The 72089-nt window shown below is 36.9% G+C and overlaps 1 long non-coding RNA gene across 3 annotated transcripts; it reads left to right on the forward strand.

Annotated features, from left to right (window-relative positions):
- The first annotated feature begins 4829 nt into the window (after window positions 1-4829).
- On the forward strand, window positions 4830-33718 carry LOC131737767 (uncharacterized). Of its 3 annotated transcripts, XR_009329372.1 has the most exons (4): window positions 24592-24802; window positions 24916-25107; window positions 32575-32654; window positions 32955-33718. It is a non-coding gene; the product is annotated as an uncharacterized LOC131737767 (long non-coding RNA). The 3 variants fall into 3 exon arrangements; XR_009329371.1 differs by lacking the exon at window positions 24592-24802 and adding an exon at window positions 4830-5071 and having other exon boundaries at window positions 32575-33718; XR_009329370.1 differs by having other exon boundaries at window positions 32575-33718.
- The last annotated feature ends 38371 nt before the right edge of the window (window positions 33719-72089 follow it).

The following is a 72089-nucleotide window of genomic DNA, read 5'->3' on the forward strand; positions in this document are numbered from 1 at the left end:
TATGTAAAGCATTATGTTTTATAACACAACTAAAATCTTATCCCACATCTCACACATTATGTGACCTGTTTTGAAATAGAACATTTCTGTTTATTCTGTTTTGTCATATTTGTGTTACTTAGACACACCATGAGCCAGATTGCAACAGGGATGAAGAAATATTTGCTCTCATCAGCATTTGAGCAGACGGTTCAATCCAGAGAAGCTTGGGATGGAAGCATCCGTAACAAGCTGCTTCCGGGGCATTGATACACGCATTGTGTACTTGCGTCTGTCACCCAGGTCAACCCTGCTTTATCAAAAGCAGTGTGAAATCGTGTAGCCAACCCGCAGGTCCTGACCCAGGTAGAGCATGCCAGTGTGAAAGGGGCTTAAGCAAGAGCTTGATTGTTCAATTTAGGAACATTTCTCAACAATATCATTCTAATAAAAAGGTGGGGGGCAGGACAAGTAAAGTCTCTCCCCTCTAATTTTTAACTATGTATTTCTATACTTTTAATTAAAACATAAATTATAAGTTATTGTGTAGAGCTGAGCCTGTCTCTTATAGTACTGTATAGGGGTGTTGCTTCGCTTTACAGTTCTCTTGCCCACCCAAAGTGCTCTTGAGAAGACACTTGTATATCATAAGAGACCGATTTAACTGTACCTATTAACTTATAGCATTGAATTACTGGCATTTAAAAGAGATTAACAGGAAGTTATATATTTTATTTTATTGCAGTTTGAATGAGATGTAATGAGGTTTAAATTCGTAACGCAAAATGATGCATGCAACTGTTACATTGAATACTGTGGTTTGCAATTTACTGTATAATGACATGAATGAAAGCCAGTTCTGGGAAAGTGTCTAGCATTTAATGAGTTCATGAGGGAAAATTCCTTAACAGATGATGTAAATGTTTAATTAAACTTTGCATTTGCAATTAATCATTGTCTTTGATCTAGGTAGTCTTTAAATAATATTTTTTTTTAAAAATAACTTTAAATATTTTTTCTTTAAAAAAAAACAAAATAATCTTGAAAAAATAAAGTACAATTTGTACCTTTTTGGCATTTCGGAAATTTATGTAAATTGTTGGGGTCCCTCCCACAAACTCAAATTTCCCTCCACTTCCCAACAATCACAACTCAGCTGTGCTTCAGTTCTGAAAGGTATCTGATTAATTAACATGCTAACATGCATGCTAACCGCCTGTGGTCAGCTAGGTAAAGTCCCGTGGTAATCATTTCCTGTCAGTCACATTATAATGGTGAAGCCCCAGCCGTGTACTGTAAAATCACCATGAATCACAGACAGGGACGGGCCTGAAATGCTTGCTCTACTTTTTGAAAGTTTTGTTTTTCCCCTAATTTTAGAGTTGTAAGACTACCAAAAAAAAAGAACATAAAAAAAGAAATGAGTCAATTAATTATTTTGCACTCGCACGGTCATAATTCCAGGTATTAACGTACTGGGGGTTTAAAAATGTCCGTCTGACACTTTCACTGGGATATTGTCTGCCTGGACAGAGAGCACTGCAGTGTTAACATTCTACACAGGGAGACATCTTCTACAGCAATTATTATATCACAGACTCTGCTTGTCAAAGGTAAGTTGCTTGAGGCTTTTGAAGTCCTCCTGTTTATATAACTTGTATTTTGATTTCATATATATATATATATATATATATATATATATATATATATATATATATATATATATATATATTAATCAACTGCTGTAAAAAAATAAAAATAAAAATACGTCCTATAACTGTGTTTATGCAAATGCATTCATTGTAGCTTACTAAAAATCAATGCATATTGAAATGTAGTATGTATGTTGTAATGTATTATATAAAACATTTACTTATAAGCTATAGCCATATACAAAAATCTTAAGATTTTAATATGTAGATTTTACTGCATTTAATTATTATTATTATTATTATTATTATTATTATTATTATTATTATTATTATTATTATTATTAACTCACAAGCATCTGGTTGAGTATTTCTAACTACTGCTTGTTCACTGTAGGGGAAAAACAGTATCTTAAAGTGAAAAATGTCTTTTCATTATGTTTTTCAAAGTCCATTGACCCCCTGTTGATAGTGGCAGACAAGACAATGATTCTTATAGTACTAAAACACTGACCAAATGCTCTGCTTCAAAGGTTTTGCAAAGAAATTAGTTTTGAAATATGTTTAGAAAAGATATAGAAAACAAAAATGTTGATGCTTTTAATAAGCACTGAGGGGGAAAAGATATATTTAATAAAAGCAGTTGATAAAAAAATAGTTACATTGTACCATAGAATAAAAGAATAGCCAGAGAACACAGATTGAAAGGGTTAATTTTATAAATTTTTCCAGTTTTTTTATTTACTATGTAGAGTGTGGAGAGGAAGATAAGTTGTGAGTTTTGATTTACAAAAGAGCCTAATTATCTCAGGCTTTTAATTAATTTACTAGCCTTGTGAGGGTGTTCAAAAATAATCCCTTTTCCTTTCTCTTGTGCATAGACCCTAACGATTTTGACACCCAAGAAATGTCTAGGAATCTGTTGTTGCATTGAGTTCTAAGGGATAAACCATATCTTTTCAACCTAGATTCTTGGAAAATGAACAGTAAAATAATATGATGAAAACTGTACTTTATTTGTTATGAATTTTTCTGTCAAAACATGAGGAAATGACATCACATTTATTTAAATCAGAAACTTGTTTAAGTTAGTCTTTGATATATATAGTCAACTCAAAATTGAAACTTGCCCTAGTGGAGCTAGTTCCTCTTCTGAGTTTTGGCTCATTATGTTGTGGTTTGTTTATTTACAAGCTTGCACTGAAATACCTTTTGTGTTACAAAATAGTAGACCCTATGCACAAAACTTTAAGGACTGTTTTAAAGAGAAAAAAATTAAGGACTGTTTTTAAACATTATTTTAGGTTCAATATTGCTTTGAACAATGACAATAAACAAAGTTGAAAAGGTTTCACAAACTGCTAACTTGATATAATTAATAAGAAATTGCTCTAAAAAACAAGGGCCCCATTGCCACTAAATACAAAAGTGATTAACTCTGCAGGAAGACAAGCAAAAGCTAAATTGCTTTATCAAATTATAAAAGGTGACACACTCAATTGTAAACACCTTCTATGATTTAGGCTACATTATAGTATGGTATCAGACCGTATACACGAACAACAGATGTGTAAATATGCATGTAACACTATATCTGTTTAACTATTTTAAAATAATTGTGTATCAATCTGTATATTATCTATATAATCTAACTACTCTGAATTAATTCAATTGATCTCTGTACTTAATCTTACTCTACAGTTATGCAGTAACTGAATATTTTACTGAAATTCTTTAATCAAATAATTTGAATTAGAAACTAAATACAGGTTGTGGAAATAAACTACATATTATAATTATTGAAAAGTGATTGATAGTGTTAAAAACAGCTTCACAATAGTAAGAGGGGCTAATAAGAGGTAGCAACTGGGTTTTCAAACCTTGGAGACTATAAATTTACGTAGAAAACTAATATTATCTGGCAAAGATTTTGACTACGTCTTACTGGATGTTTTCACTGTTAAAATGAGTTTTGGGTCACATTTTTCTACCACAGGGTTCGGTGTTGGATGTGAAGATAGTGGGCATTACCCTTGAAGAGGTGTGCAGAGCTCAGTTATTGCTACGTACAGTTAGTCATGGAGGCAGGGAGAAGGGAAATGTACAATTTAGTAAAGTTGAGAAAATAAGGCTTATATGTCAGTAAGTGAAATTAAACATAACCTTATGGTTTGTGGTTGCATAGATTGAATGTTAACATGCACTTAAACTATCCAGTTATTATTATTATTATTATTATTATTATTAGTATTATTATTATTATTATTATTTATAACAATACCAACAACAGCACAATGAATAATAATAATAAAGTTATACTGAACATTTTTCAAAGCCCTTTTCGCAAACTGAAAAAGTGATCCCTAGTTTTATTTACCAGCTACTGATATTGCTGCGTTTTATGAATAGATCAAATATGCAGATCTGTTTATATTGCTGAATTACTACTCAAGAAAGCACCTCAGTATTATGAAACATATCTGGTTTATTATCAAGCTGTATACTGTACTTAGGGTATAGTTGAACAGTTGATTGCATTGTATGCTGAATGGTGGTTGCCCAAACGAACGTCTTCACATTCACTGTTTCCAGTTTTAGTGGTTGCAAGAGATCTCAAAAGAGTCAATGATGGACTTTTATGTTTATGGTTGTTGTGTTTGTAAACTGGGAAATAAACTGAATAAACCAGACTGTATTTACTCATCTCTTCAGTTGGCAATACAGTTGTCTGTTGTAATGGTGCCTCCAATCTGAGACACCCATTACTTCCTAACTGTGGTACTAACTAGTTAATTAAATGTGTTATTATTATTATTATTATTATTATTATTATTATTATTATTATTATTATTATTATTATTATTGATATTTGACATAACACCTATTTATTTTCAGGCTAAATGTGAGGACTTTCCTATCCTGAAATTCCAGTTAAATGATGCATGCTTCAGGTTCTTGGCCTCTGACATCATTGAACCAACCCGGTTGGGTTAGGGACTGTCCCTGTGTGAGAGGGGATTTCAGCAGGGTTGGCGATAGTGGTGGTGGGGGCTGTGTTGAACTGATGTGAATGGACAACATGACCTGAGGCACTCGGGGAAAGCATTAAAAAGAGTGGCATTTCCTCCTGAGCTGGTATGTGCATCGTGAAAAGCCTTGAGGCAACAGATAAGCAGGGAAAGGGAAATGACAAGCAGATGAATGAATGATGAGATCATTAAGATAAAGTGCATTTTCAATTGAAGCCTTTTTCCTTTTTTTCCTTTAACAGCATTTTCTCTGTGGATTTCTTTCCCATTCTGCCGTTCTGCAGATAGCAACAGCAGAGATCCAAGAGGCGAGGTACACTACAGTAGTTGCTGTCCGAGACTAGCAGACCCAAGTGCTGGTGGAGTATTTGAAGAACATGGCATGCCAGCAGAGACAGCGGGAAATACAGAAAGGTTAGAAACGAATAGCGGTGTGGTTTTTAAGCATTTGAACCATACTGTAATGCTTTCACTTTTTTATGTGTTATGTTGTTTCCTATGAACAAATCACTGGGGAAAATATAGTTCTAATTTAGGAAATGTTTTGAGATTTGGACAATTTAGGGAAAGGGAGTGCAATTGTGGTAATTATATTATATGTAAGAGTAAATATAAATGTCATTGTTTAAACCAAAGGCTGTCAAACCAACTTCAAATTGATAAGCGCTGCTGGTATTCTTGCGGTGGAATTTATTGCAAACGGGTCCGAATGGGCTTTTACATACATTAACTACTGCACTGAGTATGGTAGTCTAATGGTGTGGTATGAAGTGTGTGGTCTCTCTGGCCTCTGACGAATGCAGTTTATGGTACTTTACTCTTCTCTTTGGCTGAGGAAAGAAGAAGGGGATGGGAGAAAGCAAAACAAAAAAAAGAAAACAAAGTAGATTATCAGGAGTCAGTTATTGAGGATGCTGCTGTGCTGCTGGTTAACTGCAGAAATCTCTTCTTGAGGTGAAAAAAATTCATGTGTGTGTTGGAATGTAATTATCCCAGGGAGAGCTCACTTGTTTGGCAGAAAAGGGATGGAACAATGAGCGAGGGGAAAAAGAGTGTGTGTTTGTGCATGAGTGCGTGTGTGTGTTTTTTTTTTTTTTGTGTGCAGGGGGGGAGGGGGGAGGGGGGGAGGGGGGGGGGGGGCTACTTTTTTTGTTGTCTGTAAATGACAGCTGGTGCGATCCTGGCACACATGACATACTGCTATGGAAACAAGCTGTGGAGCTGAAGCCAGCCAGTAAGGGTGGTCAGCTGATGGTTGAGGCATTAGTCAGGTGATCAGCTGCTGTTGACTAATCTGCACACAGTATTGTACTGTGCTATGGGCACTTCAGAACCTGCAGGTAGGAGTGGAAAGCGTCTGCTCAGAATGATTCATTTACATTAACTGTAAGGGTGCTTATTTCTTCACTTCAGTTTAACATCATGTCTACAGAGAGCGAGTAATGAGCGCCAGCACTGCTGCCATGTTCATCTTATTTTCAGTGTGTGGGTTGTACCTTTCCTCGTCTAAATGTGTATGTATAATGAAAATACACTGTGGTCATATGCATTCTGATCGTATGCATTTAAGATTAATAGACACCTTGTCTTGTCTCTGTAAAACAGATTTTAGTTACATAGTGTGATGATTACCCATTTTCATAGAAAGATGTGGGTTTCATCAAGAAGGGAACTCATGCTCTTAGTAGCTGCTGCTATGCTAAATTTGTTCATCTGCTAGTACTAAGATCAACTGGGAATTCCCCTTCTATATTACAAGCATTTCAAAGCAAGCACAGGCACGTATTAATATTTTTTTACAGCATTACGTAGAATTGAATCTCTAGTGAAGCCAAACAGAAGGGCACACGCTACCTTTCGAAATGGACTGAACCTAGACTGATGTCCTGTAGGTAGGAAAATACAGCAGTACAGTAACTGGCAGAGTATCAAAACTACTGGGGCTGTGCATTCAGTTATATATTCTTTATATATGTCTTTCAGCTTCTTTTGAGGTTGTCTGGAGAATAATAACTCCTGGTCACAGAACAGACTGGATCTCTGAATTCAAATCATGTGATAATGTGTGATTTGAACTCTGCTGGCCCCATGTACTCTCTAAATACATGTACAGAGAGACAGAGAGGATGGGGTCATCAAAGTTGAAAGGGAACCTTGTCACATCATTTGAATGGAATGTGGAAGACTTTACAGTGCCTGGCAGTTAAGATTCCCCAGGCATGCTTAAAGTCAACTATAGACAAAAAGATGATGATAACTCAATGAGGAAAAGAAAAAAACCCACTAATTTCATAAACTGACAGAGAGGTTCAAATCATACTGAACTGAGTCAAAATTGTTCTAAAGTACAGTACTTTATATGCACATAACCTTTGTTATATTTTCATTAACTGCATTCAATTCATATCATTCTGAAGTACATTTCTAACAAAAATGCTCACATCTGCTCTTGATAATATAAGACTTATTTAACTCACAAAACTTTTTGTCAAATGAGCTGTGCAATTAATAGGAACAAGGCTCACCTCTCTCAGTAGGGGGCGCTTTTAAGCTTCTTACTGGTTGAAGTGAATATGTAAGACTCAACTGTCTAGAACTAAGGAAGTCTATGTGCAGTCTACAGTACCAGCACTATATATGGTTTTAAGAAACAGTCCAATAATATGTACTGTATATCTCAATATTAAAATGGTGTACTCAATCGGAAGTTGTATGAGCTGTTGCTTTACATCATTTAGTTTCATAATATTAAGTGAAGTAAAGTTATGACTAAGCTGTGCTATGTCATTGTGGTGGCTGTTAGAAATAATGCAAATTAGCGTAAAGGTACATGCTGTTTGCCAGATGCATGAGATACAGAGACATTAATGCATATAAATAGTAGCACTTCATTAAACCAATTGGAATTGTAAATAGAGTGCACTACCCCTTTAGAATGCTGGAGTCGGGAGCCATAGTTACATGACCCGTCAATTTGTGTTCCACCTTATACCGAGAAAGAATGTGCTAATGTGATGGCATTATGAGGCAAACTGGAGCCACAATCACTGTATAGTAAGGTTCAAAGTGTATGTTCACTATGAGCAAAAAAAGATACTTTACAATAAATATAGATTATTCCCCAATGGGGAAGTGTATCCCTGGCAACAGGGATTTACTGGAGGTGCGTGAATGCATGTTAGTTGTACTTTACAACTAGCTAGAGAACCACGCATCCAACTGTACTAAAGCTTCTCTACCACAATGTATTTATAGTGTCAGATATATGGAGGAAACTGGCCATCTGTCCATCTGTTTTTACTGGAAATATGCCAAACATTTATTTTATGTACACTAAATACTGTGGATGTAGGTCATGATGATCTACTTTTTTTTCATGATATTGATCTCTATAAACTGAAATACAGTTACAGTACTAATTTGAAGAGCTTCCTATGATCACCACACATTATAAGATATGTTGCCCCCTAGAGGAAAATGAATAAAACAGCTTCAAGTTAACCTCTAGCAAACTAATACTGTTTGTCACTTTAATTAATCTCTTTTGTAAGGCTTTAATTACTGATTTCCATTACACGAGAGTAGATGTTAAAACTTCATGCTGATTTGAACTCGGCTCTCGCCAAGATAAGCACCAACTGCGATGCTGGCTCCGGGGATCAACCAAAGTGCGGCCTCCCCAGCGCATCAGCATGACAACCGTCTGGATTGAGCTAAGTAGGGTACATCTCTGGGGTTTTCAAGAGGGCACCTTCCATCCTCAGTGTTTCGTCGACTAGCCCACGACACCTCAAGAGGGCTCGACGGTGATTCTGGCATCCCAGCATCACCCCCCTCCGTCCCCCACTCAACTCAGCCCATCTTACTTACCTGTACATCAGCGTTTCTTTCTATTGTGCTTGAGATCCCCAACCAGAATCTTTCCGTCTCAACCACAGCCAGTTGCTGCTCCTCTCTGCTGCTTGAGTAAGTTCTTCACTGTGCAACGCAAATCTTGGCCACTGAATCCTACGTCTCCGAGAAACCCGGTTGTAGAGTGTGTCACAAATCCTCGACAACCCACCTCCACTGTGTAAAGCCAGACTCTCCATCCTCGCTGTTCCGCTTCAGCGGCTAGTTGAGCATACCGCAGTCTCTTCCTCTCATACGCCTCATCTACAGCATCCTCCCATGGCACTGTTAACTCTACCAGGTGAACAAGGCGTGCTGATCCAGACCACAAGACAATATCTGGTCGAAGGTTAGTGGTGGCAATCTCAGGTGGAAAAATAAGCCGTTGACCAACATCTGCCAGCAAGTATAATTAGATATTTATTTTTGTTAATTATAGCTGCAATAACTCAGTGAAGACCATCTGGCATGAACTTTGGTTTGTCTCTACTACTAGTACCTAATTTGCTGAAATACATTTCTATTCATATTCAGTTCCTATTAAATATGAAAGGGGGTTTAATACAAGTTGTATTAACCTCATTATGTTAACATCTGATTAGTAAGTGAAAAGATATTGACATTTTAAGATACATGCACTGATGAAGAGACACACTGGTCTTTGTTCGGATTGAAACAGGTGTGGGTTGCTTCGTGTTAAAAGTTTTTGATTTTGCCCACTGTAGCTTGTCACAATATGTTTCACACATCTGTGGGCCTAAGACTGGAGTTGTGCTTTCAGGTGCCATTGCCTCCAGGAACAACCAGGAAACTGTTTTGACAGAGCCACTGGGATGAGCTGAGCAGGTTCCCTTTATCATGTCCCTTGTGGTTACAGAGATCCTTCTCTCGAATTCTTATGTTCTTATGAATGATAGTGGCTGAATAGTTGCACACAGCTTTAAAAGGAACTTTGTCAAATTAAACGACAAAAGTCTTTCTCAACGTTTTATGGGTTGAAATTAGTTTTAGTTCACATTTTTGTAAAGTGGTCGCCACCCTCGGTTCCTTTCAGAGGAGTTTGCTAATTTTGCATGTATCAGACATTTACTTTGTATACATATGAATGGGTCAACTGTCACCAGGTACAGCTGATCATGAAGGAATGGAAAGGAAAGGAAAGAAAAGAAAGAAATGTGGAAATTGTCACAAAAGCTAACCGTTTGTACTGTATGTTACTTTTTGACTGTATGTTATTCCCCAGAATGATATCCCAGCCATGTACCTTTTAAAAGCTTTAGACACTTTCTGAAGTGATAGCATCTCTAATGACTGAGCAACAAAGGTTTCAGATAAGGTCATTTCTTCAAGTGCTTCAGGCGAATGTAACAAAAAAACATAAACCTTTAAGCTACAGTGAGGAAAACATGAATGGTGTGTTTACACTTACAGCTCAGACTTGAACTGGATTAAGGTTCGATCAGATTAAAAGATTCTTATCATTAGAGCCACCCCTTTACACTTAAGCACAGACCTAGACTGGCCCTGTCACCCTATGCACGTGCATATAGCCCCTGAACTATAGTGGGTGCCAGATGATGTCATATCGACCACCCCTTGCGTGAAGACATTTCCCCTTCCCAAAACCCAGAGGCAGATGTGTTTAAATCAGCAACAAGCTTGTCATTTGTGTCACTTGTGTGTTTTTACTTCAGGGCGGTTGTTTCGTGCTAATTAAGATAACATTTTGCAATCAGAAATGGAGTGGAGCATTGAAAACTCTCATATCGGACATATGCAGGTCTGAGCATGTTACTTTTAAACGAAGGACTGTATTCGCCCTGTGAAGAAAAGCTTTTATTTTCTTAGCGACTTTACTGTAATGATTTGTTTCATTCTTGACAGCAGTACCCACAAAACCGATGTGTCAAAATATGATCATAGGCTACTTTTGTAGATATGTGTGAAATAATATTTCACATTTATCCCGCATGAATTATTAAATGGTTTTTTTTTTTCACATTATAGTACAAATATCAAAGTCTGTTTGTATTTTGGAATCCTCTGCCTCATATTTTTTTGGTTGTTGTCCGAGGTTTTAGTGAGGAACAACCTACAGTGATTTTCTTTATCTGTTAAGACAGCAGCGACTACCAGATTTATTAAATGCTTACAAACCATTACCTGAAGTAACATTTGGATCAAAGGCCAGTTTTGAGAGATGAAGTAATTAATTAAAATGGTATAAATCTTAGCAAGATACTATTGGAAGAATAATTGAACTGCTCCTCCAGACAATAACTTTTTCTTTTGTTTGTTTTAGTTTTTTTAGCAGTACATTGTTCTATTACTCTCAGAAGTCTTTGGTGATGTTTTGAAATACATATATATTTTAAAGTAAGTAATCACAGATAGTATGTTGTTGGCTGCAGTCCTGGGTATACAGCACACAGTTTGCAATAAGCAAGCCGTGGAGAACAGAATGATGCAATGCAAATATTCTCATAGGGGGCGCTGGAGAAGTCCTTATGTGCAAATCACATGGTCAGACAGTATAAGCAGATGTACTGTAAAGCTGTGTGTTTGAGATTTCAGCTCATTCATTAAGCATCTCATCACCTGGTGATGTCAACACTCATACAGTAGTTAATAAACCATGTTGTGCTTCTACAGTACCTCCTGTGGTTAAATTTTTAATTTTTTTTGCATTGTTGTGAGCACTCCACTGTACGTTTTAGATGTCCCCAAGTGACCTAATGCCAGTCCTGTACTATTGAAATTTTTGGATGGATCTTCTAAATCCCAGCACTTAAATAATGCAATAGTTAAGAATCAATGTTACCTTTTCTGAAGAGCAGTATATGACACACATATTTGGGAGATCTTTATCATGCCTCATAATCATCTGTTGCCTATAATGTGAGATAAAAATGACCAAATTGTGTTTTTTGGATGCATGATTTTTTTTTTTTTTTAATTTTTTTTAGAAAATGTGGGAAAAGTCAATGTTGTAAAACGAAATACATTATAGGATGAAATACAAGACATATTCAAGTTTTTTGAAATGTAAAGCATCATTTTAAAAAGGGGCAAAATAAGAAGTAGGTCGCTAAGGGTTATTTAATCTACTAGCTAAATACTATCGAATAGCTAAATACTAGCTATTCGATTGACGATTTGATCTGGTATTGGAAGCACCAAAAACATGCTTGAATAAGTTCCCTGCCAGAACCTCTGCTTTGCTTAATTTCTTTGCCCCATGCTGTAAATCTTTTGTTTGTATCTTTCTTGTTCTTGTCGATCTGTGAAAAAATATAACACAGCAAGAATTGCATACAATAAAAGCATATCTAGACCTACACTATACACTACTTTTGAAATAGAATGCCAACTGAAAGAAGTAGCAGCTGTTTGCTTTTCTAAAAAAAAAAAAAAAAAAAAAAAAGTTGTTTTCTGCTACTGCTATTAGAAATGTAGCTATGTGTCTTTGACAACTTAGTTAAGAAGAAATCAACAATTAGGGAAATAAGCAGGTTTTTTGAAGTGTTTGGTAATAGTTTTATTATTGTTCCTTTTTTATTAAAATTATAATAAATGAACAGCATTCTGTTGTAAAATAACAACCCTGGCAAAACAAAAACAGCTAGTGACTCATAAAGAAAAGAGAAATTGTAATTGTAACACACACACACACGCCCCCGTTCCCTGGCCCCACCCCCTCCTCAAATGCAAGACTGGGCAGTGTAAGACACATGACATCATTAAAGAACACTCATTCTGTGTAGGCTCCACACGTGGGAAGGCAGCGTGTGGGAGCAATAGAGACCAACAATTAGGATCCCCTCCCACGGGTCTGAGGTTTCTGTGTGCAAATCGCATCGGCATCAATCTAAAGTTGAAATGTCTTGTCATGCGAGTGTTATACATTGACACTCCTACCTGGTCTGGGCTGAGTAGTGACAGGGGGGGGGTCTATCATGGTATGGGGGATTGTGAATCATACTTCGCGAGTGTTCTTTAAAGTGGACCCGGGTGTAGTGTTTCATCTTACGGAGAACCACAGCAGTTGTTGTGTGAGTGTGTGTGGAGCCTTGAGCCACAGGCATTCCTTTCTCATGCAATACCAAGAGTGTCACGCTGCACGAAGCAGAGGAGAGTATCAGGAAGGTAAATTACTACTATAAAAACGAATATTTTAAATGTATTCTGTGCTGTAAAATTGGCACCACTGTACATTTTCTGTTCTGTGCTGTAGACCACTGTATAGTGTTTGCTGGAGCTGTTCCCCAGTTTGTGGAAATTATTTATGATTAATGCACAGAAGAACCTACATCAATCAAGATGCCATACCTACTTGAGGTAAAGTAAGAGGATTTGTTTTATAGCAGAGTCAGTGTACTCTGATTCTGTGTTGCTGTATTTAAAAAATGTGGTTGTGCAGAGTGATGTTACAGTGAAGGATTTCTGTACTTTATCATGGTACAGATAATTCCCGGTTCTCGCAGTGACAATGATGTCTCTCAGATGTGCTTTGTGAAAAAAAAGCAATAATAGGTCTTTAGGCTCCCCCCATGGTGCTTTTTTTTTTTTTTTTTTTTTGGTTTTTGCTGTTTTATATAGGATTGTATTGGGATTTTAAAACATTTACTGCTCATTTTGGGATTGCTTGCTTGTTTCTTGATATTGTTAGTTATATATTAGCTGATTTTTTTATACTTTAAAATAACTAGTAACAATATTATTTAGGGTGAGTCCATCGTTATACTTATTATTGTCTCAGTAACCATTCCCGTCTGCTTGATCTAATTATGCAGTACTGTATGTTAGGGGTTCTACAGATTTGGCTTTCTTTTGCAGCAATTACAGAATTTGTACACCTGGTGGCACTGTTTACAAAAGTCACAGTCAGCAATGACACTGTATAATATGTAAAAATCCATTAGAAAACACTGTCGCATTGTGTTTATTACTACAAGCAGTATTTATACAGATGCATACATGAAAAATACAATGAAAACCAACTGCCAAACTCCAGTTAAAGATGTTTTAAACACGTGTATCTATTAGGGGTAAAAATAGTCCAATAGTTGAAGTATAAATAGTCCAACAGGTCGTCCAGTCACCACATAAAACAAAGTATGAATAACCATAACTGCGCTTACGTTTGCCTGAAACCACTCGCTTCACAATTACCTCACAATATGTGACAAGCGATTTGTCATCTACCAGTTTCTGAGGTAGATTGTCACTTTTCTATTTGACTAGTCGACTTGTCGACTAATTGGTGCTACCCCTAGTATCTAAAATAAATCTTTTTATGTTTTATTTTGATACCAAGTAAAAATGAAATGAGATCAAATAAAAATAAAACAAAAAAAGGGATTGATATAAAATTAAATTAGAATCTGGGAAATGTAAAACCTGGACAAATACAAAATAATAGACATTTTGTTGGTAGGATTGCATAACACCAATTTAATCCCAAACTAAACGGACCAATGCAGCAGCCCAGCCCTTGCCAATCAAACACATCAAGCAACAGCATCAAAGGGGCAGATTTTTGAGCAGAACGTCAAGCCACACATCAACATGGGTGCTGCAAAAATAGTACAGTAAAAACTGCAGTCATGCTAAAAGATTAGGTACACAAATGTTACTTTCAAACATTTGTTTAAACATGTGTTTACTTTATCTTAAATCTTTTAGATTTTACCACAAAGTTTATGATGTAGTCTTATGAGAAAAAAAGGTGTGGAGTTATTGGTCCAACGGTTATCTATATGATGTATTGTATCTCACTTTTGACATTTTAAGTTTCCTTTTGGGTTTAGAGAACACTCTTTGAGTTAAATCTTCTTATGCCTTTCCATCCCATGATGTTTGCATATCAACAAGCGCCCACACAGAAGGTGTTCTGGAGTAGGTTTAGCACTCACCCATGTCGACCACAAACACGTCGGACCTGTTCACGTGTAGAAATGTGTGTTCCTGATCAGTATGTTCTGGAATATATTAACACATATACACATTATTAGCGAGGCTCTTTGTAATCATCCTTTACTAGTTGGTTACTGCACCTTTAAGTAACTTTGTTAGTTCTTTAGTGCCACCTACTGGGTGGTACTCATATTGAATAATTCTGAGTTGCGAACATAAGAACATTTACGAATGAGAGGAGGCAATTCAGACCATCAATGGACGTCCTGGGACCTGATTAATCACAATTTTCTTTTTTAAAGGATCCCAGTGATTCAGCAACATGGCGGAAACATGCTTTTGGAATATTATTATTTATTTCTTAGCAGAAATAGTGTGGATTAACCAGAGCGCTAAATAGCATAAGTACCTGACTAGATTATTATTATTTTTATTATTTGTTTATTTAGCAGACGCCTTTATCCAAGGCGACTTACAGAGACTAGGGTGTGTGAACTATGCATCAGCTGCAGAGTCACTTACAACTACGTCTCACCCGAAAGACGGAGCACAAGGAGGTTAAATATTTAAGAAAGTTAGGAAAAGTAAACTTATCTGGGAGCCATGCAAGATTTGTATTAAGATTTTGTATTAATAAAATAACATATTGCGTGGCTCTCAAATTAATATTCTTAAATACGCTTAACATGTGTACCTTGAATTTCTGATGGCATCGGCTGTGCTGTAACACTGTTGTGTTTGATCAGCTAAATTGTCTCAGGAATCTTTTGTTCAGTAGGCTCTGTTGGGGGAGTAGGGTTAGTCAGTCACCAGGCAGTGTTTATGAGAAATCCATTATATTAGCATTGCTGTATCCTGTGTTGTCCATGTCATAGAAATGTATGTTTTTCAACATAATCCTGACTGTCTTAATATTTGTATTCACACATCATGATCTGGATACACCATAACATTCATAAGACAAATCCTAGTTCTCTTAGCGAATGCACCTACGTTACATGTTGAGAAATATTGCTCTGATATCTGATTTATGACCCATGATGTGTGAACACAAATATCAGAACAATCATAACAACACCGGATACAACAAAAGATAAAGGAATGCGTTTCTTGTAAACACTGCTGTGTGTTCTGTGACCATTAGACGCTGACACACCATTCCAGCAGTCAGGGTTGTGGGTGTCAAGTTTAAACATGAACACGCTTTAGTTTACTAACCGTTTACACCAAAAGCTTTATTCAGTGTATTAGAGCACAACTTTTCTTACTTAAACAAATTGTTTGATCACATTCTATATTGTTTACTAAATGGGGAGAACTGTTTTAACAATGTAAAGTTTAATTACCAATTTTCAAGCCGCAATATAAGACATCCCCCATGTCAATAGTGTAGCCTTAAAGTATATTGTCACAAAGCGGGCTTAAATTGGTAATAGATAAAGGACAAGCATTTAGTAAACCTTAACCACTTTTTAAATGTAGGGTGGCAATACTTTTGTCTGTGACTGTAGTACAATCTAAAATGTTAATTTGCATGATCAGTTCCAGCTATCAAGCTGTGTGGCCAGCCAGCAGTCGAACACCAGGACAGTGATCTAACAAGTTAATAGGTCCCTGGTGATGTCATTACGTTTTTTGCAAACCAAAAAAAAAAATCTTATCATCTGTTTAAAGGCCTTTTATTTGGCGATGGTTTAGATAATTAGGTGGTACCCTAGGAGGGCTGAAACAGTCCCCTTGTTTAGTTGGGGGTGGGAGAGGGAGACGACAGGGGCCAGGGTGTGAGCAGGAAACCATGTTGGTGTCGGAGGAGAATGGAATGTTTAAAAAGAACAGGCTTGGAACTTCCTGGATAAGGGCGTCTGCTGCTGCTGCAGCAATTCTGGTGGAGTGGTGGGAAGCTCTGACTCCATCAGCCGGCCCACTCACAGGATATACAAAGGGAAGTATGACCAAGTAGGCAAAGGTCCGAGAATTGCTGCGTGGTAGGCTGGTCAGGGGCTTCTCAGGGGCTGGCGGGGTCGTGCATCCTGAGTTTCCATGGCGAGTGGGCTGCTGCTGCTTCTGCCACTGCCGAAGGGAGGGCGGCTCACAGGATGTAGGGTGTGCTGGCGTGTGTGGGCTGGGAGAAAAAGAAAGCTGAACGGCTGTGGGTGGAGATTTTCAGCTGCTTTTCCTCTGACACCTTTTTAAGATACAGCCCTTGGGCAGACAGACAGACTAGCTAGCTGTGTGAGTGTGTGTGTGTGTGAAGGAGCAGCCCTTCAGTAGACTCGCAGTATAGAACAGTACAATACAGCTGCTCTGCTTTCTGAGCAGTTTGTATGAATCCATGTATGGTTTTTTTTTGGAATGGGTGGGGGGGGGGGGTGGGGTGGAGGTCGATTTAAAAAAAAAAAAAGTGCAAATGTATTCACACCTAAAAAATTTACATTGTGATGTCAAGTCAAGCTGAGAAAATAAAACTTCCTTGTATCCCATCTAGTGAGCCCTATTCATAAAACTTTTTAAAAAGTAGTTTTTAAAGCCTATTTTGATTAATTAAATTAAATTGTTTTAGACAGGGTTTATTAGTTTATTCTCGACTTCCAAAGCACACCCTAAAAAACAGTCCTAAAAATCCTGTTTTATAGGCTCATGCTGCATTACATGGTTTTCTTTTTCTCCAATGTACTGAATTCAAAACTCAAGATTCTGATTTAGAAAAAAACAAATCCTGGAGTGCTGTACCTTTAATGACTTAGGAAGTGAAGCTCCCCATTTGGGAATGCTGTTAAGAGGAATGTAAATCAACAGTGCTATCTTGACAAGATGTTAAGTCATGCATGGACGACATAACTATGACATCACAGATCTCTGCCTCACTCACTGTCCCATTGCTATTCTACAGTACAGTACCCCCCCCCCCCCCCACCCGTCAAATACAGACATCCAAGTGACAATTATTTCAACCTCGTATGCATACTAGACCTTGTCCCCACTGTTTCTTGAAACACAGTGACACCTGCTATTCCTGTAGCTAACATGTCTTTAAATATATGATAACGAGAGATATATATGGGCTGCAGTGCATTACAAGAAAATATTTCATTGGGGCTTGAGCTAACTTTTATTGCATGGTCCACAGTGTAAATATAGCTACTATCCATGTAATATAAAAGCGGTGGATAATGCACCACCATACATGAAAAAGAAAAATACTGCTGCAGATTTCAACATTAGCACAAAGACTTTCTCAACTGTTCTGAAAAAACAGGATACAGTGTCTGACCAGTTTAGCCAATGGGGGCGTTCACAGAGATCATTCTGCGCAGAGTCTGTGCAGAATCTGACCAATTTAGCCAATGATATTCTAAGAATGATCTCCGTGAACACACCCATTGTATTCACATTTTTCTTCCCTGGGAGGGCTCCAAAATAATTCGCACTAACAGAAGTAATTTACAATAAGCGACTGCTAAATTTGGCCGGGACCATGTAGAAAACTCGTAGTATCAGGAAATTCCTCGATACCAAGTGCGTTTTAACGAGAACAGCCTGTATAAAGAAAAAAAGGGGTGTTCTGGAACCAAATTTTGGTAAGTTTTGCCCCAGATCTTTGCTTGCAACTCAGAAGGTTAATTTAAAGAAATATGCAGGCATTATGTAAAGTATTGCCAGAGTGTCTTTATATAAGTAAGAGCCAGCGCTATCTAGTGATCTGCCACCTTGGATCAGGTACCCTATTGTGTTTGCTGGCAATACACTGCTGTTGAACTAGATGCTAGTCTATAGTGCATATGTCTATGGCTGTAAACTAAAACTGAAGACCAGCTCCTGAACTCTCGCCTAGACGCAGTCCTGTCAAAAAACATTAAAACACATATTTGAGTAATTGCAATAAGGTTTGCTCAGAATGATTGAGAACAGTAAACAATATATATATATATATATATATATATATATATATATATATATATATATATATATATGCCTACTTACTCCATAAGGGCAGTAAAAAAAGTTTCAAATTAATGAAAATGGAATTTTAAAGAAAATCCTTAACAAAACATTTCTTAAAACAGTCCCAAAGCTTTAGTGAGCATGACCATTTTTTTCAAAAAAATGTAGCGTACTGCAACCCAAGATCAGACCCAATTATACTGTATATGACAGCTCTTTTAATACAGAATGCAGACAAAATAAGGATTTTACAAGAAATATACACATGTAACGGGACTTGATGAAAAGAATAATTCGGTTTCTCCAACAAGAACCAGAAAAAGTAAAAATATGCAAATGTATTTATTTATTTTTAGAATGTACATAAAATTTTTAATTTTATTAAATTAAAAGCTGCCAGGCTGTATTATTCCCGACTGTATTTCATAAATTATATTTTAAGGGCAAAAATTATATTTTTAAGCAAGTGTAAAAGCTATGGCAGGTATTCAGAGAGGAATACAACAATTTTAATGGTATTAAATGATACGTGGGAAGGAGATTACATAAAGAAAACTATGTAAAACAGATACAGTAGACTCCCGTTAATCCGTGTTTCGATAATCAGTGCAGTTTAATGCAGTACATTGTCAAAATGTGTTAGTGCAGGGGCTCCCGAGTGGCGCGTCCAGTAAAAGCACTTGCTAGAGTGCAGGATGCGCTCTATAGCCTGGACGTCACCGGTTCGAGTCCAGGCTATTCCACAGCCGACCGTGGACGGGAGCTCCCAGGGGAAGGCGCTCAATTGGCCGAGCGTCGTCCGGGGGGAGGGAGGGTTAGGTCGGCCATGGTGTCCTCGGCTCACCGCGCACCAGCGACCCCTGTAGTCTGGCCGGGCGCCTGCGGGCTTGCCTGTAAGCTGCCCAGAGCTGCGTTATCCTCCGACGCTGTAGCTCTGAGGCGGCTGCACGGTGAGTTCGCAGAGTGTAAAGAAGCGGACGGCTGACGGCACACGCTTCGGAGGACAGTATGTGTTCATCTTCGCCCCTCCCGAGTCAGCACAGGGGTGGTAGCGGTGAGCTGAGCCTAAAAATAATTGGGCATTTCAAATTGGGGAGAAAATAATAAAAAAAAAAGACTAAATTTAAAAAGAAAGAAAAAATAAAAAATGTGTTAGTGCAGAAATCATCTGATCTATGCGGAAGCAGGTATTCCTGTGCTTTATTAGTGCGGAAATATGCAGAAGCGGACGGTCATCATTTAATTTAATTCAATTAAATTGAGTACAGTATAGTGCAAGCCAACGGGCAGTACTGTATTGTAGTTACTGAAACCAGTGACAAGCGAGCAGAAAGCAGATTTAAGACTCTCTTAACCTGGCTATCTGAATAAGAAGAGCATTTATGACAATTAAAGACTCCGTGACTTTATGTACAGTATGTATTTTGACCGTTGTTGGGACATTATATTGTATTTGTATTATTGCATTTTTTGAGTTTTTAATTAATAGTGCTGGGATTTCCCAAACAGTAAACTCAATTTAACTCAAATAATGGTGGCATTTAGATCAGCTTTCCTTTAGATTAGTTGAATTGACGCTGGCATGTGCAAAGTGTCTCCTGGATGAATGTAACTCGTCGTCTTGTCCTACATGAACACCGTTTTCGTTTTGACATCAATCACTGGGCATCTGGCAGCTCTCTGTTACACCTTTTGACTCTGAGGAATGTTAGGAATTTCCATTCCACTCATTGGGTGCAATAATCTTCAATACACACATATAAAGGGGTGAGGGTAGAAGGGTAGGCTAGAATGGAGAAAGCCACATCCTCCAAGTTGTTAACAAAATACTACATTTCTCCTAGCAGTCAAGGGAAAAATAATGTGTTGGGGCCCACGCAAGAATGAAGCTACTCACAAAAATAACTACTCAATATTGAGGAAGTCATTAAATCAAGTTTCTTTTTTTCCTACAATATTTGTAAATACACATGTATTAACATCTTAAATAATATGAGTACAGTATCTTTGTGTTTATAATTGACACTGTCATTTTCTATATATAAATCATATATCCTGTGTACAGATGTCACCCCCATGCATAGAGCACTACAGCACAATCAGCAGTTAAGAATTCAATTAACAAAAAAAAAATAACATTTTTTTAATTCTATAATATAAATTTTAAAAAGCCTTTCTCTTTGACGGTAAATATTCAAATGAGGAAAGTCTGCCTGGAACTGTCGCCAGCTCTCCCCCTCCTCCCACTGTATGTACAGTAGAAACACTATTGCCTTAACAGAATAATTGTATAATGACAGGATGTGCAGTCCTGATATATGGCCATATGTCTGACAGATTGATGCCTTTTTAGGGTTGAATTTAAATGGACAGAGTTTAGTTAGTGGTGTATTTCAAGTCCAACAACAGTACTCCGTTTATATGAAATGTTTAAAAAAAAAAAAGAAATGAGAGTGATTGTCCTGAAAAAGAAGTGTTTCACTGTCTAAAAATGTGTTTTAAACAATACATCATTTGTTTGCTACATGTCTTACATACTATATTGGTTTCTTTGCGTTTACTAGAAAACACCTAAACAGATACAAAAAAAACACACAAATTAAATTAAGAATTATATATATAGATGGGCTTCAGTGAGTTACAGGAAAATAATTCCATCTAGGGTTTCTGTGACGTCATAAATTACAAGACGAATACATAATACATGGATACCCTTGTGATGCTAATATTAAAGAAGATGAGGTTCAGCAGTACAGTTGGGTTTTTTTAAACATAGTATTTTCCTTGCTGTACAGACGTTCTATGTCGTTATCTGTTAGTGCTTCAGCTTTATTTGGATGATTGCCTTTACCTTGTTTTAATTTCCTGTTCCTCTCCAGTTTTTCTGAGATACGAATGTACCAGCTTTACATCTTTTTTTTTGCTTTGTTTTGTTTTTAACATTCTCATTTTGTTGATCATTAATGAACGTTTCTGTACTGTGGGTGTTGTCGAGTGACTGAAAGTGAGACATTTTGTGTTTGAATTGAAAGTGATGGTCTCGAGGAGTCGAATGGGTCAAAGTTCAAGTATATTTTCCTCTAGAGGAATTATCACTTTTTGACATCACTACTGCGGTATTATGCCTTTTTTTTTCTCGAATGGCTCAGGATGCAAATATAGCCTTCAGCCATATATATATATAATGTATTCATATATTAGCAGTGTGGAGTAGTGGTTAGGGCTCTGGACTCTTGACCGGAAGGTTGTGGGTTCAATCCCTAGTGGGGGACACTGCTGTTGTACCCTTGAGCAAGGTACTTTACCTAGATTGCTCCAGTAAAAACCCAACTGTATAAATGGGTAATTGTATGTAAAAATATCTTGTAACAATTGTAAGTCGCCCTGGATAAGGGCGTCTGCTAAGAAATAAATAATAATAATAACATATGTATGCTGAATTTGTATGAAGTAAATAAACACTGATTCCAAACACATTCCACCTTCTTATAATACACAATATTAGATTGCCTTTGGTTCATGTGGAACAGGCTCATTGGACCCTGTTTACAAGGTTTATACTTATTTTAAAGGGTCTGTTTTAATTCATTGTTTTTAAAGTCTGTTTTAATTCATTAAATAGCCTTTTTGTATTCATCATAACCTATGTAATACATCTCAACTAATCGAAAAAAAAAAAAAATGCATTCTTTAAATTGTAGGAATTCAAAGTTGGAATTTTATTTACTTGATAATTACCCTGAGTCACCGTCGTTTTATACCGTCTTTCCCCCTCCTTTCACCCACTGAAAAAACAAATCCATTCATTTAAAAACCTCCGAATCGGTCCCTGTGACACATTACAATATGATTCAGCTTTTAGTCTTTACTAAAATAACAATATAAAAGCAGCTGCCAAACTTGAACCCTCAAGTACTCTACTGTGGGGATCGGCAATGGATTTTCAATCTCCCAAGTATCTTAAGCAAAATACTGTATATTATTAAACCAGTTCCCACCTTACCTGTGCCGTAGCAGCAGTCAAAATTGGGCAAAGTCCGAGGTACTTGTACATTATAATTCTCTAGATGATGAAAAGGAAAGTTTAAAAAAATGTTCAGTTACATTCTAAAACTAATAAGGAACAACGTTAGACTACATTTGTTTTTGTTTTTTTCTGGTAAGTTTTGAGTGTTTTTGGTAAATGTACTGTATATAAATAAAAAAAAAATGTTTTAATAAAAATTAAGGGTAAAGATTCAAGTAAGAAGTTGAAGTTTAAACAGCAAAGAAAAAGATAAAATATATAGTAAGTCAGGAGCTGCAAGAAATCACTTTAAAGCATATTGCATTTTATAATTGTATCTATGATGCTGGTGTAATTACTGGCACTGTAAGACATGTAAATCCCATTGTTATAGTGCATGCCCATCAATGATTTATTTTGTAATCACTTTATGTATATTGTAATCCATCTGTCCCAATTAACTTTAGCATATGAAACCACAGATCACAATTCATCAAAGATATTTACCTATTTAAATGTGCCAATGTTATTTATATATATATATATATATATATATATATATATATATATATATATATTAGAAAACCTTCTGGGGATGTAAGCCATTCTCAATACTTTTTTAGCATAACTTTCTTTTTTTACAGAAGATAAAAAGTTTTGATTTGCTTTAATGTTTGTTTTTTTTTTTTTTTTTAAAGTTCCATTCCATTTCTAAATGTGTATTTCTGGGATTTTTGACTGTTTTCTGTGGCTTAAATATATTATATTTGGATATATGACCACACAGTATGTTTGACAGATTTGTGTTTTTTGGTTTTCTTTGTTGTTGCATCTGACTTATTTGTTTTTAGTTATTAATATACATTTGTGTAACACTATAGTAATATTTAATTAAATTTATAGTAATTACTCATTGCCGTTTTATGAGACAAGGAAGTCAAAAAAAAAAAAAATGAAATCAAACTTTTTGATTTCTTCATAAATGGTAGCTTAAAGATGAGTCAGTTGCCTTGTGTGACTAATGTCAAAAGTGTGTAGCTTTACAGGCAGTTTCAATCCCATTTCAGTCCTGGTGGGTGCGGAGAGTAGGGGAAGCTTAAGGTTTATTATTATTTCAAGCATATTGGGTTTTTCTAAGCCTAAACAGTGTGTTTAATGCCTTCTACTATTTAATTTGTAACTTGATAAATAAATCAAATAGGGTCTTTTTGCAATACTATGGTATAGTTTAAGACCCCGAAGAATCCGTAGTAAATATGAAGGTACTCTATGTGTACATATAGGAGATGATGTGATGGTAATTTTTTTTTAAGGTGACTTCGTTTGACAGACTTTCTTTTTCTTCCATGTGAAGAAAAGGTTCACTTTGACAGAACTAATGTTTAAGGTGTTAAAATGTTTGTTTACAAGGCTGTTATCGTACTGTTGGTGTAGTGGGAGGGAGACATACAAACAACTGATACAATAAATGAAAGATAAGAATGAAGTAACGTCATCTACGTTGTTTAAAAAAAAAGAAGTTAATTACTTCTAAGTTGTTTCTGTGAGTTGCATCATTCCAGCACGAACCTCCTTGAATATAATTTTCTTCACAAACATTTTAGAGGGGGCTGTTTAATATGAAAGCAAGTTAATTGATTTAAGAACAAATTATGTTGTATCTGGATTGGATTATTCTAAGTGTGTATATATATATATATATATATATATATATATATATATATATATATATATATATATATATATATATATAATTTAGGATTGTTTTTTTGTCATTTTTTATGTCTCAAACGTATTTTCTGCTCTTTAAATTGTTAGGATTTTTTGTTTGTTTTTTAAAAGCCATACAATCTCTTACTTTTTTTTTTAGTTTTACAATGAAAGTGTTAAATTGAAAGACACTAAAGAATTTGGAAGACAAAGGGCTAATGACTGGAAGTTGTAAACCCACTTAAGTATACATTCTCAGTGTGGGGGGGACCCGTTTCTAATGTGCCAGAAATTTCTCTTATTTAGAGGAGTTTCCTGCTTTTAAAGAGACGAAAGGCAATGCCTAGGCGTTTTCATGTGTGCTGCTGGCTTTACTTTTTTTTTTTTTTTTTGAATGGATGTCCTTTCTCTAACCTCAATTCAGAAGTCTATGTAATAGGAGACTGCCCTCTCATGTGATTGGCCAGCCCCTTGGCGGGTTCTCTATAAGAGCTCCCCGTGTCTGCCTCTTGTGTGACTTGCCTGGAGCAGCACAGTTAAGGCTTGTTTAAGAATATCACAGCTCAGTGACATGTGATAACAATGTTATCAGAGGGCTTGGCCACCACCAACGGCAGGCAGTGACTTGAGTTGTAAAAACACCTTGAAATTGGATTAGCTGGCTTCCCTCCTCAGAGCTGGTACAGTAACTGTCACTTTAAGATTGTTTACTGATTAAGCAACGAAGAATGCAGCTAACAGCCTCTTTGCCAGGGACTTGTATGGACTGATTTTTCTTGTCTTTGTTTTACAGCACAGAAATAAAAAGATGACAACTGCTAAACCATCTCTGGAAGTGACTACTAAAATACAGGGGTCTTCAGAACAGAAAAAAGGGAGAAGTTTAATTCTGATTTCTACAGCAGCAAGAGAAAGGGGGGAACTACTTGCCTCTCCCAACAAGCAGCAACTCAACCATCAGGAAATACTGCTTCACCCAGACTGAGTAAGTGAAAAAAGAGCACTGGCTACTAATGGATATCATCTGTTGCATGTTAAAATTGTAAAATTGTTTGCAGATTCTCGATGAAGCTCAAAAACAGAAAAGGGAAAAGAGTAGCAGCGGTCAAATATTACTGCAAACTGAATTATACTAGGAAACAAAAGAAAATAAAAAAAAAGCTACTGCATAAGTTGTTGTAAGGAGTATACTTTTCATTCAATCCTGTATTGGTCAGTCATTTTTCAATGTAGGGTATAGTTGCACTGTGCTAGGGGTGATTCATACTCATTTGCCTGTGACAGATTTTGCAATGAATTAGCTAGTGAAACATTAACATATTATTATGCCATAACATAGCAAGGATAGCTTTATTCACAGAATAAGATGGCTATACAGTAAGAAGGCAGGGTCACTAAATTGCTCTGCAAATGCGCTTCACTCTGTTGCATGAAAGCAGATGTAAGGGATCCTCTTCCTGTTTGAAAACGGAAGTACTGTGCTGACTTATCTCACTGAGATTGCACCTATTAATTGTCTGATCACTTAAGTGTAGCTGACGAGTATGGGTTTTTATAAAGAAGCAAAACAAGTTCTAAACAGTTCTAAAAAGTTTGTTCACTCAGAGCGTAAACTTGCATTACAATGTCTGCTGAATAGGGCATTGGGAAACTAAATTTGTTTTTGTTTTTAAATTTTAAAAAAATTGTAGTTCCTGAATATGTTTCTTGCGGTCATTTTGGCTGAGTATTTGAGTAAATAAAGGATATTCACTTTGGTTTGCTGCCCTGTTGAGACTTGTCAGTGTGATGAATCACCAATACATGTGGTTTCACCTAGTTTCAGTTGAAGCCTTAAGTCATTCATGTACCGAAGAGGAGATGAAGCAGAGTGACCAAACAGTGAATCAGGGGCAGTCGTAATGCTGACTAGGATACACTGATCTTTGAGTAGATTAGTCATTGCCTAAATATATTTAGATATAAAAAAATGAGTACACAACTGGGTTTGCTGGCCAGCTGTTATGCTTTAGGAAGAAACAAGATTCCTGTTTCATAGCAGTTTGGGTCATTCCAGCTTTTACTGTGAGCTCAATTAAACAAACCTGAGCTTCCTGCCTATAGTATGTGGCTAATTAATCTCACTTTAAAATGTTGAATGGATCAAAACCAGTGTGGGTCTTATTTCCATTTGATTTATTTTCTAAGATAAAATGAAACATTCAAATTCAACTAACAGTAAAAAAAAGAAAGAAAATGTAGAAAAATGTTCTATTAAAAATAAATACTTTATATTTGACCTTAGTTGTGATTGAATAGAAATCCCACTCAAGCAAGAGCTAAGTATTTCCACATACAATATTCTGATTGATGTGGAAAGAATCAGGCTAGCCGTTAAACTGCCACGCACACTAACCTAATTATTGTATTGCTGTTTAAATATAGCTTTCGGAAACACATTTGAACAATGACTGCTCTAAAAATAGTATTTAAGGCTACCTGTCTTTATCTTGAAGGAGTGAACAGGAAAAAGGGGTAATGATCTCAGCAGATTAAAGGTGGCGGTGATCTTAGATAAGGGTGCCCATTGAGGACAGAATTCCCGCCAAGCCTGGAGGAATGTGGCAGCACCCTGGCACATCTCAACCTGGCTCCGTTCCTGTTAAGGTGTGCCTGTGTGTGACGTCACCAAGGAGGGCTATCGTATCACACCACCTTACACTAATAAGAGTTTACACATATATTTCCAGCGGTGTCCACCCTTTAGTGTAACCTCATTGCATTATCAGACAAATAATTTTAAAAAAAGCAGAGTAGGACAAGGTTGTGTCCTGACCTGCTGTTTCATGGATTCCATATGCTGTAACATTGTCTTTACTGTTTCAGTGTGTGAATGTCTAAAGGAAATGTCCAGGGTCCAGTGTGCATTATTACAGATCACTATAGATTTTAAACAGGATCATTATGTTGTTTCAATATATTTAAGCAGAATAGATTCACTCATCTCATGCTGTGGGATGTCCTGCTTCCAGATACAGGTTTGAGGTAAATAAAGACTTGAGAATTAGTCTAGGGGGGGATGGGACTCAAAACTAGTGTGGTTATTTGATAGATATATTGGGATATTTAAAGTCCACAGAGTAGACTGGACCCTGGTTTAATGTATTAATTTCAGTGCCACCTAAAAACCAAAGCACTGAATTCTTGCCCAGAAGGAAGAGTGCCTCTTAATGCCACCAACTTCTTGCAGCACCTGGTACTGACCAAGCCCCATCTCACTTAGTATCTGACAAGTTCAAAGTGGCATGACTACCTCGAGGTGTCTCATTTCTAGCTCTTTTCAACCAAATGATTTCCTAATTTATTTTATTCCAAACAGGTTTAACCAGGGTATTACTCACTTGAGCCTCATTTTCAGTGAGGCAAGTTGCAGCAAGTTACAATGCTGAACAATACAGTAAATATAAATACAGTGCAAACTAAAAGACACATACTGTAAAGCCAGTACAATACTTTTAAGATCACAGTAAGTTTGCATTTAAAAAGAGCAGCGGAATTGCCAAGCAGTTTGATAATAAATCGGTTGAGGAACGGTAGATATAGTAAGATCTGCCCTGATGAAAAGTTACTTTAAGAATGTTTCCTTTTTCTCCTTTTTATAAAGATTGAATACATTTATTTAGGATTAAATGACCCTTCAACGTGGAATTAACAGTACAGCAAGTACTGTAACCAGCACTGTGGCCAACCCAGATGTTGGGCATGGATTGCTTTGTCCTGTCAGGCTCTACACATCTTTGTATAATGCCAGGACAGCCATGATGTGGGCTTTTTCAAACCATCTGTTGTGACTGAACCAGCTCCAAGTGGGGTAGAGCACTTAGAAGGGGAATGGGTTTGGTGTGCCAGTGAAACCATCAACAGATTCAGGCTAGGTTAGAGCATGCACAGTGTATCATCATTGCTGTGGTAATTAGCTTATTACAAAGTACAGCATAACCAATACTAGCAGACCAATTTGGGTTTTAAGGGAAAACTGAGAGAAAAAAAAGGAAAATACAATATACTTCAGGAATTTTAAACATTACAGTATGGAAATCATTGACTGATGCTATTTTTTGTAAGGGGAAAAATCCATAAGAAAAGTGAAGAATTACATAAGAAAACCCTGGAGTCTGACTCTTGAGTCTTAACATTGTAGTGACACATTACAATGTATTTTTTATTTTTGTCAAAACTTTCAAATGAATGCGCAAAGTAGAAAAAAAAGCAGAATCTGTATGTACACGTTTGATTGTTCTCCCCTCAGATATGGTCTTAAAAAGCACAAAGTACAGCAGTATTTATATGTGGCTTTATGGTTAGCAGGTCAAGGACAACTACAGAGTGGCACTCCTCTCCGGAAGACAACCTTGAGTTTATTAAACCGAGATATGGGTTAATGAATCAGGTTATTCAATATAATACGTGATATGATAACCCTTTTATTACACCCAATACAACAAAAAATTAGCCAAGCTAACATCGTTTTTTTCATTTTGTAACACATGGGCAAATAATTAAATATTGCCTATTTCCATTTGCATTTGAATGTTCTGTTGTACTGTATCTAAGCTAAGATTTCTTTATCTTTTAAGAAATAAGGCAGTTGGGTACAGTACTGTATGTCTACTATATGTAATTTACATTGTATTTTGAGCAGGAGAGACTAGTTTATATAAATGACAGAGTCCAGGATTTTCTACAATATTTACAAAATGTTTGATTCATGTGCATATGTCACTGCATGATTCGAATGAACTGCATAAGCTGAAGACCTTGCATTATGTAGTCAAGTATTCGATCTGTTTAAGTAAGAATATGATTGCAGTGTGATGCTGAATTTCAATATGTGCACAGTATACATTTTGTCTTCATTTAATTATGCGATAGTAGGAATGAGTGACTGTCTAGATTGTGCACCCTGGGACTCACTTTTAAACAAGACTTCACAACTCAATCTGACAATGCTAGTGAGTAAAAGTTTTTAAATGGTAAATAGCTTCAAATGCCATTTTAATTCATTTACAAAAGCCTTGAAATATAATTTGAATCTACAATTATACAGTAACAGAAAAAACTACAATAGCTTCTTATTAAAGATTAAATTCTTCCCCACCATATGTAAAATATGAGTAGCATTTGGTATTTGTATTACATCCATAACTATCAAACACTCAATAGTACTGCATTTTTAAAGACATTGAAAAAGACTTCTAATTGATCAATTTGGTTTCTTTTAGTATTTCTAAAAACATGTGTATTACCTACAGACTTAATGGTGGTGCACCTGTCTGTCCTACTTCAGTTTACAATGTTTAGAGAAACAGGGAAGTACAGTATATAGTTTACTGGAAATTTCCCCCAGCATCTGGTCTGTGGTGTGACTATGGCCATCTTGGTCCCCTGATAACAGTTAGTGGTTACATTTTGACAAGACACTGGGCGTAGTTAAATTGATTTTAAAACAAAGAAGGCAGGGGGAATTCATCTGGTTTGTTACTCTACCGGTTATTCAAATTATTTTTTACATTTTAGCTCTGGGTTGGGTACTTTCTTACCACTGTAGCGTTTCTTACACTACAAAGATAAGCAGTTGTGTATTTCAGAATAATGACATGTAAGATTATCTGGTCTATTCAATTAATCTTCAGTGGCAGATCTAAATAACACCTTACTTTAAATTATTTAAAAAGCCCCTCCCTGTACATATATTCATAACCATGATCCACAAATGTATATCAATAACGATATATAGATCCGCGCTGTTTAGATCAACTGAATCCATCACTTCCAATTCAAGATCCACAAATATATTTAGCCAGTACAGTTAAATATAGTTCTGACATATTGGCATTTTCAATGTATCTATTTTTGTTGTGTAGCACATTTGTATATGTGTATTAATTGTAATGTTTAGAGAAGATGGCATGCTTGGTCAAGCCACTAGCCCTTACTTTTCCCTGACTGTTGCCCTTGCTGGGTTGCAGAGATACTGGGCACTGATTAAAGGAAAGCAGTTGGCTTCCTTAGTCCCTTCCCTATCTGTAGGAGATTTACCCATTTACCGCTGTTTCTGTTATGGTACACTAGTCGCTATACAAACACAGGACCTAATGTTATCTTTACAGATAGGTTACATTTTGTGGTGTTGTTTTTTCACATCAAAGGTTAAGGGGCTAAAACTAGAGAAACAAGAAAATAATGAAATAGTACAGTGTGCTTACTGTAACTTAGAACAAGTGAAAGATCCAAAACAAATTGAATACAGTGTTTCCTAAAAAAAAAAACAGGACTAGCCCATCTCTACCTTTCATTTTTTATGTGTGCAAAATGCATTTACGAACAGTGATACTGAACACAGTTGCTTAAGACTGATACTCTAAGAAAGCTAAAAATGTAAATGTAATTTGCTCTCTGCAGATCATTAGGATTACATGGGTGGTGTGTTAATTGAAAGGCAAGGAGAATCAGTTTGTACGAGTGATTTACTTTTGTAATAAGATTGTGTAATGTAATATTATGCCACTGAATCTTATGATGCATGCATATGTGTACAAACAAAAAAAACAGAAGGGTTCTTGCAATGGTATCCCTGACTGCTTCTCAGGATTGTAGTCAACCAGTCAGAGGTCTGACTAGCGTTTATTTACTAACATGATTAAGGGTCTGTCTAAAACTCCTAAAAACTGCCCTTCTTTTCAAAGCATACCTGTTGAGGGCTTGTATTTACTTAATTAGTCCTCACCCGAGGAAGGGATGATTCAGCATAAACATACCAGGACTTGGCAAGAGCATCCCCTTGTTGTTTTATCTCCAACACAGCCCAACTCATTAGCTGTGAGGCACAGGCAGTGTAAATGATTCAGTTCCTGCTGGGTTGGCTGTGTTGACTACAATTTGGTTAGGGGCTCTGCAAAAAAATGTTTCAGCATAGGGATGTGGTCAGCCTAGTCATCTTTGAGGCATCTCAGAGGAAACCCACATCAACTGTAAAAAAATGAACTTTGAACTGTGAGAGCACCAATAATAACAAAGCTAAGGCAGGGCTTGATGGGAGCAATGTATCTCTTATTTATGTATTTGTTTATTTATTTGTTTATTTGGGGGGGGGGGTCTATACTTACCGCCTCTCATGCATCCCAGAAAGCAAGGGAGTCTGAACTCATTTGTATTTTAGTTGGTGTTTTTTTTTATAAGCTATCCTGTTGGCAGAAAATCATGTTGGGTGTGCCACACTTGTTTTTAAAAGTTTGTAAACTATTACCATATAACAGGTTTTATAATTGAAACATGACATATTTTTACACATTATTATTTTCTTTGTAAAAATAATATAAAAAATAAAATAATTAAAAAAAAACTGCTGAATGTTTAAACATGCTTGGCTATGTTCCTAAACCATTAGCATGCCAGTAACTGTTTTGGTATAGTAATACAGTTACTGGCATACTAAGAGTATGGCAATAACTGTAGAATATCGGCCATTGATTTTGGTATTAGATTTTACTGGGGGGGAAAAAAGAAAAAGCTTTTTGAAGTAAATATAAAACTTAATTTAAAAGTGATAGTTGTTTTTAGTGACTAGTTTAGACAATGCATTTAATAACCTTTAATAGCTTTAATTTGAAAGAAACAAGACTTGAATTAATGTTACAAAACAAAAAAATCAGTTGTGTGCCTCCAGCTCAGTAAATTATATTCTATATGAGCCACCACTCCCTTGTCTTGTGTTCTAACCAAAACCTACAAACTACAAGTACACCTATAACGAATTGGGAATTAACATCTTATAAGCAGTTATACTGTACAGTTTCTAGTTTGCATTTGTTCACATTACTACATTAATACAATATACCTGTCGGCTTGGAGGCAAAGATGAGCCATGTTGATCACTTGTTTAATTCAGATGTTATAATTCCAAAATAGTGTAGACCTGTATAAATAAATCACAGTTACTAGTTTGATCAAATCCACTGGGCACTAAGATTAGATTTTCCAGATAGCAATTATTTTATAATATGTGCACTAATTAATTTGGCACCGTCTTGTTATATGTGGATATGCTGTGCTTTGTGTGTTCTGCAACTGTTTTATTATGTCCTATGACTTAGTTATACATTAAATGTCTTTGTTGTTTATTCCTGGTTTGTTAACTTTATTTGATGTGATTTTGTTTTTCTGTGCTAATGATAATTTGAAATAAATAACTTTGAAAATCTCTCCTATTATCTATACTTACCAATATGGAAGACTATGAATAGGAAAGCTAATGCATTTAGAAATGTTTCATATCTGTTTGTGTATAAATGGTAGTTTTGATTAGTTTCTTGTTTGTGCAACTTGTGTGCAAAACACTTTTATGTACCTTTTGCACCCACTTCCCTCTGAAAATAAATCTTGTAAATGAAAACATGTTTTCTCTATTTTCTAGCTTTTCCACTGCTCACATGGTGTGCAAAGTGCTACAAATCAAGCCTGGGGAAATCAAACATCATCTGTTTCTCTTGACAGGTAAATTGATTTTTATGAATTTTGTCTGGGCGGAAATGTATTTGAATTTGAATAATCTGCATATGAATCAGTACAGGCTTTTAATGCAGAACAACACAACCTACTGCTGTTTACTTTTTACTGATGCATGTTTTATGCATTATAGTACTGAGAAAAATGTCTGTAGATTTCTGAATTAACATCAGTGATAGATGAGCGATTATTATTATTAATTAACAGACGCCCTTATCCAGGGCGACTCATAATTGTTACAAGATGTACATTATTCTTTTCATACAATTACCCATTTATGCAATCTAGGTAAAGTACCTTGCTCAAGGGTACAGCAGCAGTATCCCCCCACCTGGGATTGAACCCACAGCCCACCGGTCAAGAGTCCAGAGCCCTAACCACTACTCCACACTGCTGCCCTGCGATTGTAGGCCTGTAACTTAAACATACCTATATGTATGTCACATTAGCACCACAAGTCGTTCTTATACATACAGACATTAATAGATTCTGGGCCGTAATATCTATGTGAGCAGTGTCCTAGTAGATTAGGCCAAAATAATAAAAATATTATTGTGATCACTAGTAGTAACAGTGAGCTGTTAAACTGTTTGAAAAAATAAAAAGTGTGATTTCTAATGCTTAAAGTTATTTTCTACTGGTAGCTTATTAATTACAGGCAATTTGGGAAGTCTGTGGATGGTTATCCAGTTTGGTGGTGTTGATAACGCTTTTAGCCTCCATTAGGTTGTCTGACAAGGTTACAAAGAGCCTGTGCCCCAGCCATACACCTCCACAGGCCTGCTAATACCAGCCACCTCAAGTAAGGCACCTTCACAAGACCTTGGCAAGACATAAAGTGTGCAGCCGCGGTGGCGCAATCTCCAATCTTATGTTAGAGAAAGCAATTTGCTTAATAGAGGAATATGAGATTCAAGTGACCGTCAGCTGGTTGGAGTGTGCTTCATCAATACAGTCACAAGGGTTCAGGTATGCAGGACTGGAATCACACCCAGTATGGATGTTCCCTGGCTGTATGGTAATTATATCACTCAATAGGCACTTGCATTCCTAAGAACACCACGCTTCAGTTGTTAATGTGGCAATTTCCTTCATTACTGCCTCTGTGTGATCAGCTTTTCTTTTTTTTTTTTTTTTTTTTGTAAATCCAATTATCAGTGGCATAACTGCGGTTTGCCTTAAACTTTATGTTAGCAGGGTTGAGTAGCTTGCAGCCTTTTATTTTGAGTGCTTTCCTCTCACATTCTTTCTTCTGTTAATTTAATTTGATAGTTGTTTCTAATTTTGTTATATCAAATGTGGAAAAAAAAGCCCTGCCTCACCCTCGAAAGAAAATGACATTGTTATTTGTGTGCTGTTAAATTTAGTTAATTCTGCTGTTATTTTAATTGCTTAGCTTAAATGGTTGCCATTCATCGCTAAAACTGTGCTGTCTAATTCAGAATGAAGTGTTAAAAAAGGTTGCAGATATGAAGTGGTTTACAGTATTTGATATACAGTATATTTACAAAATGGTTACCACCAGTCACCACCAGCCATTTTAATCCTGTAATAAATCAAGGGTTTTGCAAACATTAAGATAGATTCAATTTTTCTTTTACTTTACTGTTAAGTATGGTAAGTGTCACCATTTTCCTTTAGATTGGCATGGAAGTGATTAAGAAATAAACCTACAATTCGCTTTCTAATGCTGGAGGCTATTGCAAAAGAATGACAAAAATGAATTAATGCTGATGACAAGCCAAAAAACATCTGTGAACTATCACTTGAAGAAAGCAGCTGATGAAGGTCTTCTGATGATTTATAATCGTTGACTTTCAGGTGTGTGTGGGTGATTTTATTATTTATTGTACCCTTTCTTCCTTGCAGCTCAAAGCCACTGATCCAGTCTCCAGTAAACTCAGCCTACACTATATATAGATGCTCATGAGTTGCTCAGTAGACAGTGTAGATTCTGTATTTTAATCAGCAGCTACATCTGGCTACTGGGTCTCTGATGGCATTTCACACTTCCTGTTGGGCACATTCCTACCAGAATGTGTGGTATGTGATCACAACGTGGGCTTCATTCTGTGATCAAGAACTATCTGAATGAAATGGACGTTTAAGGCTGCTGTGTGAGTGTTTTGGTTTTTGCTTGTTTTTTCATGCTGCATAGCTGGTGAGCAGTAGTCACTTTCATTAACCCCTTAATATCGATTCTAATGACAGTTTTGTTTTTCTGGGAGGATTCTAAAATCACAGTTTATGATTCATACATACAGTAGGGAAAAAGCAAACGTCCCACTTTTCTTAATAGGACGACATAAGTTGCCTAACACTAGAATGACCTTTGGATCTACTGTACGAAATAGAAGCCAGGGAATTTCTTTACCATTTCTTCCATCAGTGCACAACATGGGAAATATAAGGTGCCTTTGGATCTACCACCCATGATCTGACAACAGTATTTGCAATGCAATTTTATTGATTCCTGCCATATAGAGGCTAACATTTTTTTGCCTTGAGATAGTTGACATCAAAGACGCTACACACATGTTTTTGTATGTATTGTAAAGAGTGTACTGTTGCTGGGATTACATGTCACTTATGAGGCTGTTACACCTGTACTATATTTAAAATCTATACTAAATTAAACGGTGGGAAATATTAAACCAGGTCTGGCGTGAACCTGGCACACAATGTAGATTTCTGTCTTATTTTAGCTACAGCTACATTGTCTGCTGGGTTTCCCGCTGCCTGGAAAAGCATGCATAAAATAAACTCAAGCCATTCTGCTTTTAGTCAGAAAACAAAGGTAAGGTTCTGGTATTTTATTTATGTATTTTTTAATTGATTTGTTTACGATTTGCAAATAAAAGACTATGAAATAAGAATATGTTCTGTGTCTGTCATTCTTTTGTATTTATGGTTACTTGTCTTCATTCTTTATAAAAAATAAACTCTACATACTTACACTACTAGAATATGGGGTAACACCCATGTCCTTACCTTATTTCCATTCAAGAGTTTACAACCAAGGGGTGTGTTGTAAGTGACTTACCTCCACATTTTTTCAATGTAGTGGCATAGTGCAGAATCTAAAAATGCCATGCCGGTTCCACACCACGACCCTTATAAAAGTTTACCATAGTAAAAACAGCAACGAGTAATAAATAGGGGTTTTAATCTTGACATTTTCTATTGATCAATTAATCGATTGATCACACCTGTTTGCAAGTGATATGAAATTGTATTGAAAGACAATTACAAGCAATCACTTTTAGGTGACAGAATCTGACATTTTCTTTTGAGCTGTACTGCCTGTTTGCATTTCCTTCAGCCAAATGCCATGTCTAAAAGAAAAATAGAAAAAATACATCATGTATATACTACTGTAAATTACCAGTTGCTCTACAACCTGGAATACTGTATTTAACCGATCTGTTCCTGGTATACAGTAAGCTTTCAAGTTTCAGACTAACAAAGGTAACTCACTGTGTGCTATTTTATTTAGGTTAGCTGAAGAGCAATTTTATTTATTAGGGCTATTTTATTTTAGTTATCTGAAGAATGAGTATGATATAGCTGTTAATTTTCTGATACTGCTTGGAAGAAAGACGTTGCATACAAAGAAAAATCAGCTTACTTATGACTAAGATGATACAATAAACTTCTAGTACTGCCATGAAAGGAAAGTACAGATGAGCAAATGTTGCAAGTTGCAGTCTTTTTTCCCCATTCTGAAATATTGGATATACCAGTTACCCTGTTGCCAAGGTCTTTATACGTACGCTCTGCCATTTTTCAAGATTTCTTTTTTGCACACAATTTTTTGATGCCGCACTCAGTTAGATTATTTTGTAATCGACCAAACCCCACAGGTGATTCATCGACAATTGATCGAATCATTAAATCAATTAAAATCCCTAGTAGTAAAGCATAGTCAACATATGGTTAAGCACAGGTAAGCATTGTAAAGAATATTAAAAAATATTAAAAACTATGTTAACGGATTAGTATAGAGCAATTATAAGATTAGACAGTTCTTCATTTAAATAGATTGTAAACAGCATTCAGCTCTCTGATATCTACCTTTCATTCCTGTCTTTTTTTATTCTGTTACCACAAAAAATCCATCTTGGTTTAATGGTGACATTGATAAACCATACAGCATGAATCAGTCTTATAATAGTCCAGTTTTGAAGTCAAGAACTTGTATAATTTGAAGCCAGTACTGCAGTTAATAAGCATTCAGGTGTGCAGGATATTCTTTATAATTAAAACGTGGACCTTCTTTGACTTGCAAGGTTTGTGTGATCCAGTCTTCTTACATATCATAGGAACATAACAAAACCAATGCTCCTCTAGTGCCTAGCAGATGCTTGATTCCATACCTTTGCAGAGTCTGTTCTTTAAAGATCACTATGATTCAGAATCAGCAGTGTGGGTTGGTAACCTGTTTCTGTACCCTTACGACTCTCTGTACCATATTCACAAAGCATTTACAGTGGCTCTCAAAAGTATTCACCCCCCTTGGACTTTTCCACATTTTATTGTGTTACAACATGGAATCCATATATTCTCAAATGGATTGAGGTCCGGACTTGACTGGGCCACTCCAGGACAATGAGCTTTTTGTTTTTAAGCCACTCCAGTGTGGCTTTGGTTGTATGTTTGGGGTCATTGTCCTGCTGGAAGATGAATCTTCTCCCAAGTCCCAGGTCTCTTGCAGACTTCAGCAGGTTTTCCTCCAGGATTTCTCTCTACTTTGCTGCATCCATTTTGCCCTCTATCTTCACAAGTTTTCCAGGCGCAGAGATAGCATGATGCTGCCACCACCATGCTTCATGGTAGGGATGGTGTTCTCAGGATGATGTGCAGTGTTAGGCTTGCACCAAACATAGCACTTAGCGTTGAGGCCAAAAAGCTCTATTTTGGTCTCATCAGACCATAGAATCTTCTTCCACTTGGTCTTAGAGTCTCCCACATGACTTCTGGCAAACACTAGCAGAGATTTGATGTCAGTTTTTTTCAACAATGGCTTTCTTTTTACCACTCTCCCATAAAGGCCAGTTTTGTGAAGCACCCGGGCTATTGTTGCCATATGCACAGTGTCTCCCAGATCAGCCGTGGAAGACTGTAACTCCTTTAGAGTTGCCATAGACCTCTTGGTGGCCTCCCTGACTAGTGCCCTTCTTGCCCAGATACTCAGTTTTTGAGGATGGCCTGTTCTAGACAGATTCACAGTTGTGCCATATTCTCTCAATTTCTTAATAATGGACTTTACTGTGCTCCAGGGGATATTCAGTTCCTTGGAAATGTTCTTATATCCTACCCCTGATTGGTGCTTTTGAAGAACCTTATTCTGGATTTGCTTTGAATGTTCCTTCGTCTTCATGATGTAGTTTTTGTTAGTAAATGTACTAACCAACTGTGGGACCTCCCAGAGACAGGTGTATTTAACCTGAAATCATGTGAAACACCTTAATTGCACACAGATGGACTCCATTCAACCAATTATGTGACTTCTAAAGACAATTGGTTGCACCAGAGCTTATTTAGGTGTGTCATAGCAAAGGGGGTGAATACTTATGCAATCAATTATTTTCTGTTTTATATTTGTAATTAATTTAGAACAATTTGTAGATTTTATTTTTCACTTTGACATTATGGACTTTTTTTGTGTTGATCAGTGGCAAAAACTCCTAATTAAATCCATTTTGATTCCATGTTGTAACACAATAAAATGTGGAAAAGTCCAAGGTGGGTGAATACTTTCGAGAGCCACTGTACCTCCAAACTAAGTGAACACTGTCTTTATTTTTCCAAAAAAGAACTAAGCTTAAAAAATGAATATCTAATGTATAGATATTCTCTAATGTAGGAGGCTGTGTGGTCCAAAAGGGGTTTGTAACTAGGAGGTCCCACCTCAGCCACTGACTCACTGTGTGACCCTGAGCAAGTCACTTAACCTCCTTGTGCTCAGTCTTTCGGGTGAGACGTAGTTGTAAGTGACTCTGCAGCTGATGCATAGTTCACACACCCTAGTCTCTGTAAGTTGCCTTGGATAAAGGCGTCTGCTAAATAAACAAATAGTAAATACAAAAATATGATGAGCATATTATACTGGATGAAATGCAACAAAGGGAGCTCCTACATGCTCTGTAACATCAGCTTCAAATTTTAAAAAGTGTCTTTATACATGCATAGCCTGGAGGGACAAAATGAGGCACCTCTCAGAAGATTATTCCTGATAAGTTTTCAAACACTGTTAAACCAGCACTGAGCCTAGGGTTACTAGTGGGCAGTCCGCTAATATTTGCTGACTTTGCAGGGGAAAACCATTGAGATGATGTGTCTTGTTACCAGCAGGGTGTTGGTTTGCACAGGATGTCAAAGGACACACAGTTGTACCTCATGTCCGGCAGATAATCTTATTGGTGCTGAGTTCTGTACATGTTAATGTAGCACACTGATTGTTTTGTATTGCCACAACCCCTTCATCCTACCCTAACCAAGAAGCAAATATTATTTACGCACCTCTCCCAAGTCTCCTTATGCACTGGTTCCATTATGTATATAGAGAAGATACCATGCTTTCCCCATTCATTTACATTGTTTTTAATAGGATTTACCATAGGCTATTTCTCTGTTCTTGACTATGTCAAGTATAGTATACTTTGGATTTATGATTTAAGACTAACCGATGAGCACTGATAAACCATCCCTGAAACAAAAAAAAAATGAAACTGGTGTTTATCCTATAAAAATGGAAAGAGTACCAGAGACTACCACAGTTATTATTCTGCTGTTCAGGGGCCAGTTTGCTGTATTTTGTTGCAATAGAGGTGCGTTGCACATTGGTATGTGATTGAGCAATTATCAGAAGAGGTTTCTACAAATCAAAACAACTTTTGAGGCAATATAAAAAAAAGAACCAGAAGCATCAACCAGACAGCAAAAAAGGGCGCTCACAGAAGTTTAAAGACAGATCCATGAAAAAATATATATATTGGTGCTTTTTTCAAAAAATACTGTTTTTCAAAAGGAGAAAAACACTTACAGAATTGTAATAAGGTAGTTTGAGTGGGTTAGATTGTTTATTTCTCAATTTTTTAACTTGAAAGTCTGCTTTTTACATTTTGAGTAATTTACAATTTGGAATAAAACGCTTTGAAAATCTGCCTCAATGTCTTTGAAAAATGTAGAATTACTAAGGTATATAATCATATTCATATCCCATTAATAGATTGTTCAGTAGATTTTAGGCAAATAAAAACATATAAATAGTAAATAAGTTTTCTAAAAATACACACCCTCAGAGTTTAACAGTTGAACAAGCATAGCCATTTTACCTATACAAATATACACCAGAGATTAGTTTACAAATTAATTACAAAACAATACTGAAAGTGATCATTTAATTTTTGTTCTAAGTGTTTTGGGTTTTTTTTGCCAAATAACAAATGTCCCAGGTCCTACAAGGTCCCAGTGTATACAGAGAAGTACATTATTTCCCACAAACTGAGAATGAATTAAAATAGAAAAGCAAAAATCTTCAATGAGAAGAAAGAGAGGTTTGTAATAAGCATAAGTGCACAGGCCATTCCTGCTTGATAGCCCACCAGAGCAACTGTTTCCAAAACTGAAGGTAGAGCGATTTTGTAGACATGTATGCATATTAATACTTTAAAAAACATTGCTGGATCACATTGGCTGTTTCATTCTAATTCTACTTTGGTGCAACATTAATGTTCTCTTCATGTTTTTGTGCCTTCATTTTGATCACACAAACACGTTCAATTAAGCGGTGGGCTTTTTGATTACAATATGCAGCTAATACAGTTAGCCAGTGATTCTAATAAGCAGTTTTGACTGTAATTAAGTAAGTAAAAAGCTTAGTAAACAACTGGACACTGTTGAGTTCTATACATATTTTTGTATCCAGCACGTAGCTTTATAATAATGGCATACTAGATCTTTTCTGTAGATATCAAACATTTAGTTTATAAACAATATCTTAGCAATACAGTATTTAGAGTAATGTTGTTGAAGCTGACACTCTGAGATCCTTCAAGAAGCTGCTTGAGGAGATTCTGGGATCAATAAGCTACTAACAACCAAACGAGCAAGATGGGCTGAATGGCCTCCTCTCGTTTGTAAACTTTCTTATGTTCTTATGTTTAAGAAATCTAACTGTCGTCTGCTAAGAAATAAATAAAGAATAATAACTGTTCATTTTAGGTCCCTTGTTGTCTTTCTTTATTTGCTTTCCAAACCAAAATGAAAAATAAAAATAATTAAGGCAGATAATACAATCCTACACAATAGTAAGAACTGGTAAATCACATGATCTTAAATCTTAAATGTTAAAAAGACAATGCAGCTTTTGTTCCCTACAAAAAAGTATTTCCTTGTTTCCCCTGACCTTTAGAAGAGATATACTTGAAAAAGAGGAACACATTCAAAACTTGGTATTTAGTTTGAATATTTAAAGTTTAAATATGTAAATGAGCATTTTAATTAACAATAGAACAATCAAATTAGCTAATGTAGCAATTTGTGTCAGAATTGTTCTATAACACATTGTGGGAAATGGATTGTATTTAAATCAATGTCTCAGTTGCTTTCCTGGCTACAGTGGATGGATATATTTATTTTATCCTCTGCAGTGTTACTCACATAAAGCAGTTATTCTTTATGGGGATGTGATGGAGGAGTATTACCAGTATATACAGTAGGGGTGTGCCCGAGTATGAGTGCAAAACGTGTATTCGTAATGAGTATGACCATTGTTTTCCAAGTATGAGTAATACATGAGTCATTTTGCTATTTGGAGAAAAAAAATATCTGTAAAAAAATGCCTTGAATCAGCTCCTGTCTCTAATAGGGCAGTGACGACTGTCAATCTCAAGTCTAGAAATAGGAGAGCCAATCCAGGGGGGAAGGAGGAGGGACCAGTTTGACTCAGTCTCTAACACAGTGCAGCAAGTGTCATTGTGTGTTGTGTGAGTGAGGTCAGGCAGATGGAACATTAGCCTCAGATTCAAACTCTTTTCATAGATAAATTAATTTTACTTTGAAAAATGTATTTCCTACCAACATTTCTAAAATAATATAATGTATTAAAATATACTTTTCATCACAATAAATACTTAAAATCCCCAAGTAACACACAAATAATAAATAGTGTGTCTTGTCTTCTCTGACTGATCTCATCATACTTTCCTATCTACTAAACACAAACACACACATCACAATAATACCAAAAACAACTGGTAAATAAATAAATAAATAAATACATCTTGCAGATTTGCAATCTGGTCTAAGTGGTCTCCACTTCACTATGTACATTAATCACCACTTCATCACAGACATCACATGTAATTTGATAATAACTAAATTGTTGCACAACAAGAATTACAATGACATATTAGGACTTCAAAGCGATAAAAAGCAAAAGTCAGCTGCAAGGGGTGCAAATGCACCCCAGCGTGTTTAAAATGAACATATATCATAACGCAGGGGGTAGTCAATAGGCTGACCGTGGTTCAAATCCAGACCGTCAGTACGGGCCACTAAGTCACATGACAATCTATGTTTTTACTTACATTCACATTGGAAATGCTGTGAATTTGAGACAACATTCTGTAGTTCTTATGAGTGTGATACGCAATGCTACAGTAGGTGTTGCTGTGAAAGTAAGTAGCAGATACTTAGTGAGCACTATGAATTATTATTATTATTATTATTATTATTATTATTATTATTATTATTATTGTTGATATTATGTATTTCTTAGCAAACTTCCTTATCCAGGGTGACTTACAATTGTTACAAAATATCACAGTACAAAGTATCACATTGTAAAGTATCACATTTCAGAATATCACATTACAGATAAGAACAGTTATGAAGTACAATAAAATCAGTAGCAAAAGATAAAATTCAATTAAGAGCAAAAAATGGAGAATACAGTAAATAATTACATGTAAGAGCGGGTTCAACTAAGAGCATTTAACTTATATTAAAAATATTTGCTTATAGAAGTAAAGTCCAGTATGAGCACATAGTAAATACGATGAATGGATGAGAATGATTTCAGTAAGAACAATGAATGAAACCAAATGTACAACAACTGTATTAGCAGCTAAAATGAAGTGAAACTGCGTGCGTTGGCTGCTGTGGCCTGTTTTGCAAGCATCAACCTTTCACTTCTCTATGGCTAATAAAACAACTGACACAATCAAGATACAAGTGTCATACTTTATGGTTCGAGTTTGGAAAATCGCACTTCACAGAGACAAGAAAACAACTATGAGTACCAGTACCACAAAACACATTTGTGTTAAGTAGCTTTTCCAAGCTGATTAAAAAATATTACCACTAAAACATTTATTTGTAAGGTGTTTTTATTTTTCATTTGAATTAACTTGAAAGAGAGAGCACAGTGATTTTTCAGCTTCATTTTTTTCTTGTGCTTCAATTAGCTTTGCTTTTACAATAGTAAGACACAATGTTTGGGTCTGCTAACAGAAACATATTAGAATATAATAGTTATACAATTCTAAGGTTTTGGCAGGAAAATAACTCATGCAGTAACTAGTCAGCAAAAACGCAGACTTGTGAAAAAAGGCAGTAGTTTTGATTCTCCAAAAAAAAGTCCTTTAAACATAGTTAACCCTTTTCAGTCCATTTATTAAGTGCGTGTCAGGCGCATCAGGTCCAATTTATTTTCACACGCACAGTTAATTTTAGACGCGCTGTTTAAAAGTTTTTTTTTTCCACAGTCAAACGGGTTTAAATGGCCCTGCATATCAACAAAGCACTCACTAGGCATCTCCAGCCCTGCCCCACCCTTTCGTTCGCTATAGCTTTCACATATGCTAAGAAATAAATAATAATAATAATAATAGTCGTACATACCGATCAATCATTTCCTGATCACTCGTTTTATCACCAAACGCCTCAATAATGTGATCCAAGTCATTATTTTATCACTATAACATCTGAAAAAAGCTCTGTAAATGTCCGTGATATTCTCTGAGCACTGATGCAGTATCAGCCAGCTTATTTCCTTATGGCCGCTGTTATCTGATGCCAGGGGCAAGTATGACTATGAGATACGCCCTTTTTTTTTCTTTTTTTTTTTTGGCTTGTCTCAGCTCCTGTCGCTCCCACTCGGCCATTGAATGGTTTTCTCAGGTTTTTTCGGAGAAAAAACGACTAAAAACTAGTTTTTTGATAATGTCAGACAGGGTCCGACATTGGACCGGATAAGAATAATTGCAATGTCGGACCAAGTCCGACATAGGATCGCAAAGGGTTAACTCTGAAACCAACAACATACGTCATAACTATATTTGTGAAGCTATGGGGATGGGAGTCAGAGTGAAAATGTGCTCTGAACCTTAACCCTTTGCGGTCCTGGTCCGACATTACAGATGCAAAAAGTAATGTAACTACTCTACCACAGGAATCCCAAAGTACTACTGACATTCCTGGACCTTCCGCAGCTACAGCTCTTCCAAATCCACTGGCGAAAGAAAGACCTCAGCAGGTTTCCAGCCTAGTTGGTATCTTAAAATGGATTACTGATAAAAAAAACTACAGAAGAAAGCCCCTGAAGATGGGATGCTTGATTTGAAGGCACAGTTAGAAAAAGTAAACACCCACTACCTTGCCATGTCATTAGCTGCAGTGGAAACTGATCCTCTTTCTTGGTGGAAGGACCATGCCGATGCTCTGCCCCTGCTCTCCAGCTCAGTGATAAAGCTGTTTTGCATCCCAGCCACTAGTGTGCCATCAGAGCGTGTTTGTAGTTCTGGTGGAAATATTGTAACACCCTTTCGATCATGTCTTTCACCAGAACATATAAACATGCTAGTGTTTTTACACAAAAACCTGAAATGAGTGCCATTTAAGTTTGTTCACCTCATTCCAATGGAAATATTTTGTTTTTATGTTTACATGTCAGTTGTTTTTCCCCCCCATATTGGACTATGTTGGCACCAAAACAGAACAATTTAAATGAACAAAGAAAAAAAAATTGAAAGTACAAGAAAAACACTGAAAAAGCCTGGATAATGACTGCGTACAATGGGGGTGATGACTGAGTTTTTTTTTAAGCAGGAGAGTTATTAAAAGTTATTAATTTGACTTTGGAAATGCTCCTTTTTTATATTTCATAGAGTTCTGCATTTCAAATGTTGAGTATTGTATAAATATTCTTCCCGTCTGTTTTTGTACAATAAGCACAGTACTGTCTCTCTTGGATTATGAAGCAGACTTATCTAAGTCTGTAATTGGCTCTGGCAAGTGATGCATGTCCTAGGTAGATACCAGTGATGTTTGTCTGCATAGGATGCAGTTCACCTGCCAGTTCAAAAATCAAAGCTCTCCGAAACATCTTTTGGGTATCTGGCTGTTTCCCACATTGCTCACAGATCTCTTTGTGTAGAATGAAGTTATTTGCAATATCAATCAAATGAAAAAAAAACAATGTTTTGTACCATTTTTTGTAACATTGTAGTACCCTGCTTGTTTATTATTATTTATTTCTTAGCAGATGCCCTTATCCAGGGCGACTTACAATTGTTACAAGATATCACATTATTTTTACATACAATTACCCATTCATACAGTTGGGTTTGTACTGGCACAATCTAGGTAAAGTACAGCAGCAGTGTCCCCCACCAGGGATTGAACCCACAACCCTCGGGTCAAGAGTCCAGAGCCCTAACCACTACTCCACACTGCTGCCCCTTTGTGTTATCACACATTTTTTGGACACTGTCTCTGGAAAAATATTCCACATTGCATCCAGCTTTGGACCTGGAGTGCGAGAGGGTGTAATCCTTGACTGAGAGCGGTCATTGTCTTCTTTATCTCACCATCTGTTTGTCTCTCCCCCTGCAGTGTGGCTCAAGCCAGTTCAGTCTGCACCTCTCTCTGTAATACTGGTCCAACAGGTATTTGCGCACTGGCTGGGGCGGATACTTCTATATTTCACAAAGGCAGAGAGAGGGCAGTCTCCAATCTGGATCTGTAATTATACGGGTAAAAAAAGGTAACTTATTACAAATAATGTGGTTCTGTAACAGATATAGCCTATATATATCCCAAGTTTACAAATGGAGATCCTGACATTACAATGCTCAATTAAAGTCATAATAATTATTTACTTTGGCAAATAAGTGCTGAATAATAATAATAATAGAATTAGAAAAATATCATAAAAATAGCATAATAAATAAAATAATAAAAAAAATGTTACTTACAACTGTAATGAGGCACCGATTCCATGAGAAACTGTCTCCTCCTCTTCGTCAGATGACAGCAAATCATTGTCAGTAATGTCACTTTCTGACTGGTGAAAAAGCACTTCCGACACTTCTTCCACTGTAAATTGCAGTCCTGAAGAGCCAACTTTTGTTTTCTGGGCTTGTTTTGAAGCCATGTTTTCAAAATAACCAACTGTTTACGCCCAGTGTCTCACTGAACGTTTTTTAGCCTTCCTGTATATTCATTATATGGCAACCTATGACGTCTTGGTTAAGCTTGATGAATAGAGTGAAGCCTCGTCTTTCAAACAAGACTGTCGATTTCTGATGTTCCTACACTGAACTATTGAAAGCAATGTAAACAGGCGCCGACGGTCATATAACACTAGGGCAGAGTGTAAGGTCTAGAGCAGCGGTGCGTAAAGTGTGAGGCGTGGAGGGTCAGTAAGGGACTATGACTAAAGGGGCAGTTCTGTAAAAATTAAAACAAAACATTTTTTAAAAGGATAGAAAATGTAATATAAAATACATAAATGACAGCTAATTAGTCCAAGTTGTTACCTTTCAAATGGCCGTTGATGATCACTCTAGGACTTGTAGAACCGGAGAAATTGTGTTTGAAGTGGTGAGTGTCAGTGAAACTGCAGTGAACAGCCAAAATGGGAGCTTCCATGTATGGGACAACAAGTAAAAAGAAAAGCACTGTTTTTTCCTGGATTTTATGTAAATCACATGTTTTTCTAGATTAAACCAAGAAAAGTCCAGATTTAGCTAAATACATAAATGTTAACAAACACATTCTTTTTTGGCATTGTATGCAGAGGAGGCGGGGAAGAGGAGGGATTGGCTCTCGGTGTATAAGGGAACCTCTACAGCATACAATGTCAAATCAAATGTGTTGTAAGGATTGTTTTCTTTTCAAAATAATCAATCAGTCTTCTTCAGAGTTTATTCAGGAATCAAAATACAAACAGGAGGAAAGCAAATCAAATGTGATACAACTGTGATCACACATAGGCCTCAGTTGATGGTATTCTGAGCTGCCCTGGTAGCTGGCATCAGTTTAGATGTTAGTTTCTGAGCTGAGCTTTCATGGTACAGAGATGTTTCTGAGCAAAGAAATTACTTTGTACAGCTCAGATATACAGCTAACTTACGTAATTTCCTTGACCAAATTTGGTCTTATTTCCCTAGCATGATGCATGGTGTGAGACAAAGCACATTAATAGTCAACATCTGTGTTTCTTCTTCACTTCACCAATGTCAGCAGAAACCCAGATAACAATAAGTTACATTTAAAAACAATTATATGAGTTTTGCAAAAATTCTCACAGGCAGCAAAGTGCTTTACCCACACATCACAGGAACGAACGACAAGGCTTGTGATTGCACACCAGCTATGTAAAGCTTAATTTAAGAGTTCATTAACCATGCGTTGATTCAGAACTTACATTAAACACAGGAAAATCACACAATGTTTATAAAAAGTTTCAATTATTTCTTTACCATTTAAATTGGCTTCATAATTGAAAGGAACAAATGGCTGATGACAGAATAAGAACTTGTGCAATTAAACTGGAAAAATCTAGTGTTCCATTTGTATAATGTGCTATTAGGCATTCCGTGACACTTTACCTAAAGTTATAGCGTGTCACCTTTAACAAAAGTTTAGAACCAGTTTTAATTGGTTTAATTATGGTTTGAACATAGGCTCAAAACAGCTTATTAAGCGGAAACACAGGTTTTATCATCCCTCCAAGGTCACAGCTACACTCTGAGTTATGAAAAGCCAGTCACTCCGACATGGGTGTATTTTGGGCCACGTGCCAAGCTACAGAGCTACAAGGTAAGGGCAATACATAGGCAAGAGTTTAAAAAGGCTTACATAATTCCCCCTTTGATCCCTGGACACAGCCACAAACACCAAGGGTTCAAGCATGCTTACCTGAGCAGCATGACAGGCCTGTCTTAGGTTGTCAGGTCTGTTTTTACCCATCCTTTTTTTACCCACCCTGGGAGCCTCTGTCACCTACATTCTATCCAGTCATTACATAACTCACAGCAAGTGTTGCAGCTGTTGCTGCATGCGAAGGCTAAATTGTTAACGATGGCCCCTTGCCAGACAATGCAAATGAAATACATACAAAGCCATAATCGATAACAGAGCACCACATGCTTTCATAGTAATGAACGACTCAATCTACCAAAAGACATTGTGCATTTTATCCTTGTGCAAAAAAGTAAAATAAAAGTAGAAAATAATTAAACATGCAATTATTATCATTAGTAATCTATTTATTTTTAACTATGTTAATACAAAATGTATTTTATCCCATAGGTTGTGTGTTAGTATACCCCACTTCAGCCGTCTCTCTGTATTCGTACCAGAAGTTTAATTATTACCAGCCCACAGGTGCCATTCAATTCTTTCAACCGATCTTGAGAACAATATATTATTCCCACCCCTCTCACACATCCATCCTCACTAATAACACTCCGCCAAATACCATCTTTCTTTACTATTCTTCTGGACGGTCTACTAAACTTTACTAACCCATTTCCTTTTAACCCTTAGCGGTCCATTTATTCAGCGCATCTCAGGTGCGTCAGGTCCAATTTATTTTCACACGCGCAGTTTATTTTAGACACACTGTTTAAATGTATTTTTTTCACAGTAAAACAGGTTTAAAAGGCACTGCATATCAACAGGACACTCAGTACTGCATCTCCAGCCCCGCCCCACCCCTCGTTCGCTATATTTTTTGCATACCTCGTAATAGTAGTACATACCGATAAATTATCTCCTGATCACTCGTTTTATCACCAAACTCCTCAATAATGCGATCCAAGTCATTATTTTATTACTGTAACATCTCAAAAAGCTCTGCAAATGTCTGTGATATTCTACGAGCGCTGGATGCAGAAGCACCTATCTTGTTTGTTTATGTCCGTGTTATCTCTGTGGTGCCGGGGCTATGTGTATTGCTCAGATCCGCCCCCTTTTTTTTCGGCTTCTATCGGCTCCTATCAGTCTCACTCGGCCATTGAATGGTTTTATCGGCTTTTTCCGGAGAAAAAACGACTAGAGACCTGTGTTGTACGTCTTTTTGATGATGTCAGACAGGGTCCGACATTATACCGGAAAGGGAAAATTGTAATGTCGGACCAGGTCCGACATAGGACCGCAAAGGGTTAATTCTTTTTATTTATTTTTTTATTTTTTTATAAATGTAGTCGTTGCTAATTATTTTTATTATTTTCTCCCAATTTAGAATGGCCAATAATTTTTTAAGCTCAGCTCACCGCTACCACCCCTGCCATGACTCGGGAGGGCGAAGACGAACACACACTGTCCTCCGAAGCGTGTGCCGTCAGCCGACCGCTTTTTTTCAACTGCGGACTCACCATGCAGCCACCCAAGAGCTACAGCATCGGAGGACAATGCAGCTCGCGGGCAGCTTACACGCAAGCCCTCAGGCGCCCGGACAGACTATAGGGGTTGCTGGTGAGCTGAGGACACCCTGGCCGACCTAACCCTCCCTCCCCCAGGCGACGCTTGGACTATTGTGCGTCGCCCCCTGGAAGCTCCCGTCCACGGTCGGCTGTGGAATAGCCTGGACTCGAACTTGCGACGTCGAGACTATAGAGCACAACCTGCACTCCACGTGGAGCGCCTTTACTGGATGTGCCACTCGGGAGCCCCAGGGTTAATTTATTTGATAACATCTGATTTCACTCAGACCACATTGGGGCCTTCTTTCCTTGACTTCTTTTCTCACCTGGGAATGCATACTCTCATGTTGCGGTTTGTAGCAGAAAAAGAACACTCACTGCTTAACTCAATGATCTGTGTAACCCATATAAAGCTATAATTCGCAAGATCGCTGTTGAAGAACTATGAGTTCTCCTTTTTCCTTAACCACAAACCGCCCATCACCCATACTTGAAAAAGAAACCTGAAGTTTCTATCTTTTTTTAATGAATAATAATAGTCACCACCGGGTGGCGGTGTGTAACAAGTGTTGTATACCCAGTAGTTTTACCAATTACCATTAATGTATTCAAAATGTTTTGCAATAGCACATACAGAAATAAAAGTACTCCCTAGTCTTGCTGCAGTTACTAACAGCATGTAATTTAATAGATCAACTGCAAAACTGTATGGCTCAATAAGTCAGGATCTAATATAGAAAGAGTCCAACAATAAAAATAAAATGTGCGTGTCAAGGATGGAGACAGAAGCACCACACTTGCTCATAGGCTGAGCAATAGCTCGAGTCTGAGCCTATTCATCCTTTGATTTTAAAAGTGCAGGCATTATTTGTTGTGTGTTCAGCTCTGATATATATATATATATATATATATATATGCACACTACCGGTCAAAAGTTTTAGAACACCTCAATTTTTCCAGTTTTTATTGAAATTTACGCAGTTTAATGTCTCAATGTACTCTGAAATTAAAGCATAGAACAAATAAACAATTGGAGATAAAAAAGAAATCATGGAATCGTTTTGTTTAACAAAATTTAATCTAAATTTTTGGCTCATCAAAGTAGCCACCTTTTGCAGATATAACAGCCGAACACACTCGCGGCATTCTTTCTACAATGGAAATCAAATATTGTTCGGACAACAATATTTGATTTCCAACACTGTTGCAGAAGTTCCCACAAATGTGTTGCACTTGTAGGTTGCTTTGCTTTCACCCTTCTGTCCAGTTCATCCCAAACCAGCTCGATGGGGTTTAAGTCTGGAGACTGTGCTCGCCATTCCATGATTTGAAGCCTACCTTCTTGTTCTTTTCTTCTAAGGTAGTTCTGACATAGCCTGGAGGTATGTTTTGGGTCATTATCGTGCTGTAGGATGAACTCCTGACCAACTAGGCGTATACCAGAGGGTATTGCATGGCGCTGCAAAGTGCTGTGGTAGCAGTTTTGGTTCAGGGTGCCACTCACTCTGTGCAAGTCGCCGACTCTGGATCCAGCAAAAGAGCCCCATACCATCACGCTTCCTCCTCCATGTTTGACAGTTGGTGTCACACACCGAGGAACCATCCTTTCACCTACTCGACGGCGTACAAAAACCCTGCGATTTTTTGATTCATCGGTCCATTAGACCTTCTTCCAGTCTTTAGTAGTCCACTGGCGGTGCTTCATAGCCCAGGCAAGCCTCTTTTTCTTTTTTGCCATCTTAGCAATGGCTTTCTTACTGCCACTTGACCTGTCAAACCTGCAGCTCGAAGTTTTCTCTTCACAGTTGAAACTGAGACTTGCTTACTTCGACCAGTGTTAAGCTGTGCTTGAAGCTGTTGTCCTGTGAGCCGCCTATCACGCAAGCTGTTGACTCTCAGAAACTTGTCTTCTGATTCTGTTGTGGCTTTGGGTCTGCCAGACCTCTTCCTGTCAGAGTTTCCTCCAGTTTCCAAGTGCCTTTTGATGGTGTAGGAAACTGTACTCACTGACACCTTGGCTTTCTTTGCAATTTCTCTAAAGGAAAGACCTACACTTTTAAGGGTTATAATGGTCTGTCTGTCTTCCTTTGTTAATTGCCTTTTTCTCGCCATTATGAGAGCAATATACTACTTCCTGCAGTACAATACTGTCCAAATAATGCTTAAGAGGGTGTAGTAACACAGTCTGTTCCAACACTGCTTTTATACAGACAGAGGGTTTGTAAGTAATCAACAAAAGTTGGGACACGTGTAGGAATTGTTAGCACCAACTTTCAAGGCTTAATTTACTTCAATTGCTGCAGAACAGCTGTAAGTTGTTAACCCATTACTTGTTCCCTGAAAAAGGCCTTTTTGTATAACTCTGAAATGTACATTATTTTTCAGTTTTTGGTAACCTAAACTTTTTTTTTTAACCTCTGGCAGTTTACCGCTTACCTTTGTACCATTTCAGGTTATTCACTGGACTTGAACTGCTTAAATTTCAATAAAAACTGGAAAAATGGGGGTGTTCTAAAACTTTTGACCGGTAGCGTATATATATATATATATATATATATATATATATATATATATATATATATATATATATATATATATATATATATATATATATATATACAGTACTGTGCAAATGTTTTAGGCAGGTGTGAAAAAATGCTGTAAAGTAAGAATGCTTTCAAAAATAGACATGTTAATAGTTTATATTTATCAATTAACAAAATGCAAAGTGAGTGAACAGAAGAAAAATCTACATCAAATCAATATTTGGTGTGACCACCCTTTGCCTTCAAAACAGCATCAATTCTTCTAGGTACACTTGCACACAGTTTTTGAAGGAACTCGGCAGGTAGGTTGGCCCAAACATCTTGGAGAACTAACCACAGTTCTTCTGTGGATTTAGGCAGCCTCAGTTGCTTCTCTCTCTTCATGTATTCCCAGACAGACTCGATGATGTTGAGATCAGGGCTCTGTGGGGGCCATACCATCACTTCCAGGACTCCTTGTTCTTCTTTACGCTGAAGATAGTTCTTAATGACTTTCGCTGTGTGTTTGGGGTCGTTGTCATGCTGCAGAATAAATTTGGGGCCAATCAGATGCCTCCCTGATGGTATTGCATGATGGATAAGTATCTGCCTGTACTTCTCAGCATTGAGGAGACCATTAATTCTGACCAAATCCCCAACTCCATTTGCAGAAATGCAGCCCCAAACTTGCAAGGAACCTCCACCATGCTTCACTGTTACCTGCAGACACTCATTCGTGTACCGCTCTCCAGCCCTTCGGCGAACAAACTGCCTTCTGTCTACAGCCAAATATTTCAAATTTTGACTCATCAGTCCAGAGCACCTGCTGCCATTTTTCTGCACCCCAGTTCCTGTGTTTTCGTGCATAGTTGAGTCGCTTGGCCTTGTTTCCACGTCGGAGGTATGGCTTTTTGGCCGCAAGTCTTCCATGAAGGTCACTTCTGACCAGACTTCTCCGGACAGTAGATGGGTGTACCAGGGTCCCACTGCCAATTCTGAGCTGATGGAACTGCTGGACATCTTCCGATTGCGAAGGGAAGTAAGCATGATGTGTCTTTCATCTGCTGCAGTAAGTTTCCTTGGCCGACCACTGCGTCTACGGTCTTCAACGTTGCCTGTTTCTTTGTGCTTCTTCAAAAGAGCTTGGACAGCACATCTGGAAACCCCTGTCTGCCTTGAAATTTCTGCCTGGGAGAGACCTTGCTGATGCAGTATAAATACCTTGTGTCTTGTTGCTGTGCTCAGTCTTGCCATGGTGTATGACTTTTGACAGTAAACTGTCTTCAGCAACCTCACCTTGTTAGCTGAGTTTGGCTGTTCCTCACCCAGTTTTATTCCTCCTACACAGCTGTTTCTGTTTCAGTTAATGATTGTGTTTCAACCTACATATTGAATTGATGATCATTAGCACCTGTTTGGTATAATTGTTTAATCATACACCTGACTATATGCCTACAAAATCCCTGACTTTTTGCAAGTGTACCTAGAAGAATTGATGCTGTTTTGAAGGCAAAGGGTGGTCACACCAAATATGGATTTGATTTAGATTTTTCTTCTGTTCACTCACTTTGCATTTAGTTAATTGATAAATATAATCTATTAACATGTCTATTTTTGAAAGCATTCTTACTTTACAGCATTTTTTCACACCTGCCTAAAACTTTTGCACAGTACTGTATATATATATATATATATATATATATATATATATATATATATATATATATACTGTACTGCATATATAACCTGTATCAATGATGAGAGAAACAAGTTTAAGTTTTAGACATAAAACAGCTCCTTATCTTTAAAGAAAACCCTAAACGCATAAAGCATTTTAGAATTAAATCATTGTCAATCAAGTGTGCTGCTGCTTATGGCAGCACAAACTTGATCTCGTAAATCCCTATTCTCTCTTTGCATTGTTTTGCTTTACTCGTCAAGTCAAGACAACAGTTCTGTTGCATTCCTTTTCTTTTTTTTCAAAAGCAAAAAATAAAAAAAATGATTTCAAATTTACTTTAATTATAGCCGAATTTAAAATAACCACACTTGCAATATAATAGTCCTTGCTTTCATTACTGTTCCAATTAGTATTACCAATTTGTAATTTAAAGCTTACTACCAATTCATGCAATCAAAACAAAATAAAACCATGTCTGGCTTAACTTATAATCATTACAGAATTACCAGTACACTTCGATTACACATCTAAGTTCTCCTTAATTTGTTTTTAACAGAATTACATTTATGTATATTATATCTAGATGTACATAGTGTAATGTTTACTCTCGTCCTCTGAATGAAAGCCATATTACTTCTATGCAGACAGGTTAAAGACTAATAGCGAGAACATCATGGCAGTCTAAAATGCATGCAACATCCCTTTTGCTGCCTTCCAGTGTCCTTTTACCTAAAATAACAAACCCTCTATTTTTCATGTAATCTGTAATCCAAATACGTATTCATGATTTATAGGTGACTTTTAAATTCACCTGTATCTTAAAAACATAAAACTCACACACAAACAAACACACACAACAGTCTGTGATGTCACTGCTAGCACACTTAATTCACACACAAACATTCAATCTCGAAAATATTTTTAATAAAATATTCCTGGGCCTACTTATCTTAGTTTGTTACAGATAAACATTTTCCTCTCTCTAAAAGTTTTCCATTAGCACAGCCAGTTTTACAAACAGCGCTCTTTCTCACTTTCTCTCTCTGTGCAGCCTGTTGCGTGCTGGCTCCACCCATCTCTATCAAACAAGAAAATGTAAATAAATAAACATGTGAACAAACATTGGTTTACAACAAAGCTATTTGTAAAACTGAAATGATAGCAATACATTTTTAACTTTTCAACAGCAATCGGTTTATTATCAGATAAGCAAAAGCAACTGAACAACGTAGATAAATAAACTTAGAAAAAAAAACATTTTACAGAAGCGCACAGCACAAGAAGTTATAAAAAAAAGTCTAATTTATTTTTCTTTTTTTCGATAAAAGGGTATTCCTTTACCTTGAGTCTAAGGCTGTTCACAATCAACACAGATAATGCACTTCTCCACAAGGAACAGCTGTCCGAAGTTTTATTTTTACTGCACTTGCCAACCTGGCATTAGTGTCTCTTGCGGCTCTCAGTGGGGTTGCCAGTTTCAGCTGTGGGTACACGCTTGGTAGTCTCCCTCTGTTCCAAATGCTTCTTGCAAAGTTCCTGTGCTAACTGTAAAATATATATTATCTCCTTGGTAAGTTCTTCTCCGTGCATTCTTTGTAAAGTACCCGGGAGTTGATGGCTGCTAGGTCCAATACATTGTAAAACACCTGAACAGACCACCGTCGGGGGCCAGCTTTCACTGAATACTTCCGTGCCATTGATCCAAAATATCAACTCCATATTTTGTTGCGTTGTAAAACTCCACAGTCTCTGGTATTTATTTTCACTAGTCCCGATGCTAATTGACTGACCAAAGCAGCGCAGGTGGCAAGCAGGCGTCAGCCTTCAAAAGGCTGATTGAAAACAATAGACTGTCAGTCATTCACTCAGGCAGAGAGTAGAGACTAATCTGATTACAGCTAAACACATTGCGGACTGGTAAATAAAAATAATAAAGTAGAATACTGTTCTATATAATCAAAATACAATTGTTTTCTGTGTGGCCGTCAATGTGACTGCTCCCGGGCTTTTAGGTAAAATGTAATATATATCCTTTATTTCTGCACTCCCGCGTTTCATGCTTTGTGAAAATATTTAATAGATACGACTGGAGAAAATTACATTTAAAAACCCAAAACCGCCAAAATGACCGCCGCGGGCTTCTAGTGTTAAACCTTGTATCAGAAAGACAGAATGTTCCCCCTATTTATCAACGTAGTCCTTATTAACTATCACCTAACTTACCACAACTATGAAAACTACCAACTTCCCTTTTAAGCCAGACAGCAATTATGCATCAAAGCCTAATGTCTTTCCTCTAATGATAATTATTCAGTAAGGAAGCGTCGGTCTATCTCCATGTTATGTTTTATATTCTTGTGCTACTGTTTTAGTTCAAAGCGTGCAATATTTCAACAAATATCACAATACAAAAACTGGTCTAATTTACTTTATTTGGCTTGACTTTCTTTTTCCCTACATTTGGATTGAATTAGTAAAAAGTCTGTATCTTTTTCGCACATTATTTTAAACGTGTAGTGCATAAGTGGACTTAGCTGGAGCTTATCGTTTAATTACTCCTTATCCATTCAGTTTGGTCTGAATGGTTGGGCAGCAGTGTAGAGTAGTGGTTAGGGCTCTGGACACTTGACCGGCGGGTTGTGGATTCAATCCCAGGTGGGGGACACTGCTGCTGTACCCTTGATCAAGGTACTTTACCTAGATTGCTCCAGTAAAAATCCAACTGTATAAATGGATAATTGTATGTAAAAAATAATGTGATATCTTGTAATTGTAAGTCACCCTGGATAAGGGCGCCTGCTAAGAAATAAATAATAATAATAATAATGATTAATAAAAAGTCTTATCTTTCAATTGCCTTTAACCCTTTGCAGTCCATTTATTAACTGCGCGTCAGGCACGCCAGGTCTAATTAATTTTCACACGCGCAGTTAATTTTATACACGCTGTTTAAAAGTATTTTTTTTCACAGTCAAACGGGTTTAAATGGCCCTGCATATCAACAAAGCACTCACTATGCATCTCCAGCCCCGCCCCACCCTTTTGTTTGCTATAGCGTTCACCTATGTAAGAAATAAATAATAATAATAATAATAATAACAATAATAATAGTCGTACATACCGATCGATCATCTCCGGATCACTCGTTTTATCACCAATCTCCTTAATAATGCGATCAAAGTCATTATTTTATTATTATAACATCTGAAAAAAGCTCTGCAAATGTCCATGATAGTCTCTGTACGCTGACGCACTCAGCCAGCTTGTTTACTATGAACGCCCCATTATCTGATACCTGATACCATGTATGACTATTCATGAGATACGCTTTTTTTTTTTTTTTTTTTTTTTCCCCCGACTTGTCTCGGCTCCTGTCGCTCCCACTCGGCAATTGAATGGTTTTCTCGGCTTTTTCCGGAGAAAAAACGTCTAAACACCTGTTTATTGTGTTGCTATAATGATGTCGGACCCAGTCCGACAAAGGACCTGTGAGGAATAATTGCAATGTCGGACCCAGTCCGACAATGGACCGCAAAGGGTTAATGGAACTCAGACTTGATAGTATCAGAAAGGCAAGTCAAGTCAAACACACTATAATTTCCCTATACGCTGTCACTTTCACTCACAATGGAATGTATGAAGATCTGTACTACTCAAGAGATGCTGAAATAGCCCTGTAAGACCATAAGGGGAATCCCCAGTTAATACACAATTGCCAGATTCAAACTGCCTCGTTATCTCTGCTTAAGTCAGAGCCCATCTGTGGTCTGGAGCCAATACCCACTTCCTCTCTTATCACAGAATGCCTTGTTACCTCTACCTAGTATAGCAAACTGATATTTTACTCACCCAGTCAACCCATCTGTTTCTAGGAAAGGGACTATTTTGCCTTTTCTTCTTCTGCCTTTTCCCTCCGAAAGAGTCTTTGGGTCGGGGTTCAACATCTCCTGGCTGGCTCGCCAATTGTAAGGTTTGTTTTCTTCTCAAAATAATCAATGAGTATTCTTCAGATAAAATCAATCAAAAAGTGTTTATTCAGGAATAATAATACAAACAGGAGCAAAGCAAATCAAACGTGATACAACAGTGATCACACACACACACAGGTGTCAGCTGATGGTATTCTGAGCTGCCATGGTACAGAGATGGTATGTCTGAGCAGATATCAGTGTAGATGTTAGTTCTGAGCTGAGCTGTTATGGCATCAGAGATGTTCGTTTTTTTCTGAGCCAGCATAACACAGAGATGTTAGTTTCTGAACAAAGAAATTACTTCGTACAGTACAGATATACAGCTAGCTTACATAATTAGAACCAAAGTCATTGTATTTATCTTGCTCTTAACCCTTTGCGGTAGGTCCGACATTGCAATTATTCCTATCCGGTCCAATGTCGGAAATTGTCCGACATCATCAAAAAGACGCAAAAAAGCAGGTTTCTAGACGTTTTTTCTCCGGAAAAAGAGGAGAAAACCATTCAATGGCCGAGTGGGAGCGACAGGATAGTCTTTAAAAATAAATGTAAAAACAATAAACATTGCACTGATACACTTCTTAAATTGGTGATGAATAAAAAATAATATTTGTGTATTTCATAATTTTATTGGATGCAGAGCTCCAGAAATAAGATGTGATATACTATACAGGACGTCATGGTGTTTGAAGTTCTGCGCTGGTGATGACCTCATAATCACAAGGAATAGAAAAAGAACATGTATGATAAAAATAACAAAACCACCAAAGACAGCATTAACCCACTAGATGATTTCAAAATAAGCCAAATTTGGCTGGAAAACCACCAATCTGGCAGCACTGGTCAAGGGGGAGTAGCCTAAAAGTCACATGCGAGACGCATGCATTACCTATTAAATGTTACCTCAAGTTCAATGTACAAATAAAACATGAATTTGTATAATTTGTTTTAGGCAAATCAATATTGTAATTGGCGTTCCGGTACTTTAATATATAGGACTACACCGCTGTATGTAAGATTGGTGGTACCGTCAGCATATTTTACTTCAGCCATAAACAATATGCTGCAATGTTTGACGCTATACAGCCATCCTTTTTAGATTTTTTTTATTAGGACATTATTCCACACATGTGACTTTGCTTTGCAGAATTTAAGCAGTTCAATATCTCTGTGTGCTTCTGCCATATTTTCTTTTGTATTAGCACTGCTCGCATTACGAGTTCTCACGGGAAGTGATTATCTCATGAGATAACCGCCGACATTTTCCAGTTTCCCTGAATCAGTTGAACCAAAAATGTTGGTATTGTTGTTCAAATACCGGTTATTGTATTGTCTGATGAATATTGCAATATACCGGTATATTGGTATTATCGCACACCCCTAGTATTTCAGACCACATACCAAGCTACAAAGCTACAAGATCAGGGCAATACATAGGCAACAGTTTCAAAAGACTTACATAATCAGTGGGTGGGAGCTCATTTGCATGTTGTTAGCTTCAGATTTAGCTGGCAAACTAAATTTATTTTTTTAGATTTAATTAGTCAACGATAATGTTTTTCATATGTATCTGTTAGGTAAATGTTGACTTGCCAAGTGTAAAAAAAAAAATGATTTAGGTTACATTTATTTTTTCACAGACTTATTTGTTAGAAATGTTAGCTAAATGTTGACTCACCAAGTTTAAAAAAAAAAAAGATTTATCGACTAAATTGATTTTAAATGTTGAATTTGTGATACACATTTTCAAGATTTATAAATTATATCTGAAAGTACACATTTTTAAGAATGTGTTTGTTAACATATATGTATTTAGCTAAATGTGGACTCTTGTTGTGGTGAAATCTAGGAAGAAATACACGATTTACTTTAAATCTGGTAAAAAAAAAAAAACACCTGTTAAAATATAAAGTTAAGTTCTAACGTTTTAATATGTGTGACAGCAGGGTGGGGCAGAAGGGGGTTGGGGTAACAAAATGTGTGCTAAGAGAAGGGGGCAGCATATAAAAAGTTTGCCCATCACTGCTCTAGAGTCCCAACATATAAAGAGTGATTTTATACATTTAACATATAATTTTATGACCCAGGGCCCGAAGGGGATGTTATCAGGTGTAACTTGAATGAAGAGGCACAGCCCAAAAAAAAAAGGTTTGGTTTGAGGAATCTCTTCAACACCCTTTGCGGAGGAGTAATGGGAAAAGTCATAAAGCTATTACTGTTTCTAATCACTGAGAAGAGACTGGTTTTTTTTTTTTTCTGCAGCATGTACAGTCCTGTTCCAGATGGGAGTTATGACACAGATTAGACTTCAGGCAACAGTTAGTGTATTAAGTATATACAGATACTGTTTCCTAAAGCTTGCTTTGTGTGAACACAATCAGAAACAGGCAACAGTAGAGTATTAGGTATACACAATGGGAATACCCACATGTGCAAAACTGACAGTGGTCATAACATCCCTGAACTAAGCCCTGCCAACATTTCCTTAAAAGGCATTAACAGTCCTGCTCTGTTCTTTTGGGTACTTTTTTTGTTTTTAATCATTTATCCATTTTAATGAAATACAATAGTGGTTTGTCGCTTTCAAAAATGCATTTATACATGTATTTATATGCTATGCATGATTTAATAAAAAAAAATACATTTCAAGTTACTTTGTTTTACTTTTGGGTCAACAACCACATTTTTCGTGTTTTTTACCTTTTTATTAGAATGTAATAGGCATTTAATGATCAGAAGAGAAAACCAGGGAATCAGAAATAAACAACTCAAACATATGATTTAGGAGCTTGTCATGAAAGAACAGGTGACTGTTAATGCAGGTTTTGATTAATAGATCAAATCAAGCCAAAACTTTCCTTTTTGGCAATAGTGTTCTGTCTTTGTGGTATGCAGTCATGTTAAAATTGAGCTTAAAACTGAAATATAGTGGTCCCTTTTGTATAATTCTGAGCGACTTGACTGTGTTACAAGAAATATTTTCCTTTATTGCCACTTAAACCAACTTGCTGTACTAAGTCATGTTGGGGTAGCTCTGTTTCTTTAAAACTATTGATGGATGTTGACGAGTCTTCATGAGTTTTTAAGCATGATTCCTTTGCAATGCATAAAGGTTAGCAGGTAACATAACTGGCTCATTCCTTGCATTTACTTTGATAAGTGAGTAAAATTAGAATCCAGGAGGTTGCATGATTAGATCTGGGATTTAGCTTATGGATCTATGAAGAAGAATGTCTCAATATGCTTTAAGCAAACATATTTAAAATATATTGTCACAAAGTCATAATATTCATAACATCAGACACTCATCCTACAATTACATATGAAAAGTAGACAAATCAAAATCTAAAACAAAATGGCCAAAATGGTTTAATAGATATTAATGGTTTAAAAAAAATATTCAGCGAAAAAAGGCACTTTACAGAGCTTTTAAAAGGGACCAAGAACAAAGTACACAGAAAGAGAACTTGGGACTGCAAACACAAGTCAAAAAGGAAGTTAGAAAGCCCAAGAAAGACACTGAGCATTGCTAAGGGGGCTAAAACCAATTCCAAAAGGTTTTTCCAATATTATAACAGCAAGAGAACATTCAAGGAGGAGGTAAAATGTCTAAGAGACACAAATGGCAAAATCATAGACAAAGAGAAAAAAATAGTAAATATATTAAATGATTACTTTTCACAAGTTTTTACAAAGGAGGATACGGAAAACATGCCCCACATGTCGACCTGTTCCTATCCAGTTTTAAATAACTTTAGCATAACAGAGGTAGACGTCTTAAAGGGACTAGGAGCTCTTAAAATAAACAAATCCCCTGGGCCGGATGAGATCCTCCCAATAGTACTCAAAGAAATGAAAGAAGTTATTTACAAACCACTAACTAAGATCATGCAACAGTCTCTTGAAACAGGGGTTGTACCAACAGACTGGAGAATTGCAAACGTAATACCAATCCACAAAAAGGGAGACAAAACCGAACCAGGTAACTACAGACCAATAAGCCTGACTTCTATTATATGTAAACTTATGGAAACTATAATAAGATCCAAAATGGAAAATGACCTATATGGTAACAGTCAGCATGGTTTTAGGAAAGGGAGATCGTGTCTAACTGACCTGCTTGATTTTTTTGAGGATGCAACATCGACAATGGATAATTGCAAAGCATATGACATGGTTTATTTAGGTTTCCATAAAGCTTTTGACAAAGTCTTGCATAAAAGATTAATTCTCAGATTGAGGGATTCACAAAGTAGTAACAAAAATACAAAATAAACCGGCACAAGGGCCAAACAAAAAGGTTCAAAACACAAAATACAAACAAAATGAAACTTACAAAAGAATAAAGCTTCCAGGCTGGGTGTTGCCTTCACTGGATTGCAAAAACAAAAAACCACAGCACACACAGAAAAACACAGTGGCTTCCTCTTCTTCTAGAACTCTCCTCCCTAAATGGAAGGCTGAGGCCTCCTTTTATGCCAGGTGGCTGATACCTTAATGGAATAATTAATTGGTGGATTGCTCCCACCTGAAGCAATCAACCTGGGCAGGGAGGAGAATTTAACTCCATCCCTGCCAGTATTTCTAAGGGCAGAGCCCTGCTCTGCCACATACTGATTAAAGGAGAAAACTAAAAATGGAGCGAGGTAACCAGAGGAGTACCACAGAGATCAGTATTACGTCCTCTGCTATTCCTAATCTACATTAATGACTTAGATTCTAGTAGTGTAAGTAAACCAGTTAAATTTGCAGACGACACAAAAGCAGGAGGAGTGGCAAACACTGTTGCAGCAGCAAAGGTCATTCAAAATGATCTAGACAGCATTCAGAACTGGGCAGACACATGGCAAATGACATTTAATAGAGAAAAGTGTAAGGTACTGCACGCAGGCAATAAAAATGTCCATTATAAATACCATATGGGAGATACTGAAAAAGATCTATGAAAAAGACCTAGGAGTGTATGTTGACTCAGAAATATCTTCATCTAGACAATGTGTTGGAAGCTAGAAAAAAGGACAACAAAATGCACAGATATATAGTGAAAAGTGTTGAATTTAAATCAAGGGAAGTAATGTTAAAAGTTTACAATGCATTAGTAAGACCTCATCTAGAACATTCTGGTCACCTCGCTACAGAAAGGATATTGCTGCAAAGAAAGAGTGCAAAGATGAGCGACCATAATTATTCCAGGGTTAAAAGGCATGCCATATGCAGACAGGCTTAAAGAATTGAATCTATTCAGTCTTGAACAAAGCAGACTACGCGGCGATCTAATTCAAGCATTGAAAATTCTAAAAAGTATCGACAATGTTGACCCAAGGGACTTTTTTGACCTGAAAAAAGAAACAAGGACCAGGGGTCACAAATGGAGATTAGATAAAGGGGCATTCAGAACAGAAAATAGACGGCACTTTTTTACACAGAGAATTGTGGGAGTCTGGAACCAACTCCCCAGTAATGTTGTTGAAGATGACACCCTGGGATCCTTCAAGAAGCTGCTTGATGAGATTCTGGGATCAATAAGCTACTAACAACCTCTCATTTCTAAAAAGACAGAAAAAAAAATCATACAGTAGTTAATTACTTTAGAATTATAGACGCTGATTATAAAGTGTTGCCAAAACTATATTCCAGGACAGGAGTCAAATTTTAAAATCCAGAAAAAAGTCTTCAAAATGAAGACATGTTTTATTGTGGGTCAGAAGAAAATGTGTTGTAGCCATCAACAGAATTATAGGTAGGTAAAACAAGTTTTTTTTTTTTTTTTTTTTTACATTATCTTTTAAATACATTCCTTCCTTCCTGGTCCAACAGTTATTTACCCGTATGCAACCCTATCCTCACAATGTTTATAGTGCATCATTAACCTCTATCCTTCATACATGTACAAAGACAAAACAGCTGCTATATTAGTTTCCATGGGGGAAATGTAAATACTGATAAATAACAATCTTCTTCTCACTACAAACCACAAGCCAAAAAGAGAGACTGTAATGTAAACAAAAAATATATATTTACACATAATTATATTTACACATAATGTAAGTCTTCAGTCTGTTCTGTGAATTACAGGCAACCCTGTGGTATTGCTGCCAACATATTTAGTGCTAACCAAGGCTTTTAAATTAGTTTCTTACCTCTTGTTTGCACAAGAAGCACGATCATTCATCGTCTTAACGCTATGCTGAAAATCGTTTTGTTTTCTGTTTTCCGTTCATCCTGATACCAATCACTTCCTGTGTCAATTAACATGATCTGGTCAAATGTCTTCACTCTGGTAGAGCAATTGAGTCTGACACCGGAAATACAAGTGTAACTTGGAAGAGCAGTCCAAGTTTTTGTTCATCTGAAAGGCGATAGTGATAACATCAGATGAAGAAAGATTGATATCATCACTCTGTTACCCTGCTTGTACTCTAATAGTTTTTGGTGATTCCAGAGAAGAACTTCTATTTTGATGAATTGCAGGAGGGAAAGGGTTAAAAGTCATCATTATTGCATGTTAAGTCACACAATTATTAGCTGATTATAGACCTCTTGGTGTGGGCAGCAATAAATAATTATCTGCTTGTCAGCCTCATTTCGCCTAAATATCTCATAGCTGATTAAAGAAAATAAATGAAACTCAAAAATATGTTTTCCTCCCACCCACCCACAAAGCCTCCCAGCAATTCAGCAGCACAGAGGCAAACTCTGCACCTAGTTTGTGGCAACACAAGTTTGCATTTTGAATCCCAGCAGGTGTATCTCCTCCAGCAATATCTAGTACAAGCTGCCAAGAAGAAGGTTTCCCATGCTTGGCCTAGACATGCTGCCCCAAGATATTTATTTTAGACCCACAACAACACAAACTGATACTGCAGAAGAACGTTATTGCAGAAAGCATCTGAAATAAAAAAAATCTACAGTATATCCACTCAACCATATTATTTAACAGTTTTTAAAATAATTTTTATTGGACATCAAATTGTTAACTTTAAATAACATTAATATATATTTTTTTTATCCTACACCTACAGCCAGAGATGATTTATTTTGCTTAAATCGGTGACCAGCGTGTAAAGGGAAAAAAAGATTATGTTATAAACCACTGGACTGCAGAGTTTCACCCATTTCCATTGGCCAATACCACTGTATTTCAAGCAGGAAAGGCTCAATGCAGGTATTGATTTTCAAGAAGGATACACAGAAAGTATGATGGCTCTGCGTAGGTAATGCAAAAATAAACAATTTATATGTAAAGCTATAACCAACTGGACTTCGTCCTTCAGTGGCTTTTCTGTTCCCTCTCTCAGTGTTTATTTTTTCTTGACCCCATTAGATTCATCAAAAAAATCCTAATTAAATCAATTTTAATTCCAGGTTGTAACACTACAAAATGTGGAAAAGTCCAAGGGGGGTGAATACTTATGCAAGGCACTGTATCTGAGAAATACAGATAGCCCCGGCACCACAGAGATAACACAGACATAAACAAACAAGACAGCTGCTTCTGCATCCAGCGCTCAAAGAATATCACAGACATTTGCAGAGCTTTTTGAGATGTTATAGTAATAAAATAATGACTTGGATTGCATTATTGAGGAGTTTGGTGATAAAACGAGTGATCAGGAGATGATTTATCGGTATGCACTGCTATGAAGAGTTATGTGAAAAATACAGCGAACAAGGGGTGAGGCGTGGCTGGAGATGCAGTACTGAGTGTCCTGTTGATATGCAGTGCCTTTTAAACCTGTTTTACTGTGAAAGAAATACTTTCAAACGACGCGTCTAAAATAAACTGTGCGTGTGAAAATAAATTGGACCTGACGCGCTGAATAAATGGACTGCTAAGGGTTAATTATCTTAACAGTGGTGGATCTTAATACCACCACCCTAACATTTATTATGAACCAGATTTTCATCCAGTGTTTCATTTCAATTCAATTCAATTCAAACCTTTATTTAACCAGGTAAAGACACTGAGAACAAGTTCTCGTTTAAAATGCCAACCTGGCCAAGAGGCAACATAAATACAACAAACAACAATACATAGACAGTGAGAGACATTACAGCAATACAAAATCAAATAATTTTTTTTTTTTTAAAAACCTAATAAAATCAGTGTTTTCTCTGACAAGCACATGAAACAGGGAAAAGAGCTTCAAGTCTAGAAAAGAAAGCACCCTCTGAGATAAAACCAGGGAGTTTAAGCCTTGATTGTAACTCATTCCAATCATGAGAAGCTGAATATTGGAATGAGTTATGCCCAACAGCAGTAAAAACACGAGGGACAATTAAACTAATCAAATTGCTGAATCGAAGGTTGTAATAGGAGACCGATATAGTCAACAATTCTCTTAAATAGAGGGGTGATTTCCCGATTAGGGTTTTATAAATGAGTCTGTACCAATGACATAACTGACGTGTTTGAAGTGAAAGCCAGCCAACCAAAGTGTAGAGATCACAGTGATGAGAGCGGTAGGGAGCACCAGTGACAAATCTTATTATAGAGTGATATAAAGCATCAAGCTTCCTAATGGTAACATTAGAAGCAGCTTTATCAATGACATCTCCATAATCTAAAATGCGTAGTACAGACATCTGTACCAATAAGTACATTTGATTGGTGTTAATCAGAAAAAACATGTTTCTTTGACATGGTATAACATACATTGGAGAGTTAATTTTGAAAACTCAAGTCCACAAGGTTTTAATTACAACAATAAGCATATAATGTTTATTTATTTTTTTAATTTCTAAATTTAGTCATCGCCAGTGGTTTTTACCCTGGTTTTTTCCCCAATTTGGAACGCCCAATTATTGTTTGTATCCCAGTTCACCGGCTGCAACCCCCTGGCGACTCAGGAAACGGAGGCTGAAACATGCATCCTCCGATCCGTCATTTTCCGCACTGCGGCTCCACAGCAAAGACATCAGACCTATAGTGCCGGAGGACAACACAGATCAGCCACAGGGGGGCGCTGGTGCGCGGTGAACGGTGGATTCCCCTGCAGACCTAATCCCTCCCTACCCGGGCGACGCTCGGCCAATTGTGCACCGCCCCCTAGGAACCACCAGTCACGGTTGGCAATGACATAGCCTGGATTTGAACCTGCGATCTCCAGGCTATAGGGTGCATCCTACACTCCACATGGAGCGCCTTTACTGGATGCGTCACTCGGGAGCCCAGCATATAATGTTTATTAAAAAACAATTACAACACCTGCGTAGCAGTGGTTATTTAATATGATTCAGTATTAATGTAGTGCCACTGAATTTGAACTGGCTAAGTGGAGGGTCTTGCTGGAGAGTGTGTGGTTTTGAATGCTTGGTTATGGTTGGCTAGTGGTCTGTTTTGAGTCTAATTGAAAGTGTGTGTGATTTTAGGTATACATCGTGTGGTTTCATGTTGGTTGAATTTAGGGTTAGGTTTAGGTTTTGGGTCAGTCATATATTACGAGCTGATCAGAATTACAATTTGAGAACTGAGCACAACCCCACACCATGTTTTACAATGCGACAATGTTAATCTTAGCATTATATGGGCAATGTTTGAAATTGACATACAGTATTTTAAAAGTTGTGTTACGATTGTAAGTCGCCCTGGATAAGGGCGTCTGCTAAGAAATAAATAATAATAATAATAATAATAATAAAGAAGAACTTGGTTCTTGTCAAAATGTTTGCCTAGTTTTAGAAAACAAGCTACTGTATGTCTTAGATTTAAAAAAAGTAAGACAAACAAGAGAGAAATTTAAAATCTACTGTTTTACGTGATTGAATAGGGCTTGGTAAAGTTGTATTGATTAAAGCCTCTGTGACTAGCAACAGGAAACTCTTATTGTTCCCCAAAAAAGCTTTTTATTTTGTATATACCTGGAGAACTGCTAATCCAGTATTTATGCAACCTGATATTAGCATTATTTTTGTTTTTGAGAATATCAGATTCTGAGGATATAGTAGGGTGTCTGTCTGTCTAATTCTGTCCATCTTGAGAAACTTGGTATAAACTTTATTTAGCATAAACTAGTAAGAGTAATACATTCTGAAGACACGTGGATATGGCTGTCATGAAACATGGTATTAACTTTATTTAATTTAAGTTATTGAAAATTGTGATCCAACATGTTATTGCCATTTATTTTTCTATACTTCTGTTGATATACTGGTCTGTCTTGGTCCTCAATCTTTTCATCATACTGACCGCTTTAATTTGGAATTTACATAAGAACATAAGAAAGTTTACAAACGAGATGAGGCAATTTGGCCCATCTTGCTAGTTTGGTTGTTTAGTAGCTTATTGATCCCAGAATCTCATCAAGCAGCTTCTTGAAGGATCCCAGGGTGTCAGCTTCACGAGATGGACGTGACTTGTAGAGCCAGATAGAGCCCTGTCCAAAATGTGACTAGAAGATTCTATTCAAATGTTGAGTCAGGGCTTATATTTGTTTATTTATTATTAGATCGGGGTCTCCCCCTCCGCCCCTGTGCAGTGTATTTTGTATTTGTTTTGTTTGATTTTATTTATGTATTTATATGACGGCGAAGCGCCATATGTTTTGTTATTATTTATTGTAAATATGACGGCAAAGCGCCACAGGGTTTGTTTATTGTTTTATTTAAAGTGTGTTCTGGCAGAGGCGAGAGTGGGTATTCGTCCTCTACCAGGAATAATTAATAAACTCGTGCAGATTGTGGCCACGGTATAAAAAGCCTGCAGCTCTCCAGGTCGTGGGTGGGTGTTAGAGTGGAGAGAGCGGCGAGAGAGAGTGAAAGCGAAACTGAAAGGAAAACATAGGAACAGTGAAGGCAATCTGCCCAGCCTGACCTGTGTTGTTTTATTTATTTTGTGTTTGTGATTATTTTTGTTTACTGCTTTATTTTTGCTTTGTGAGCACAGTCTTTTTGTTTAAACCTTTGATTTATTTTTGTTATTTGAAAATAAAACGGCGCGCCGCGTCATTTACTTTAAACTGCAGTGCCTGGTGTCAGAGTTCTTCCTTCCTGCTTCTGCCGTGACGTCACCCTGTCACATTGCTACATAAATTGATTTAAATATTTTCTGTTCGTTTAAAAAAAAAAAACATGATGAATACAGTACTTTATAGTCTTCAGCATTGTAAATCATATTTTGTATGTCTAAGTGTTGTGATTCGCAACAGGAAACATCCTCTTTAAACACCCCATAATCCCCACTGTTAGCTGCAGTAATTCAGTTTGAAGTACATCCTTTTGTTACTATTAGTGTTGCTTAGCAACAGCATTGCATTACAACATCGCCTTTTTTAATCAGCTGAGTAAACTATTTACACTGAGATAGATATTCAATGGGTAATCTCCTGTTGTAAAACACTCCACTCACCAAGTCATGAACTGAAGTTACTTTCTTGACTAGGGTGAGGAGGAACTGGTCAACGAAGATCAAAAGCTTCCGACATTCCAGTTGCGTAACTGAATGCAAGTAAGATCTACTGTAGTGTGTGGGGAAAGAATGATTGCCACGCACAGCTAACCTACTCACCTGCTGCTCATGGTGGTGCCTCCATGTCAAGCAGCATGGTTTGTAGCTCTGAAGAAACCTCAGGGATGCCGTGACAGTATGAAATCCTCTGCCAGCCTGCTCCAAGAAGACTGACTGGATTTGAAAGCACTGCTTTATACTACTGGCTCAAGAATTTTAAGCATGGAATTACTTTTCAAACACCCAATTGTTGCAGCTCTGATGAGGACACCTTTGTTTGGCATTTGACTTTTTATGTTTATTTCATTTTTTAATAGAACAATAGAAGTGTCAAGATAAAGGTCTAAGTTCGTCCACAATTTAATTTACAGCATATTGGCAGGGGGATTAAATACTTCATCTGAATGAATGAGAATAAAAGACTGAAAAACCAAAAGATTCACACCACAACAAAGAAGGGAAAAGTGACTGTTGAAATACTGTCAAGTGTTGCATCTGTATCCATTAGCAATGCTTGAAACGATGATCCTTCCTTTCACAGTTGCATCTCGACAGACAACTGACTAACTGTTTTGTGTGACATTTCCACATTATGTGACTACTCAAGGTCCCTATACTGCCACTCCTAATACAGCAGATTGCATTGACCACCTCAAATTGGCCCCTCCTCATCCCTTTACCTTTGGTACCCCTGTGCACCCTCCAGCATCAGGAATCGCCTGTTTCCTTTACTGCATTCAAGTCCCATTGTAAGAAGCACACACCACCATTAATCTGTACAAAATTACTGTGGTAAGGATAGCATCACAGCCCAGGCTGGTGAATGTCAGAACTAAATAAAACACATTAACAAACAAAATGGCACAAGGGCTAAAACAAAAGGTCTACAAAAACTCATGCACAATAGAAATAGGACAACAACACGAACATCCACCAAGACCGACATTAACACTCAATTTTCGGCTCCAGCCACATTCCCACATGATTTTGCAAGGAGGAATTTAACCCCTTCCCTGCCACCCAATATTTTCCATACACACACACACACACGGGCACCAGCAGGGCTTTCACTCTGCCAAACAACCACAGCTACATGCAGGACGCATTGCAGATTGAGGACATTTTTTGACAGTCAAAACTGGTCGGAAGTCAAGGGGTTAAAATAAAAACTCTAGCAGACTACTCTGAGGCAGCTGTAATCTGAGAACCAAAAAAAAAAAAAAAGGAAAATGCCTCGCTTTCAGACTGTTCTAGAACGTGAGAGACGGCATCTTTAATGCTTCAGTAAGCAACTCTACATTTAGTCCATGAAGATGTCCAGTAAACGTTATTACCACAAAACAGATTTCTGTAATTTTAGTGCTAAACTGTCAAAGACCTAACTTCCCTAGCAGGTCTGATTCAGTCCCAAAAAATGTAATAAATGCTGAATCACACTTCCTTCTGGAAATGACAATGCTTCCTCATCAAACTGATCTAATTTTCTTTCTTTAAAGTTATAGGCGAGGAGTAAAGTTTTAATTGCATGTTAAATATTTTCCATGGCAGGTTGGCACATATATGCTTCATAGAATGAAAAAGCTACCATGAGTCAACAGATGACAAACTGAAAATTAAAACCAGGAGGCAAAGAAAAACAACATATAGAACAGAATCACTTAGATGTTGTCTTAGTGCTTCCTCTGGTTTCCAAGAACGGATGTATATTACTTACTGTGGAAATGGAAATTGTATATACATTTGAATAAATGTGGAAAGGAACATTTGTCTACATTCCAAAGCAGTAACGTTTCAAGTAAAACCAGCCTGGTAATGTTGTGTTCACCTATTTTATATTCAGTTTATCCTCCTCAATCCTCAGTTAAATTGATATTGGGATTTTCATTTTAAGTGTAGTCATCACACGTTCCAGGTCAAGGCATCAGAAAAATCTACCATGCTATGCACAGTTAATAAATTATCCCAACATCCATTTTTTGATTACTACAGGGGCTAAGGTCAGGTTATATATTTAGTGTTTCTACATAAACAAGCAAATTGCATTACAGGTGTGCAAAGCATATCTAATTACATCTTCATACTGTTTGCTTACAGCTACTCGCATTTCCTTTTTGTCATACATACTGGCTCAATTCTTCATAGAACTGCTTGTCTTCTAGTAACATAGAAAGCTGGTACTAAGGTAGCAAGCTTGTGAATACATGATGGGAACACATGTACTGTAGATCAATCAGCGACTAGGAACCGGACAAGCATAGATGGGCCGAATGGGTTCTCATGGTAACGCACAAATGCCACAACCGATACAGGTAAGTTTTTATTAGAAAATGATTTCATACTGTCAGCCAATCAGTATCTATCAGACAATAAGCTTGCTGTGACATCACCATAGCAGCGGTGATTCAAATCAATTCACATAAGTTTTTTTTCATTCGTAAGCCTGTCTGTGTCTGACTGGTTTTCACCTACTGTCCATGTTTCAACAACTTCAAGCAGCTTAAACTCCATGGACTGCTCGCTGTATTGTACTAGCGAGGCTATCATAGGACACATAATTCCCGTCTCAGTCAACAAGCCTTTATCGACTTGCACCATCGCCTAATTAGAGCAATGTAGTAACTACACTGTACTGTAATCAGTCTGTAATAGACAGTTCCAGAAAGTAACAGATGTGACGAGAGATAACATTTTCTATTTACATATCATTTGTAAGTGTTATGACATGAAACTATGAAATAATTTAAATCTAAACAAATCTCAAGGCAGCTGTTTTGAAGACAAACATATTTCATAAAAGTATTTCATAAAAGAAGGAAAGGAATACCACAAGAGCACCATGATTTATATACTTTTTCAGATCAGACAACAGATTCAGATTTGAACATGTGACCTGAACTCCAGTTCCTGCAAACCCAAGGTGTCTACATGCCAGGATTTAAAATAACTGTCAATGGTTACATATAAAACAAAAACAGAGGTAATACACTATGATTGTCGTGCTATTATTCCTGAAAAACTAAATCCCTTCACCCTGTCCTTTATTTATTTTGACAAGGGTTTACAACAGCAACGCCTGTGGGTG

Source organism: Acipenser ruthenus, chromosome 8, assembly GCF_902713425.1.
Source record: "Acipenser ruthenus chromosome 8, fAciRut3.2 maternal haplotype, whole genome shotgun sequence".
NCBI classification, from domain to species: domain Eukaryota; kingdom Metazoa; phylum Chordata; class Actinopteri; order Acipenseriformes; family Acipenseridae; genus Acipenser; species Acipenser ruthenus.